The sequence below is a fragment of the Henckelia pumila genome, chromosome 2 (assembly GCF_033568475.1).
Source record: "Henckelia pumila isolate YLH828 chromosome 2, ASM3356847v2, whole genome shotgun sequence".
NCBI classification, from domain to species: Eukaryota; Viridiplantae; Streptophyta; class Magnoliopsida; order Lamiales; family Gesneriaceae; genus Henckelia; species Henckelia pumila.
In genome coordinates this window covers 151046914-151119002 of record NC_133121.1, presented here as the reverse complement: position 1 = coordinate 151119002, position 72089 = coordinate 151046914, and the positions used below count along the sequence as shown (strand labels likewise).

The 72089-nt window shown below is 36.4% G+C and overlaps 3 protein-coding genes across 3 annotated transcripts; 1 reads left to right on the top strand and 2 right to left on the bottom strand.

Moving 5' to 3' along the window:
- The first annotated feature begins 13129 nt into the window (after positions 1-13129).
- On the top strand, positions 13130-16441 carry LOC140883723 (uncharacterized). Its single transcript, XM_073290301.1, has 9 exons — positions 13130-13500; positions 14258-14334; positions 14511-14739; positions 14962-15116; positions 15233-15278; positions 15393-15484; positions 15580-15676; positions 15783-15839; positions 15937-16441. The coding sequence occupies exons 1-9, from the start codon at positions 13360-13362 to the stop codon at positions 16129-16131; spliced, it is 1089 nt and encodes a 362-aa protein (XP_073146402.1). The 5' UTR covers positions 13130-13359; the 3' UTR covers positions 16132-16441.
- Positions 16442-50893: 34452 nt separating this feature from the next.
- LOC140879679 (aquaporin TIP2-1-like) lies at positions 50894-53377 on the bottom strand. Its single transcript, XM_073283501.1, has 3 exons — positions 53155-53377; positions 52144-52397; positions 50894-51480 (listed from the first exon to the last, which is right to left on the bottom strand). The coding sequence occupies exons 1-3, from the start codon at positions 53279-53281 to the stop codon at positions 51118-51120; spliced, it is 744 nt and encodes a 247-aa protein (XP_073139602.1). The 5' UTR covers positions 53282-53377; the 3' UTR covers positions 50894-51117.
- A 4131-nt stretch (positions 53378-57508) lies between these two features.
- LOC140885036 (protein JINGUBANG-like) lies at positions 57509-60411 on the bottom strand. Its single transcript, XM_073291952.1, has 2 exons — positions 59848-60411; positions 57509-58345 (listed from the first exon to the last, which is right to left on the bottom strand). Exons 1-2 carry the CDS (start codon positions 60409-60411, stop codon positions 57617-57619), a joined length of 1293 nt encoding a protein of 430 aa, XP_073148053.1. The 3' UTR covers positions 57509-57616.
- Between the last annotated feature and the right edge of the window lie 11678 nt (positions 60412-72089).

Here is a 72089-nt window from a genome sequence, read left to right as displayed (position 1 = left end):
ATACCGGCTTAAGGTTGCTTGTGGGGTTGTGTTTTGCATTGCCAAACCTCTGACATCCTTCACAAGACCGGGCCATTTTGGATGCGCCGGCTTGCAAAGTGGGCCACCAGTACCCTGATATCAGTACCCTTCGAGCCAAGCTCATAGACCCTCCATGGTTCCTACAGCATCCTTCATGCACTTCCCTCAGAACATACTCTATTTCCTCCTCCATCAAGCATCTGAGCAAAGGGCCCTGATAGGAACGTCTGTACATAATACCACCAAGTATCGATCCCACAGGGACTGTTGTCAATTCTCAAGATTTAATTATTTTACTTAATCTAGACAAAATAATAGAAAATATTTTGAATTAAATAAAATAAGAATATAAAATAAAAACTGCTTAAGAAATACGAATGAAAATAACTAAAGATAAAAATAATTAAAAAAAAAAAGACAACCAAGACACACGTAGGTACCTAACAAATCTTGTAACATGTAGTCAATTCAGGACTCAGATTTAATCTTAATTCACGGGAATTCTCCTAATTTGTTCAAAGGTCTATTTCTAGAACAATCAAACCTATTCAAATATTGATGAACTAATCTTTCGTAATTCTAATCAAATTTGAATGCATTAAATATTTGTGAAAATTCAGTTTACACCTAAACCGCACACTGAAACCGAATTCTATTTCTAGTCGGTTTTACAATATGTTAATTATCAGAGTGATCAAAATCAAAACCTCCTCTGTCGATTTGGAATTGATTAACATGCAAGCAAACAGTTGATCAGACTATTCACAAGACAAATATAAAGCTGACAATCAATAAAATAAAATCAACTCTAAAAAATCCCAAACAAACATCCAAGTTTTCTACATGAATTTGTTCGGCCCAATCACGCCGTCTTGGTTGAAAATAAACTACTCAATAATTAAAAACAATAATTCAAAAATAAAAATAAAAAGAAGAAAAGAAAGAAGAAATCTTCTCTCCCAAGCCTTGTAGCCGCCTCCTCTTGCGTTGTCTGCGCTCTGGAGCTTCCGAAACCCTCAAAAATTTGTTATATCTTCTATATATATGGTCCGGAACGCCTACCAGTTAATTTCCTCTCAAAATAAGGATTTTTCGGAACACATATGACCCCCGAACACGCGCGCGCGCGTGGCATAGGCCTCGCGCCCGCGCAGCAGTTAAAAACAGAGATCTGATCACGAAACTCGCGCGCGCGCGAGCTTGATTCTCGCGCGCGCGCAGTACAAGTTTTCTGCACCGAGCGACGATTTTCAAAAATTCATATCTCAAGATCTAGCCGTCGGATTGAGCTGAAATTTGGACAGAGGCTTCAAAACATCGTGAGCTTTAATCTGACCGGTGAAGATTGGATTTCAATGTCTCTAAAATTAAATATGATTTTTCGATCAAGGCTTCTCCGTAATTCACTCTTCAAAAATCCATTTTCCTACAAAATTAACCCAAGGAGTGAAATACACACACATGCACTAAAACACATAAAAATACATAAAAATAATATGAATGCACACAAAATAGACATAAAAATAACATGAAATAATGCATACAAAATGCACTTATCAACACCCCCATACTTAAACCTTGCTCGCCCTCGAGCAAGACATGAAAAAACAAAATGCAAACAAAAACATAAGTAAGGATGATTCATGAGAGTGCACAGCCTCCGAGAAGTTTAATCACAAAACATAAAACACAGACATGCTCTCAACTTTTCATAATACACCTTCGGTTTAACGTGAACGTGTGTGTATGAAATGTCATTCCAGTTTCATACAACTTGGACCGAATTCGTTTCAAAACTGCTTAGCGACCTATGACAAATTAGTGCAAGTTTAACTCTTCAAGTGCTCATTCCTTCCAACGACCTCTAGACTAAACCCACCTCCCTTGAGATAATGAATTACACACCTCTGGATTTTGCACCCGGTATTGCATTAGCCCCAATAATTACCCGCTGACTTAGCTATAACTGGCTAGGATACGAAAAATCATTCTATTTTTTCTTTCTAATCCCCTCGTCTATAGCCCGGATGGAGCATCAATCCCATTGAATCCGCATACTTAGCCTTAAATTTAATTTTTATTTTTTTTTTTAGGATTTTAATCCTTTCAAGGCTCGGATGGAATTGTATATAAATTTTTTTTCTCTAGGTGCGCCCAAGATCATAAGTGTAAACTAGAGCCTCATCAAAATTCATAGAACACAATCAAGATCCACAAACCACCTATTGCCGTGCAATGGTCAAACAGATAGAAACTTCATCAAATCTTTCGCTACAATTCACTGGTCTAACATTAGTGCTTAAAAATATTCACGGTTCAACCTACAGTTTCTCATGTCCAGTCAAGAGCATAAAAAATTTCAAAAATCAATTTTTTCAAATAAACTTCATCATCATTGGCTATCATGACTCATCCTACCCATGCAGGACAACACAAACAACAACAAAAACACACTATATGCAAACAGACATGAAACGAACTTTATGCAACACAAACACAAAACATAATGAAATAAACTAGTCTACCCCCCATACTTATCCAAAGCATTGCCCTCAATGCTTCAGACAATGAACAGAATTCAAAACGAACAAAAACACAATGAAAACAGAAATAACACTCCCCTAGTTTTCGTTTCATTCTCTTCCTTCTTGACGGCATCAGCTGGGACAGTAGCATCAGTCTAGATATATCGGCAGGCATGACCAACTGGCATGGGAAAGAAAACAAAATCAAATAAAAACAAAATATAAAAAAAACAAAATAAAAACAAAAGCAAAAACACTGGGTTGCCTCCCAGTCAGCGCTAAAATTATAGTCTATAGCCCGACTATGCAGAAGCCACCATCAAAGAGCGGCTGCCGCCCATAGTAAGAATCATACGACTCTACATATGGGTCTTGATTTCCTTCGCCCTCAAGCTTGGCGTGATATATGCATGGGAAGCTCGTCGGTCCAATAACACTCAGTTGGAACTGATCAGTTCGTAAGGAGACTCGGATTGCAGGCTGAAGCTCATGGAGGATGGAATATTTTGGAGGTGGCGTCAATGGCAAGAAATAATCTTCTAACGGTGTACATGGACTGACCATTGACGAGGTAAAATCTGTAGCCTTGTATGTTTCTTCCTCCTCCAAGCCCACTATTGGCTCTTCTTCACAAGAAAATTCCTCAAAAATTATTTCTTCATGCGCTGGCTCAGTTAGTTCACTCTCTTGGCAGATCTCAAAAATTGGTTCTCTAAGAAGCGCAATCTGTTCATCCAAAAGACTCCAAGACTTGATACGGCTTTCTAAAAATTGATTTGTCTCTGTCTGTTGCCGCAAAATATTTTCCAACTGAGCCACATGATCCTCAAAATACCCTACACACTCTTCTTGACGCTCCGGTGGTTGGTTCGAAAAATTTTCAGAGTCGATATCTGGAGGATATTGGTGACTCCAACCCTGCAGTGAAGGATCACAATGCCAATGGTAGTCAAAATCTGCCATATCGTTCAACAAGTGCATCGCACTGTCTTCATCTCTTCTAAACAATTGACTGCCAGTGGCCAGAGCTCCAGAATCTACCCAACTTCTTGTAATCTCATCCAAACCACCATAAAAAATTTTAGTGAGGGTGTAAGTCGAAAACTGATGGCATTGAAATCTGTTCGCCAAATCATTGAATCTCCCCCAAGCAGCATAGAAAGGCTCCAAGTATTGTTGGCCAAATCTTGTGAACACCTGTCGATGGTCCATCTCCAAGTACCTCACAAGAAAAAGAGAATAAAATTAAAATTAAAATAAATAATTAAACAAATGCAAGAAAAAAAAAATCTAGTCTCAAGCAAATAATCTATCCTAATATTAACTAAACAGTCCCCGGCAACGGCGCCAAAAACTTGACCGGCTAAATCGGTGTGATATAAATCTACTGGCAAGCGTACCAGGTCAAGTAATAGTAAAGTGGACAGAGAGTCCAAGTATCGATCCCACAGGGACTGTTGTCAATTTTCAAGGTTTAATTATTTTACTTAATCTAGACAAAATAATAGAAAATATTTTGAATTAAATAAAATAAGAATATAAAATAAAAACTGCTTAAGAAATACGAATAAAAATAACTAAAGATAAAAATAATTAAAAAAAAAAAGACAACCAAGACACACGTAGGTACCTAACAAATCTTGTAACATGTAGTCAATTCAGGACTCAGATTTAATCTTAATTCACGGGAATTCTCCTAATTTGTTCAAAGGTTTATTTCTAGAACAATCAAACCTATTCAAATATTGATGAACTAATCTTTCGTAATTCTAATCAAATTTGAATGCATTAAATATTTGTGAAAATTCAGTTTACACCTAAACCGCACACTGAAACCGAATTCTATTTCTAGTCGGTTTTACAATATGTTAATTATCAGAGTGATCAAAATCAAAACCTCCTCTGTCGATTTGGAATTGATTAACATGCAAGCAAACAGTTGATCAGACTATTCACAAGACAAATATAAAGCTGACAATCAATAAAATAAAATCAACTCTAAAAAATCCCAAACAAACATCCAAGTTTTCTACATGAATTTGTTTGGCCCAATCACGCCGTCTTGGTTGAAAATAAACTACTCAATAATTAAAAACAATAATTCAAAAATAAAAATAAAAAGAAGAAAATAAAGAAGAAATCTTCTCTCCCAAGCCTTGTAGCCGCCTCCTCTTGCGTTGTCTGCGCTCTGGAGCTTCCGAAACCCTCAAAAATATGTTATATCTTCTATATATATGGTCCGGAACGCCTACCAGTTAATTTCCTCTCAAAATAAGGATTTTTCGGAACACATATGACTCCCGAACACGCGTGCGTGCGTGGCATAGGCCTCGCGCGCGCGCAGCAGTTAAAAACAGAGATCTGATCACGAAACTCGCGCGCGCGCGAGCTTGATTCTCGCGCGCGCGCAGTACAAGTTTTCTGCACCGAGCGACGATTTTCAAAAATTCATATCTCAAGATCTAGCCGTCGGATTGAGCTGAAATTTGGACAGCGGCTTCAAAACATCGTGAGCTTTAATCTGACCGGTGGAGATTGGATTTCAATGTCTCTAAAAGTAAATATGGTTTTTCGATCAAGGCTGCTCCGTAATTCACTCTTCAAAAATCCATTTTTCTACAAAATTAACCCAAGGAGTGAAATACACACACATGCACTAAAACACATAAAAACACATAAAAATAATATGAATGCACACAAAATAGACATAAAAATAACATGAAATAATGCATACAAAATGCACTTATCAAATTGCTTGGCCAAGTTTGCCTCCAGGTCTCGGGCAATTTTAGTAGACTTCCCCTCTTGTCTTGGTGCCAGCTCCACTTCTTCATACTCACCCTTATCTTCCTCCACGGAACAAACTTCCCTTCCTCCCTGGCCTCCCTCCTTCTCGATCTGCCTCGCCCTCTTGTAATCTACTTTAACCACCTTGGCATAACACTTTTGAGAAGAAGGCTGATCTCCTCTGACTTCCCCCACCTTATCTCCCACGGGTAATTTAATCTTCTGATGGTAAGCTGAGGCCACGGCTCTGAAAGAGTTCATAGTCGGCAGCCCCAAGATGACATTATAAGAAGTGGGTGCTTCTACTAGTGTGAACCCTGTCATGACCGTCTTCTTCTCATCTCCTAACCCTAAGGTTATGGGTAGCAACATCTCCCCTTGGGGTTGAACGGTGTGCCCAACAAATCCATACAGGGCTGTTTTTACCGGGCTCAACTCGTATCCTTGCAGATACATCTGCTCAAATGCTTCTTGAAAAATGACATTCACCGAGCTTCCCGAGTCTATGAACACCCTTCGTACATCATAGTTAGCAATCCGGGCTTGTATAAGCAAGACATCATTGTGTGGCAGGTTTACTCCTTCCAGGTCTCGAGGTCCAAATGTGATGACTGGCCCATAACCTTGCCTTATTTCCTCCACTCCTAGACTCTCCCTCCGACTCCAAGACTTTCTAGCTCGGTTCGAGTCTCCGTCAGTAGATCCCCCCAATATCATGTTAATAATGCCTTTGGTTGGCCCATCTCCTGACTTTCTATCCTCTTTCCTGGAGCCTGCCTCTTGTTTCCCTCCCTCCCGAGAAACAATGACAGCTAGTGGAGGAACCAACATCTGTGACCCCTGAACCCAGGGCAAACCCCGGGGCCTTTTTTGGACCGGCTTACCATCTCTAGTATAAGGTTGCTGCTGCCTCTGCTGCAGCGTCCGGCATTCACTGGTGTCATGTATGCCTTCTTGATGAAAAGCACAGTACTTCAAAGACTTCTCTCTAGAAACAGGGGTCTGAGTTTCAACTTCACATACATGCACAGCCCTATCTCGGATTCCTCGATGCAATGCATACTGGGACAACCGTCCCAAGGGATCCTGGCTTTCCCTAATTCTTCCCTGGTCACGGCCTCCTTCTCTCCGGGCTACCTCCTTCTTCTGCTTTTGAGCCTCTTCCATATTAATGTATTTCTCGGCCCGAGCCAACAAATCCTCAAAAGTTCGGGGTGCTTTTTTCACTAATGACTTTAAAAATTCCCCCCCCCCCCCCCCCCCCCCCCCCCCCCCCCCCCCCCCCCCCCCCCAGTTCTTACAGACTTATCTCCTGCCTGTTTCGCCTCAAATAGGCTATAGGCGGTTTTTCTATACCTCTTGCTACTGCTAAAGTGCTGCAAGAACACTTGCTTGAATCCTGCAAACGATTGAATTCTCTGCGGCTCCAATTTCTCAAACCACCTTTGGGCAGAATCCACCAAATTGGTTAAGAAAACTTTCCACTTAATCTTGTCCCCATAGCAATGCAGCATGGCCACATTCTCAAACCGAGCCAAGTACTCCTCTGGATCAGTGCTCCCATCATATTTTCGGATTTTTGCCGACTTGTAATGGGATGGCTAGGGCTCCTCTATCACCTCCTGTGAAAAAAGAAAACCCGGAATCTTGACAGACCAGGCCATTTTGGGACCCTCTTCTGCCAACTTCTGTATCTTCCTCCTTAGTTCGTGCAGCTCATCCGCCACAGAAGGCTGTACTGAGTGCATCCAAGAACTTTCCTCTTCTTCACCTTCTTTTGTTCTGGGATTAGGGTCTAGATTGCCCTGGTTCCCCTCTTCCTCCATTGTTATTTCCTTTGATTGTGGTTGCCTTGCAGATGCTAACATCTTCTGCATCATGCCCTGGATATATGCCTCAAACTGCTCAGCATGAATGATAAGGTTTTGGCCCTGAGGAAGCCCCTTAGGTGGTGTTTGTTGATGAGAAGCCATATCTATGTTTATAGCACAAGCTTCCCACAGACGGCGCCAATGATGATGGTTGCTAAAACTGGGTGCCCGGGCTATCAGGGTAGCAAGGTGGGCCTGATGAGCTATCCGGGCTTGATAAGGTTGATGAGTGATATTTTCTTCCTGGAAAAAGAAGACCTGCACACAAGGGAAGATGCAGCAAAAGCACGTTAGTGGGGCGCCAGAAGGTTTTTCGGCGAGACCACTCCGATGCTTAAGTCAGGCTTAGAATGAGAGTGGGCTTAAAGGAAAAAATGAGTATAGTGCTTTTGAGATTTAGATGAACATACCTTTACTGATACATGTGGCAAGGTATTTATAGGCCTTGGAGTGAGAGAGTTACTCCGCAATTTCAGGGTGATGGCCACGATCTAAGTCGTGGGTACGGGGCCTGCCCGCGTCTACCTGTTCCGCACGATCAAGCCAGGAGGGCCAGGATTATGGCAACGTGGGGATCGTGCCCCTGCAAAATAAGCGTGGACTGGGCCATGAAGACTTGGTCTTTCCAGCCTCCTGCCTCCACCTGGGACGGGTGCTACTTCTCTAACCCCGAGCTACCAATCCCACCTTCTCCATTCTCATTTACTTTCTGCAAGGAACAACCCTTACATCCCTGTCTTCTCGGGATCTTGAGGTTCCTGCTACCTCATTGTCCTATGGACCAGCCCTGATACCCCTGTCTTTCCCAGGGGATCACCACTCCTCCTAAAAATAGTCGGGCTAGAGCCCTACTCGCTGTCCCGAGGACCGGCCTTGATACCCCTATCTTTCCCGGGGTATCAGTTCTAAAAAATGTGTGTTGAGTATCGTCATACAACACTATTTTACGCGTATAATATATCATGTAATCCATCGAGCAAATTGTCCGTATCTTCTTAATGGGCCAAACTCTAAGGTGTCCAATTTAAATATATATTCATATCATAGTCCATTAGTTCGATAACTGACGATAAGTTTCTGAAGCCCAAACTTTTTTAAGAGCCGGTACGCATAGCATACGCCTTTAATTTATGATTTGTTGGTCAAGCCATGATTAAAATTATTCGATAAGTATATATATTATGTTTACGCTGATCGAAGAGGTGAGGAAAAATATTGAATTTTTGATATAACGAAGTTATCGTATCGAAAAAATTTTAAATTTATCGAATTTTCGGTATATCGAAGATTTCGGTACGATACGGTACGATAACACTACCGAATTTTTCGATACGTAACAATATGTAATTTAAAATTTTCGGTATAAATCAAAATATCGAAAAAATATAAAAAAACTTAAAATATATATAATATTTATAAACAATAAATTTTAAATTTTAAAAAATTATAAAGTTTTTTTTGGGTATAAAACGATATGTAACGATACCGTACCGAAATTTCGATATATCGTAAAATTTTGGTATGATCGGTATGCTATTTATATGTACCGAAAATGTCGGTATATCGATTTTCGGTATACCGAGAGTTTCGGTACGATATCGGTATAAAATTTTCTTATACTGTAATTTTGGTACAGTATACGATTTTCGGTACGGTACGGTATCGTACGGTATAGCGGCCACCCCTACACGATCGTTGGTGTTTATGATGAATTAACCACGATGAATCAATTTTCCATAATAAAAATTAAGTTTATGTAAGTCAAACTAGATATAAACAAAATAGAAATCATCAAATTCAACTGAACTAATGGAGCAACAAATGTATTAGTTTGATGGAGGGATTTCAGATACAAGATTTAAATTATTTGATGGTTTGGATAAATTTATATTTATCACTTTATTAATTCAATTATGTAACCATTATAGTAATCGTGAGTGATTTATAATAATGCATCCAAAAAGTGTAATTTCCAAATCCATTAATAAATAAAATCTCAAATGAAACTCATCTATCTGAGCATAAACCACATTAAATTGGTGTTTGTGATTGTTTTTAAGAAGAAGCGTTTTTGAATTTTTCATTCACAAAATTTTTGTTCTGAAGGAAAAACTCAAAAAAGAAAAATGATTTCTAAAAGCAATCTCAAACGTTATCTAAATTCCTCGCGGGAGTAAATCTTTACCAAAAGTAACCAATAACAAATTGAACTAATCTTAAAATGTTGAACTTAACAATAAACACAACTAAAAAAGAATTTCCTGGCATAGGTAAATAGTAATGCTTTACGAAAAATAACCAAAACCACTAGTCTAAAATAAAAATAAATTTATCGTAATAATAAAAACGAAATAATAAATTAATTTGGTTCAGTTAATAAGTTCGGATTAAGCGTTACACATTTTCTCGTTAAAAAAAATAATAATAATTGGTTCCGTTAATAAGTTCGGATTACACCTGGGGGCTGGGTAACCATACAACCTAAAAATATAAGTGTAAATTGCTCAAAAATCCCCAATGCAAACATGTTTTGCTCTGCACTCCCTAGCCATTTTTTTGTACCACAATTTTTGTTAATTTGTACCACATCTTGTATGGTTTTGTACCACATCTAGTATTGTTTTGTACCACATTTTATGACTAGGGACCTCAAAGCAAAACATGTTTGCATTTGGGGATTTTTGAGCAAATTGCCCAAAATATAATTTGTATTATTATTATAAACCCCTTATTGATCTGACCGATGAACAATCTAGTTTGCTGAATGAGTTTGTTCACCTAATTGTTATATTGGGTAGGTTGCATTAACCCCTAAACGTATCTAACATTTGGTTTCAATATATTTATATATATAATTTTATTTTGTGATAAAGTCAACAATTCCAAAGTAGTTGGACAGAATTTAATCTTGAAATAATTAGCATGGAATTTTAGAATATAATGGATTTGTTCGAAGCATCACAAAAATCGCAAAACGGTTGGATATATTATCCAAAACATATATATCTCAGGTGTACGCGCATACACACATATATATATATATATATACTAGTCATCAACGCACATATTTTACGTGAACATAATATTTGTGTATATAAAATAAACATTTTTATTATAATTTTGAATTACATATAATTAATTTATTTTGAATTAACAAATAACATAAAATTATAAATATTTGTAACTTTATTAAACATCAAGTAATTTGCACTATTTCTGATAGTTGTTTAAATAAATAAAGAGATAAATGTAATATAGAGAGAAAATTAAGGTAAGTGAAATGTGGAGAAGTTAGAGAGAGATTTGTAGAGTTTTTTTAAAAAGTTTCACCAACCTACCACTTAGGGATTTAACTTTAATAATAGTAATTACATATATATATATATAATTTTGTTATCCTGTCCACTCATCGTGCCCACCTAATATATATATAATTTTGTTATCATGCCCACTCATCGTGCCCACCTAATGTGCCCACCATGAGGTGACACTCAACTATTGGATGTGATGAATTGTGCGTTCAATAGTTGAGTGCCACCTCATGGTGGGCACATTAGGTGGGCACGGTGGGTGGGCAGGATAGCAAAACTCTACATATATATTTATTGGATATTTTTGATGAAAAAAATGCAATTTTGGTTCTAAATATTAATATCTTTTACCATATTGGCATGGATGTTACCGTTGACATGACTAACATGTGCAGTGAAATATTAATACTCCCAATTAGGACGATAATTTGGCAAAATTGAGACCCATCTCACATCAAAATCCACGGATTCAATCTTCGATTGACCCCGCAAACCATCTAAATTGATATATCTTCAATTTTAAGACTTTTACCCAACAATAAATAAATAAGTTATATAATATTATTCAGTATAATTTAAAATTTGAAATAAATTATTAATTAACCATACATGTAACATGTTTATTAAAACTTGTTACCCGCCCGATATGCTTTTAGAGCCATTGACTATGTCCAACCCCGGCTCAAGCAGGGCCGAAGTTTATTTTTATTTTTATTCCCATGAAAAAACTAAAATTACTACATAATTAAAACTCAATTACGACAAAATAAAATATCAAAATTGCGAAAATAAACTTTATAGTGTTTTCATTTTTTGTCTTTTAACTTGTATTTTATTTTTATTTTTGATATTTTGTAATCGGAGTTTATTATCTTTTAGGGTCATGAAAAGATCGAAAATGGCAGTATTGGTTAAAATAAAAAATGAAACAATATACAAGTTACATAATTAAAACTGAAAATTTATCTTAACATGACTAAAAAAGAAAAAAAAATATATAAGTTACATGACTGAAATTACAAATTCACCATTAACAGGACTAGAACTCTAAAAGTGAAAAAAATACAAATAACATGACAAAAATGTAGTTCTGCTTACTTTTATGCAAAAAAGTGTAACTTTTCACTATGAGGATTGAGTCGACCCGTTTCACAGATAATTTTAAAATCGCCTTACAAACTACTACACTTTAAAATATTTAGAACTGAAGTTTTATTTTGATGAGTTCATACAATTAATGTGTGTAGTAGTTCAGTTGACACCAGAAAGAGACGGAAATATAGAATGGTTTTGTTGCGCCATTGCATGCGAATCTGCGATCCTTGTATTCTCCATAAATTCTGGCCCCATAAACTTTGCATTTTCTTCTACGAAATTGATGACATAGAAATAATAAATAAATATGCATCGCCATAAATTATGGATTCAAGAATTTCGTTAGAATGATTAATATGCATTACAAAATAAAAAATTCATTTTATCTAATAAAAAGGTTGATAGCCATTAATTTTGTAGATATGACATTTACAATAAAATTATCTCCTACAAAAATAAAAATTCAAGTCAAATATATTCATATTTTTCAGGTAAAATTACATCTTCGATCATGTATATTTGTCTATTTTCACTTTTAGTCACATATGTTATCAAATTCTGCTCATATATATATAGTCAAATTTCAAAGGACAAAATTAATATTTAAGTTTAGCTTTTATTTGCATAGAATTTCGAAAGCAAAATGATATTTTAAGAAAAATGAAAAACTACATTGAAATTACGTGATAGTGGAGAGGAGAAAGTGGTATTGTTAGAGAAAATTAAATTTAGCATATGTTGCTAATATTACAGTAATGCGGCTAATGCCTTTTTAAGGTTTAATCTACACTAAAAAAAGTTTGCACATAATCCGTGCACAAAATATAATTTTTATGTGAAATATATTGATGTTGAAATAATTTTTAAACTTAATATTCGAGGGTTTATTATATTTTATTGTTTTTTTTATTCAAAAAAATAATAGAATTGTGAGAAGGGGTATTTTGGGGAAAATTTTGATTTTTCACGAGAGATCAACCAAAGTTGCTCTTTATATATGTATAGAAATTTTCAGCTGCCCAACTAATGATGTTCAACTCGTCTCCGACTACTAAAATCCGATACCGTGTTTTAGTTATGCAAAAAAATAAATAAATAAATAAAACTCGGTACCGAGTTTTAATGGTCGGGGATGAGGTGAAGAAATATTTTTGAGCAGCTGAAAAATGTCACGTCAGTCAATGCTCATGTAAGTGTCCACTATACTTGTCCAAGATATCAAAATTCTATATAAAGACACGTAAACTAATGTATTATAACACATACGTATGCGTTTGTTTCAGTAAAAAAATAAATAATAAATTGAATTTCTCTTAATTTTTAAATCAAATTTATAAATATTTGGGTGATTAATTATATTTTTGGAGTTGTAAAAGTTTCACCAAAAATTAATTTTAAATTTATATATTAAATATATTCCCAAAACTGCTTCCTTTTCTTGTAGCACAAATATTATGAAATCGTATTATGATTTAATTTTATGAGTCTGATCACTGATGCTCATCCGATTCGATTTAAATAAATTATTAATTTTATATTCTCAATTATTATAAATATTGTTCCGTCTTACGAATACAAATTGGTAAAAGAGTACTACAATTTGAAGTTTGTATTGGATGAAAAAAAAAATTCAAGAAACAGTCAAGGAGATGAATGAAGTGATCGGTTCAACGGAAAACACACGTGGGCTGATGAATATAAATACATGACCCACTCCTCTGCATTACGCCATTTTCGAACCGAAATTATATGGATGATTCAGAGATCCACGGCGGCACATTAGACGGCGCGTACAAGACACTGCCGCATTTTTACTTGGCTTTCACGGTCATTTGGCTCTTCTCCGCCGTCTTTTGGACCTTCAACACTTACAAAAACCGCCGTTTTCAGGTCATTTGATCAGTCGACAATAACATTGCCTTCTTTTGAGTTTGATTTCAAGTGGGTTCTTTTTTTGGAACTTGATTGTTTTGACTAATGTTAAATATGGCAAGTTATAGTATAGCTATTTTAAGAATTTTGATTCTTCTTCTTCTTCTTGTTTCTGCACCTGAAGTTTCAATTTTTTTTTCCTTTCTGTTTTTGTGTTTGATATCAAGTGGGTTTTGCTCCCGTGAATTCTTTGATCCTTGCCATAAACATTTCCTGCAAAATACGAAGAATTCCAGATTTTTTGATGAAAACAATTCACACTCAGATTTCTGCATTTCTCTTGTTTCTAGGATTTAATTTACTGCTCCTCAATATATTTCCTCTTCTTTCTTCTGATGAAATCTCGATGATTTTCATCAACATTTCCTATAATATGCAAAACAAAGTAGAATATGGTTTTGATGATGGAGCTATATTATGTGATATTTGATTTTCTAGTTGGTCTTTCTTTTTATGCTCAAAATAGCACTTTGCATTTCTTTCAATTGGGTATTTATAATTGTCAAACATTGGGGATCTGCAATTCTCCACGAAAATACGAAGTAATACGAGTATAGCAACTTTCAGAACATTAAGGAATCCAAATTTGAATAAGTTTGACTCTTTTCACTATATATTTTGGTTTCTTTTTTGTCAATTCTGTAATTAAGAGGCCAAATTTCCATTGGTTGTGTTGTTAATTCTCTCTGTTATCTGTTTCTATTTACTAGAGCAGTCGAGTACTTTGCAGTGGGCGCTTGCCACAGTTCCCCTTACTAAAGCTTTGCAACTTCTATTATCATTTCTGTTCTGGTATGTCATTGTCTTTCTTGATAATTATTCACATTAACTTATTTCCACCGTTGAATTGAAATACAAGAAATATTATCTGACAGCTTGTATCAGACGAAAACTGGGCAATTTCATGATTATTTGCATGATTCATTATTATTGAACTCATCCTGGTGTTATATGGTTTCTTGTTTCAGGTATTCATGTTTATACTCAAATGTTTGCTCTTTATGGTTGTCCTTTGGGGTATATGTAACCGGAATTCTTTTTCAAACTGCCACTTTCGTATCTTTTTCCCTCATTTCACATGGCTACCGCATCCTATGCTGTCGCCTTTCACTATCTGAGCGCCGAATAGTGTGTGGCCTCGGTTGCGTCTTATATTTGACTCTTGTTGGTCATAGAGCTTCTGTGCCGTACTTCTCTGTAAGTTCTTGCTACCCGTCGATTTCCTGGAATATTGTGTTTGTCAAATATGTTGTGTTGTCTCGTGTTGGGCGCTTGGTTTGCCATACAATTTAAAAACTTCGAATCATACCATATTACTTATCATTCTCACGCAAGTTAACACTCAGCTTTTAATCTTAATATCATGTTGAATGAGAAAGCAGTTTGGGTATAAAATTCATTCAATCTGTTTTTTGACAGGTGATCTTGCTGCTAGATTATTTCGTTATATTCTACATGATATTTCACCATGTATCCCAAAATCTACAAGCTCTTAGAGAACAGTTGAATTTCATCGAGTATGAAGACGTCCAGGCAATGCACGATGCGGTTTATACGAAATACGTCATGTTAAAGTATGTGTGTTCAGGTGTTTTGTCTTTCGAATTTCTGTTAAACTTCATTCACTGCAGCAGCATCTCAGAATCAGTAACCGATTCTAATTGTTGTTTCATATTTTGCGTTGGTTCAGGAAATTTCAAGGTGCGATGCACTGTGTTGCGGTGTTAGAACTTGCGGTATGTATATCTTTGTAACATATTTACACCATTTTTTAAAAAAAAAAAGACAACTTGTGCACTCATTCATAAATCTTTTTGACAATGATTCTTTTTTCGGGTTCTTATTTTAAGATTTTCATGAACACCGATGATTCTCTGGAAAATTATTGGATTCGGTTACTGGTTCGAGAGTGGGCGCAGTACTTCATCCTCACCTACATTGGGTATATACAAATAAAGAAATCCTAGATTGGGAACGAAACATTCCGCGTCCTTTGCCCTTATGTGGTCAATGAAAATTTTTTCTTTCCTATCACAGATGGATTTTTAGGCCTCAAGAAATGGCACCTCATTTCTCAGTGACGCCGATTTTGAAGTCCACAATCGCGACAATTGCGCCTCCCATTTACAGCATTGTAAGTTCACCTTATCGTACTAATTGAAGACCATCTTTCATGCTCACAACTTCGGTTAGCATAGTTGCCCCCCAATTTCCAGTCGTTAAATGAGCTAAAACTGCAGGAAATGGATTCAGAAACATTTAAAGAATTCACAAGTCATGAATGGCACATTGGAGTGGTAGATGCAATCTCTAATAACTTCTCAAGTTTCTTGAATGAATCGTTATTGTGGATATACAAATGATTTGTTGGTTTGTTTTTTTTTAAATGCGTAGCCAACTTTGTCATCCCACAAGGAAAGAAGCTTAAAAGATTCAGTTATTGTCGTGATTCAGCACCCTCGTGCATACAACGTACCATCCAGCTCCCACAATGGAAGCCCTGTCGCTGTTCCCACATTCATCCCTGCTTCATTTTCCGAACATCGGTGTAATCCGATACAAGAGCAGTGTTCAATTCTGTTGGGGTAGTCAGTGGCATTTTGAAGATCTGATTCTACCACTCTGGAAGTTTTGATTGATGAGAACTGGTAGTGGATTGTTTTGAGATTATATTGTTTGTCGGGAATCATGACGATCCGGGTTTGATTTTTGCAGATGTGTATATGGATAGTAAGTTTGTGGAAAATGTACATTCTTGCTTGTTTGTTTATGTGCCACTGGAGTTTCATATTCTGTTCTTGCTTCTCTTCACCATATAGGTGCAAGCAAAAAGAACTGATCTTTCCAACTGAAGATTTAAATCTTACTATAATATAAATAATATTCTCTGTGTCTTTAATCTATATATGTTACATCAAGTACATTTTAAGTTTTGGTGATGACAAAAAAAGATGACAAAGGAGACGACAAAAGACATAAGCATATCAATTTACGCAAGCAGATCAAATGAAAATTAGACATACAGATCATACCAAAAAGGCATAAGTTCAAAATACACTTATAGTTTAACTGGTCTCTTAAAATATTGATCTGATAAAGAAAACTATTTTGGATTAAAGGACTTGATCTACATATAGAACTTGATTAGAATAGTTATATTCTTCAGAAGGTATCCAGTTCAGTATTCCAGATCAATTTGGTCTTCTGGAACAGATCAATCTTCAGATTAGACCAACTCTCTACCAGTACAATTCGTACATAATCAAGATTGATCCGAGTAGTTTCAGATAAGACAATTGGATAAAGCCGTTGTTTATGTATTTAGCTATCATCCAAAGGAGCCCCGTTCTACTGTACTATATTTAGAAAGAAGAAAAAGACACGTGACATGTGACAAATTTAAGCGAGAGTTTTCTGAAAAAAACTATCTTCTCTATTGACAAAAGGAATTACAATATATAGACATCTAGAATAATCAAATCCTTTGACCCTAGCATAATAAAATCCCCTATTTTAAAAAAGAAATATAACATAATTACAGTAAGAATATATACAACAATATAATAAGGAAATAATATATTGACAGAATATATTGACATCCCCCCTCAAATTGATGCGGGTAAATCTGTCAGCATCAATTTTCCACTGAGAAACTTGTGTCTTTGGCGCGTCAAAGCTTTGGTAAAGACATCAGCTATCTGAAGATCGGTAGTGATATGAGGAAGAGTGATAACACCGTTTGTGAAGGCCTCCTTGATATAATGACAGTCCACCTCTATGTGCTTGGTGCGTTCGTGGTAGACTGGATTTGCAGCTATCTGAATAGCACTGGTATTATCACCATGAAGTGGAGTAGGAGCTGTTTGAGGAAATCCAAGTTCGGAAAGAAGACTACGTAACCACACAATTTCAGAACAAGCTGCAGACATGGCTCTATATTCAGCCTCTGTGGAAGATTTAGAAACACTATCTTGCTTCTTGTACTTCCCAGAAATCAAGGCATCGTCAAGGAAAATGCGCCAGCCTGTGGTAGATTTCCTGGTATCCGGGTATCCATCCCAATCAGCATCACTGTATGCAGTCAAATGAACAACTGATCCAGTAGGAAAACTCAACCCATGAGTAGATGACCCAATTAAGTATCGAATAATGCGACGAACAACAACCATATGAAGATGTCGAGGCGACTACATAAATTTGCTAACAATATGGACATCATAAGAGATGTCAGGCCTTGTAATAGTTAGGTAGATGAGACTACCAACAAGTTGCCTGTATAAAAAAGGATCAGATAAAAGCTCGCCTTCGTCTTTCTGATATTTAGCATTCACCTCCATTGGTGTATCAACAGCAGTAGCATCCTTTAAACCAGCTAACTCAATGAGATCTTGGATATATTTATGCTGATTTAAGAACAAACCTTGAGCCCGAGAGTGAACTTCTAGGCCTAGAAAATATATAAGATGTTCAAGATCTTTCATTTGAAAAGTACTATGCAACATATTTTGGAGCTTAGTAATCAGCCCATTGTCATTACCAGTGATGATAATATCATCAACATAGACCAAGAGAAAGACCATACTGTTTGTTGTGTGATGAAAGAAGAGAGACGTATCACATTGACTCTGTGTGAAAGAGAAGTGGAGAAAAGTGCTGCGAAACTTCTCAAACCAGGCTCGAGGGGCCTAGTTCAACCCGTACAAAGAACGTTGTAGCTTGCAAACTTCATGAGAAGCTCTCCAATACGAATATCCAATAAAGGAACATGATCTCTGTTCATCAGGTTTGATCTGATTGATTCAAACTCTCCCTTTAACTTCATTAAAAACTGGTCACGCTTGCTAGTCTCATGTACTTTTTGGACAGCAATTAGTCTTTCAGGAGGTACATTTGCGTACACAATATCAGTGTACTCAGCCTAAAGATTCTCAAAGGAATAATAAAACTCCTGGATTGACATGCTCCCTTTACTGAGTTGTCCCAACTCGAGTTCCAAATGAAACCTTCTTGATGCGTTGCTTTGGTTATAAACTGTCTTCAAGTAACCCCATATTTCTTTAGAAGTCTTATAAGGTTTGAGATTGAGAAGTATGGAGGGGTCCACAGTCCCAAGAATCCAAGTCATAATCTGAGCATCCTTCACCTCCCATTTTACATATTCTTTCTCCTTCTCGCTGCTAGGTGCAGGATTTGTGCCATCAATATGACCCCATAATTCCTTTCCCTTAACAAATATCTGGAATTGGAATGCCCAAACAGAATAATTCTTGCCATTAAATCGAACAAGAAAATGTTCTGATCGTTCAAAAGACATGATTCAACTAGAAAAACACGAATTTAGATATCAAGTCCAAGAAAACACCAAGATCTCGGAGCGAGAAACAAAGGCAAACAAGATTGAAATGATCTCAAAATTTTGGCTTTGATACCATGACAAATTTAAGCGAGAGTTTTCTGGAAAAACTATCTTCTTTATTGACAAAAGGAATTACAATATATAGACATCTAGAATAATCAAATCCCTCGATCCTAGCATAATCAAATCCCCTATTTTAGAAAGAAATATAACATAATTAAAGTAAGAATATATACAACAATATAATAAGAAAATAATAAATTGACAGAATATATTGACAACATGTTCTGCATAACTGTCGGCTACTTTTGGACGAAAGTGCACTAAATAAATTTTGTGCCGTTGGAAACTTTGCCTATAAATATTTGAAAATCAAGAACGAATGATGATCAACGATCTTATGCACTCTTCCCTTTTATAGTTTTCAGGCATTCAAAAGAAATTAGATCAAAATTTATGAGCTACAAGCACACACATACTGAGATACTAGATCAATATGTGCTGCATAGCCTGAATTTCAAGGATCTTGAAGCTCAAGAATTGATTTTGTTGTTTATTGATGCAACTCTAACAAAAATCGTTCTGAGTGGAGAAATTTTAGACTAAGTTACTAGGAGTTCTAATCGAAAGTCGATTGGATTGAGTTTGTACAAGTTGTTGTATAAAAAAAAGTCTTCTAATAGAAATCCTTCTTGAAATAGAATAAGGGGATACATAGAATCTTAGACTTCAAATTTCCATTAAAAAATATGTGTTATTTACACTGCATATTTTCTATCTATCTACTGATCAACTCAACTTTGCACTGCAAGAATTTTTTGCACTAACTAGATCAATTCTTGCATCAACTTGTTTGTTAAGCAAAATTAGATAATAAAGCTGGTAACTCAGCTTAATTGTCGCAAAACTTCTAAAATATTTTTAAATGTTTATCATCCCCCTTTACACACATTTTCAATCCTAACAAGTGTCATCAGGGAGTGGTTTTTTTTCCTTAACCTCAACTGCATGCTCAATTACTATGACATCTTTCAAAAATATTTCTATGTTACCTAAGAAAGAATATGATGATTGAAAAAATCGAATGCAGACACATTTTATCATATCAAGATGATGATATGTGATACATGACCAATAAAGATTATGAAAGTCAATACTGTTGTAGCCAATACAAAAGGTGTTCCTCAAATGATCTTGTTGGGTCCGGAAATGCAAGCAATCTTGATTTTGATGATAACAAAACTTGTCATTGTGTTTCTAACATGTTTACTAAGTGTGCAGCTGATAGAAGACAAATTGGAAGTGCTAAGTTGTTGGAATACAATCTTAGCTCAACTTAGTTTCTGGCGCATCTGCTTGTTTCAAGCATATCTCATAGCTCAATGATCCAAATGACCAGCCGCCTAAACCGTTGCATAGCCAATACAAAAGTATACAAGTCATGTAGTATGACAGTTGGACGAATTCGGATGATATCTAGGTCAAACTGCTACCTCAAGAGTGAACTAGATGAACAAGATGAAAGCAGATGTATTGACAGACCAGTTCTTGTGTAATGGCCATATCTCTCAGCTCCATGATCCAAATGTAATGATTCAGTATGCATTAAAAAGATATGCAAATTCTATACAAATCATTTTCACAAGTCAAAGCCTGTATCGGAGTCTAAGAAGATGATAAATCACGTTGAAGTTGCTGGTTCTGCACAGGTTGATAACAGAACTCGAGGATGTACATGGTCTGGTAGAATGAGCATAGATCTCTCATATTAAATCTAAAAGGAGTGATACTTGATGCATTGGAAAGCCAAGAAGAAGGGCTACAACTTTTATGTTCATAACATTGCCCAAAAATCAACGCATCAAGATATACAAGACCTCGACTGATCAGCATTGTCTCGACCGATGAAGACCTCGACTGATTTGAACATCTCTGGTATTTCGAGAATAAAGTTTGCATATGAACTCCAAATTGAGTGATTCATAATGCGTTGGAAAGCCAAGACCAATGGCTACAATTTTCATGTGTTATTACTTTGCCCAAATGTCAACACAGAAAGAATTACAAGCATATGAACAAACAACAGTAACTCAAGCATTCGAGAAATGTCACCTGCTCTATATCAACCGGCCAACTTGAAGATATCAACCGATCTAAGCATGTCAACCGACTCGAAGATATCAACCGATCCAAGCTTGTCACCTGATCTCACATGTCTACTGCTCTAGATCCAGATCCAGATCCAGATCTAATCAAACCGGTCAAAGCTATAGTTCAGAAAGAGAAATAAGAACGTTGTGATATCAGAAACAGCACACAACCTTTTCCAACAGTCATATTATTGTGTCTAACATATAAATCACTCTTGGAGTCTATAAATACAAGATCTGGACATTGAAAAAAAGAGAGAGTGGACACCGAAGAGAACATTCAGCCTGTTAGAGCTTTTTCACAGCAAGAGAGGGCATCAAAACAGATCTATCAGCTAGTTGAGAGCAAGCCCGAGGTGTGAATAACAGATGAACAGATTTCTTGAGCTTCTCCAGACAAGTTCTTCACACCCCACCCACTCACTCACACATATACGAGAGATGTACTTTGATGTTTAGTTGAGTGAAAGTCTTTACACAAAGATGTTAAAGATTGTGTTTATAGTCTTGGCATAAAAACGTTAAACATTATACGGATTGTGAGGTTGCGGCCTACAATCGAGTATGAATCTAAGAGTTTCGATTTAGGCAGTGGGTAAGTCCTAAAGTTGGATTGGGGTGATTACAAGACGTTGTAATGCTCAAAGTCTTCTAATGGATCCTTTCGAGGAGGAAGAAGGGGTGACGTAGGAGATTGAGCTTCGAACATCCATAAACAAATTCTTGTATCTTTACTTTATGGCATTTACTTATTGTTACTGTTTTTGGATGATTTGTTGAAGCATTTTATATGTTCTTTAAAGTACCAAAATATTGTATACTAAGTGTTTGATAAAATGCTTCAACCAAAATGCTTTTACTATCTCAACTTGCAATCTTTTCAAACAATTTCTCAAATGCATAATCAGTTTTTAGATGGATTATTTCGAGTATTTTCCGCTTGGTTTTGTAACCAAACTTGATATAATTTATCGGTGCTCAGTTCGTATTCGAACATTTAAAGAACGAGTTGTTGTAACTCAAAATATTTTAAAAGTGTGTATTCACCTTCCCTCTACACACACACTCGATCCCCAACAAGTGTATCAGAGAGGGTTGCTCTTGAAAGAGCATTTGAAACTGATTTTTATCTTCAAAATTTCGTTTTTGAGATTTTCTAACATATATATGCATAGTTAAGAATTTCTGGCCGCTTGCAGCGACTTTGGGAAAAATGGCATAACTTCTTGCTCGAGTGTCCAAACGACAAACCGCTATTTGCATTGCAAACTAGACTCGCAGAAGTATAAAATGTGTAGCCTGGTATTGCACGAGCAGAAGCAGTTTATTCTATGAAATCGAACAAGTATGGTGCCGCAGAAAACAGGGCATGGACAAAAGTTGATGTTTTTGCCATGAAGCTTAAGGATGTTGCACTCACCAATAAAAAGGACTTATTATCTCGAATCAGATTCATACATAGTCAAGAAAACTCGGTAAACTCGTTCTAAAATTAGCTTTTCGAGAGCTTTTGAGTTTGATTGCCAACATGATATTCTACTTGTGCTAGCATGTCTTGAATTAAAAATGTCTAGTCATTTCCCTTACAATGTGATTGTTCTTAATGTCTAAAGGGACGCTTAAATGTATTGTGAATATTTATGTTTGTATGTCAATCTTGATTTTGTGTTGCTTGGTAATTTGAGATAATTTTGTCCAAAGTTGATGGAGCTTTCTAGTCATTCAACTTGACTTACTTGTGTTGAATATCTCGCTCTATTTGTTGTTTAATCAAGTTGAGACTATTTGCTTTTGCACTGCATTCACGTTTTGAAATCATGAAATGACATTTAGCAAAGGGGGGCAAGAATGAAAAATTGAGTTGAACATAGTAATTTTATCCCTCTATTTTCACGAACTTTCTTTACTCAAAATTTGAGGGGGGAGCTCATTCACCATCCTTGATATTTTTGAAAATTTATGAAATGTCATATGCTACAACATTTTTGTTTGCTCTTTAAAATTCTTTTATGCTCATTTTATAAAGATAAGGGGAGTAATGATTTTTGACTTGCAATTATATCTTCCATATACTTGCACTTTATAATTTCATATATCAAATTCGTTTATTCAAAAAATGATTTGAGTTCCAATTTATTTTCTCTACTTGCATAAGTAATCACTTGTGTTTGTGGAAAAAGGAAGAAGTGATATCATTGTGAGATCATTATTTTTCTATGTGAATACCCTCTACACGCTTAAATATTTTTAGAATCATTCATTAAAGGGACACATCATAAGCTTATTTGTTTTGGGATCACAGTGATATTTTACAACTTCTTGTTCTACTTATACTTGTTGACAATATATGGTGGCAAAGATAGAGAAATATGGAAGATGATTTGGTCAAGTCAATTTTTAATTATCTCCTGATCTTTGTGAATTACTAAAATTCATAGCAAGTGATATTTTCAAACACTTCCCTTGGTTATTTTTGTTTCGGAATTGTTGTCCGAAAATGCGTTATCTTTTACCAAAATAATCAAGTGAGGATGAAAATTTATTTTGTGCATACATATAAACATGAAGTTGTTTTCATGAGTTAGTCACCCCTCTACCTTTATAAAATTCATTTATTCAACTTTGAGGGAGATCTATAATATTTTTATTTATCTCGAACCTGTTTTATTTTCACAAAAAAATGGGAGAAATATGTTAGATAAAAATATGTGTTTTGCATTACTTGAGTTTCAATTTTCATATTTTTAACCATGTTTTATGATCATCAAAAAGGGGGAGATTGTTGGGTTCGAAAATGCAAAATATCTTGATTTTGATGATAACAAAATTTGTCATTATGTTTCTAACATATTTACTAAGTGTGCAGCTGATAGAAGATAAATTGGAAGTGCTAAGTTGTTGGAATACAATCTTAGCTCAACTTAGTTTCTGGCACAGCTGCTTGTTTCAAGCATATCTCATAGCTCAATGATTCAAATGACCAGCCTCCTAAACCATTGCATAGCCAACACAAAAGTATACAAGTCATGTATCGTGACAGTTGGACGAATTTGGATGATATCTAGGTCAAACTGCTACCTCAAGAGTGAACTAGATGAATAAGATGACAACAGATGTATTGACAGAACAGTTCTGGTGTAATGACCATATCTCTCAGCTCCGTGATCCAAATGTAATGATTCACTATGCATTGGAAAGATATGAAGATGATCTACAAATCACGTTGAAATTGCTGGTTCTGCACAGGTTGATAACATAACTCGAGGATGTACATGGTCTGGCAGAATGAGCATAGCTCTCTCATCTGAAATCCAAAATGAGTGATTCTTGATGCATTGGAAAGCCAAGAAGAAGGGCTACAATTTTGATGTTCATAACTTTGCCCAAAAATCAACGCATCAAGATCTAAAAGACTTCGATTGATCGGCATTGTCTCGACCGATGAAGACCTCGACTGATTTGAGCATCTCTAGTATTTCAGAAATATTGTTTGCATATGAACTCCAAATTGAGTGACTCATATTGCGTTGTAAAGCTAAGATCAAGGGATACAACTTTCATGTTTATCACTTTTCCCAAAATTCAACACAGAAAGAATTACAAGCATATGAACAAACAACAGTAACTCAAGCAGTCGAGAAATGTCACCTGTTTTATATCAACCGACCAACTTAAAGATATCAACCGATCTAAGCATGTCAACCGACTCGAAGATATCAATCGATCCAAGCTTGTCACCTGATCTCGCCTGTCTATTGCTCCAGATCCAGATCCAGATCTAGTCAAACCGGTCAAAGCTACAGTCCAGAAAGAGAAATATGAACATTGTAATATCAGAAACAGTACACAACCTTTTCCAACAGTCATATTATTGTGTCTAACGTCTATATCACTCTTGGAGCCTATTAATACAAGATCTGGACATTGAAAAAAAGAGAAAGTGGACACCCAAAAGAGCATTCAGCTTGTTAGAGCTTTTCCACATCAAGAGAGGGCATCAAAACAGATCTATCAGCTAGTTGAGAGCAAGCCCAAGGTGTGAAGAACACATGAACAGATTTCTTGAGCTTCTCCAGACAAGTTCTTCACACCCCACCCACTCACTCACACATATACGAGAGATGTACTTTGATGTTTAGTTGAGTGAAAGTCTTTACACAAAGACGTTAAAAATTGTGTTTGTAGTCTTGACATAAAGACGTTAAACATTATGTGGATTGTGAGGTTGCGGCCTACAATCAAGTATGAATCTAGGAGTTTTGATTTAGGCAGTGGGTAAGTCCTAAAGTTGGATTGGGGTGATTCCAAGATGTAGTAATGCTCAAAGTTTTCTAGTAGATCCTTCCGAGAAGGAAGAAAGGGTGACGTAGGAGATTGAGCTCCGAACATCCATAAACAAATTCTTGTCACTTTACTTTATCGCATTTACTTATTGTTACTGTTTTTGGATGATTTGTTGAAGCATTTTATATGTTCTTTAAAGTACCAAAATATTGTATACTAAGTTTTTGATAAAATGCTTCAACCAAAATGTTTTTACTATCTCAACTTGAAATCTTTTCAAACGATCTCTCAAATGCATAATCATTTTTTAGATGAATTATTTCGAGTATTTTTCGCTTGGTTTTGTAATCAAACTCGATATAATTTATCAGTGCTCGGTTCGTATTCGATCATTTCAAGAACGAGCTATTGTAGATCAAAATATTTTATAAGTGTGTATTCCCTCCCCCACCCCCACCCCCTCTACACACACACTTGATCCCCAACAAATGGTATCAGAGAGGGTTGCTCTTGAAATAGCATTTGAAACTGATTTTTATCTTCAAAATTTTGTTTTTGAGATTTTCTAACATATATATGCATAGTTAAGAATTTCTGGCAGCTTGCAGCAACTTTGGGGAAAATAGCATAACTTCTTGCTCAAGTGTCCAAACGACAAACCGCTTTTTGCATTGCAAACTAGACTTGCAGAGGATTGCGACGGTATAAAATGTGCAGCCTAGTATTTCACAAGAAGAAGCAGTTTATTCTATGAAATTTAACCAGTGTGCTGCCGCAGATAACAGGGCATGGACAAAAGTTGATGTTTTTGCCATGAAGCTCAAGGATGTTGCACTCATCAATAAAAAAGGACTTATTATCTCAAATCAGATTCATACATCATCAAGAAAACTCGGTAAAATCGTTCTGAAATTAGCTTTTTGAGAGCTTTTGATTTTATTGCCAACATGATATTCTACTTGTGCTAGCATGTCTCGAATTATGAATGTCTAGTCATTTCCCTTACAATTTGTATTGTTCTTAATTTCTAAAGGGAAGCTTAAATGTATTATGAATATTGATGTTTGTATGTCAATCTTGATTTTGTGTTGCTTGGTAATTTGAGATAATTTTGTCCAAAGTTGATGGAGCTTTCTAGTCATTCAACTTGATTTATTTGTGTTGAATATCTCGCTCTATTTGTTGTTTAATCAAGTTGAGACTATTTGCTTGTGCATTGCTTTCACGTTTTGAAATCATGAAATGACATTTAGCAAGGGGGAGCAAGAATGAAAAATTGAGTTGAGCATAGTAATTTTTATCCCTCTATTTTCACGAACTTTCTTTACTCAAAATTTGAGGGGGAGCTCATTCATCATCCTTCATATTTTTGAAAATTTATGAAATGTCATATGCTATAACACTTTTTGTTTGCTCTTTAAAATTCTTTTATGCTCATTTTATAACGATAAGGGGAGTAATGATTTTTGACTTGCAATTATATCTTCCATATACTTGCGCTTTATAATTTCATATATCAAATTCGTTTATTCGAAAAATAATTTGAGTTCCAATTTATTTTCTCCACTTGCATAAGTAATCACTTGTGTTTGTGGAAAAATGAAGAAGTGATATCATTGTGAGATCAATATTTTTCTATGTGAATACCCTCTATACGCTTAAATCTTTTTAGAATCATTCATTGAAGGGACACATCATAAGCATACTTGTTTTGGAATCACAGTGATATTTTACAAATTTTTGTTCTACTTATACTTGTTGACTATATATGGTGGCAAAGGTAGAGAAATATGGAAGATGATTTGGTCAAGTCAATTTTTAATTATCTCTTGAACTTTGTGAATTACTAAAATTCATAGCAAGTGATATTTTCAAACACTTCCCTCGCTTATTTTTGTTTCGGCATTGTTTTCCGGAAATACGATCTCTTTTACCAAAATAATCAAGCGAGGATGAGAATTTATTTTGTGCATACATATCTACATGAAGTTGTTTTCATGTGTTAGTCACCCCTCTACCTTTATAAAATTCATTTATTCAAACTTTGAGGGGGAGCTATAATATTTTTGTTTATCTCGAACCTTTTTGATTTTCACAAAAAATGGGAGAAAAATGTTAGATAAAAATATGTGTTTTGCATTACTTGAGTTTCAATTTTCATATTTTTATTCAAGTTTTGTGATCATCAAAAAGTGAGAGATTGTTGGGTCCAAAAATGCAAACAATCTTGATTTTGATGATAACAAAACTTGTCATTATGTTCCTTACATATTTACTAAGTGTTCAGCTGATAGAAGACGAATTGGAAGTGCTAAGTTGTTGGGATAAAATCTTAGCTCAACTTAGTTTCTGGCATAGCTACTTGTTTCAAGCATATCTCATAGCTCAATGATCCAAATGACAAGCCACTTAAACCGCTGCATAGCCAACACAAAAGTATATAAGTCATGTATTGTGACAGTTGGATGAATTTGGATGATATCCAGGTCAAACTGCTACCTCAAGAGTGAACTAGATGAACAAGATGACAGCAGATGTATTGACAGACCAGTTCTGGTGTAATGACCATATCTCTCAACTTCGTGATCCAAATGTAATGATTCAGTATGCATTGGAAAGATATGAAGATGATTTACAAATCACGTTGAAGTTGCTGGTTCTGCACAGGTTGATAACAGAACTCGAGGATGTACATGGTCTGGTAGAATGAGCATGGCTCTCTCATCTGAAATTCAAAAGGAGTGATTCTTGATGCGTTGGAAAGCCAAGAAGAAGGGATACCACTTTGATGTTCATAACTGTGCCCAGAAATCAACGCATCAAGATTTACTAGACCTCGTCTTATCAGCATTGTCTCAACCGATGAAGACCTCGACTGATTTGAGCATCTCTGGTATTTTGGGAATAACGTTTGTATATGAAATTCAAATTGAGTGATTCATAATGCGTTGGAAAGCCAAGATCAAGGGCTACAACTTTTATGTTTATTACTTTGCCCAAAAGTCAACCCTGAAAGAATTACAGGCATATGAACAAACAACAGTAACTCAAGCAGTCGAGAAATGTCACCTGGTCTATATCAACCGACCAACTTGAAGATATCAACCGATCTAAGCATGTCAACCGACTCGAAGATATCAACCAATCCAAGATTGTCACCTGATCTCTCTTGTCTACTGCTCCAGATCCAGATCCAGATCTAGTTAAACCGGTCAAAGATATAGTCCAGAAAGAGAAATATGAATGTTGTGATATCAGAAACAGTACACAACCTTTTCCAACAGTAATATTATTGTGTCTAACGTTTACGACCCTTGGACGCCTCTCCAAAGCTCCGTCGCCTGGCTGCTACTGCGGACACTGTCCGCTATAAAAATTCTATTTCCTACTCCAACTCTTAAAGAATGAGCCCGAAGCCCTTAAAATAGAGACATTACCAGGAGAGGAGAGGAAATTGGATATTCAAAATGAGAGCCTCGGACCCCTTTTTATAGGCTTGGGTTCGGACAGTTCAAACTGGGTTCGGAGGCTCCGATCTAGGCATGATTTCCACTTGTAGAGTGCATTTTGACACCTCAATATGGTGGTGAGATCGGACGGTCCAGACTGGGTTCGAGTGGTCCGAACTGCCACTTGTCCGAGCCAATTTTGACACCTGGACTCTGCTGAGTTCGAACGGTTCGAACTAGGTTCGGATGGCCCGAACTGGTCTGCACGCTCCAAACTGCTTTGGTCCTTCCGAACTCATTTTGGACCCCCCAGGACCTACCCTACCATTTTTGGATGTTCCGGATCTGATTCTCCACTTATTTTTTACAAAATAAGGACTCCTTGAACATGTTTTGACACTTTTAAAATTATATGTAATTTTTAAACATGTTTAAAATTACTTAATATTATAAAATGGAACCGGGCTACTACACTTATAATGCTAGAATTTAGAGACACACACTTCATGAATCACTCTTGAGGCGGTTGTCCCTTTTGGAGATGCTTTGTAACTTGTCTAACATATAGAAAGGTCGTAAAAAGTCTAAAATACAAGCTAGAATCAAGATAAAATGTAGTAACCCGTACCCCATGTTACGAGCTTAAATGTTAAAAATGATTAAGAGATATTAATCTAAATTAGCCAAGAGATTAATCGAATCAAAAATTTGGAATCATGACATCCAAACCACTGAAGATATCGTACCTTCCGAAGTGGGTTCGGAAGCACCGTACCACAGCAGCTGAGATCGAAAGCAAGGGGTTTGTGAAGGCTCACATTTGAATTGTCAATAACTTGTTTTCCCTCTCCTTATTGGTGGTTTGTGAAAATTTCTAGCCATCTAGTCGAGGCTCGGGTGTTAGCGAGGTGTTTCCATATTCGCAGGAGAGTTGCACCTAAGAGTTAGTGCTTTCGACAACAAAGGACTGACTACGGACGCATGTATAACCCAAGATCCATAATAGTATCAGGGCGTATCTATTAGCTTAGTAAAAGATTTTAGAAAAGTATTAGTGATATGATAAATATTTTCTTGTAGGCTTGGACCCTAGACTTGTGCCACTAGGACTGTAGTAACCCAGATTTCATTTTAAGATAATAATATGATAATCATGATTAAGGGTCCAGTCTAAACTGCTGAACTGTTGAGCTGCTGAACTGCAGCTAGGGAATATGAGCAGCTAGGGAAACATGAGCAGCTAGGGAATCTGCTGCTAGGGATTATACAGCTAGGGAATTCTCTTGCTAGGGATTCTACAGCTAGGGAATTCTGTTGTTAGCTTGTTAGGGAATTTCGTTACTAAGGAAGTTTGAAAAGCTGCTAGGGAATCCCGAACTGCTATTAAGGAATCCCGACCTGCTGCTAGGGAATCCCGACCTGCTGCTAGGGAATCCCGAACTGCTAATAGGGAAGCCCAAACCCTCCAGGACAGGCAGGCAGGTGTGTGGACGCTTGCATGAATGACAGTTGGCGCCTAAGCATGAGCTGTCAATAATGGTAGTGACTCAGCTCAAGCATCTGATACATGGCATGCTTATAGGAGCTCGGACGTCTCGGCGTCAGCTCAAGAATCCCGATCACCCCAAATATTTGTCTATAAATAGGAGTTGGGGATTCAGTTATTTTTCACATCACTTCCATCTCACTTCATATCTTTACCCGGAAAAGAGTAGCTCGGGAGCTCGGGAAAGAGTAGCTCGGGAATTCGGGAAGGAATATCTCGGGAAGGAAGAGCTCGGGGTCGGACCAAGAGGCCAGGTCGGGTCGGGTCGGACTTGAGACCAGGTCAGGTCGGGAGTTGACCTAGGACAGCTAGGGGTTGTCTTTTTCCAGCTTAGTTTAGACTTCGGTGTTAGGTACATACACATTGACTAAGATTGCCAGCGAGTATACATGTTTATATGTTGCATTTATTTGGCATTATTATGTGGCATGATGTATGTTTTATCGTTTTATATATTCATATATCATGTGCACATACACGTTGAGCCTATACCTTGTTATACTTGATTATAGAGCCGCTCAGCTCTATACTCGATAGTCTGTCACTGAGAGTACCGCGACGGCGGGGACATGTATGTCTGACTACTCTGATGTACTAGACGAGTGTGGTTGCACCCAAAGGTTGATCCGTGCGGTGGCAGCACTCATGTGGCACCGGTACTGAGCATGATTTTTCAGATGACCCTTTACTAGTCATCATGTTGCATGCATCATATACATATGTTTACTCATGTTTATGTACTGGGCGTTAGCGCTCACATCCTAGTTTTTATCTTGGACACCCATTCCATGGGGCAGGTCGCAGGATGGACGGAGCCGGTAGCTCGAGGCAGGATTAGGGAGCCAGAGCTTTTCAGGGGATTTTATACAGCATGATTTGTTTAGCTGTATAAATGTTTTAGACAGTTTATTTTAAGCATTTCAATATGGTTGTATCACTACAGATTTAAGTCTGGATATGTTTTCCTAAGCTGTTATGTAAATTATGGATTATGTTTCCGCACGTTTTTACTCTGTTAAGAATTTTGATGTATTAAGTTTAATGCATTCTATTAGTTGCCAGTTAGTAAGTGATTCCATGCAGGGTCACTACATTTTTGGTATCAGAGCATGCATAGATTTTGGGATTAGTACTTGGTATTTACTCTCATCTTAAGTAATTATTGCGCATTTGGGATTTTAATGTGCAATTCTTTTCAGGATATGGCTGACGAGAGTCACGGTAGAGTTGGCCAGGGAGGTGGTCATCATCATCGTCACCATCGCCATCAGGATGATCGACATCGTCCTCATGAGGGTAGACTTCGTTACTCTATTAATAAGTTCATGCAAGTAGGACCGAAACCCTTGTTGGGAGGTGAGAATCCTGAACAGGCAAGAGGTTGGATGTCTAAACTCGAGAGTGCGTTTCGAGCTTTAGATTGCACTGAGAAGCAGAAACTGGAAGTTCTAGAATTCGTTCTAGAGGATCGAGCACACTTATGGTGGGATTCCAAAGCTACTCAGGCACGTACTGAGAGAGGACAGGTGACTTGGGGGGATTTCTGTCAGCAGTTTCAGAAACTGTATTTTCCTCCAGCTGTTCGTCAGGCACGATCTATGGAGTTGCTGACTTTGAGGCAAGGATCAATGACTATTGATCAATATCAGCAACGATTTCTTGATCTGCTACCTTTTAGTCCTCATATCAATGACAGTGATTCGTCCAAGTATGATATCTTTCTGCAAGGCCTGAATCAAGATATCTACTCACAAGTTGTCGTATGTGATAATCCGACATCTTATGAGACTTTGGTGAACCGTTTCCGTCAAGTGGAGAACAGCAATAGGCGGGCACTGTTGATGAGGATGATAGCTGGTACTTTTATGGTGAGGGTGCGCGACCTCCGATGCCACTTGTATTGGCTCTGAAGGCATGTCATGTCTTGGAGTCAGGTGGGGAGAGCTACCTCATTTATGCAGTTAATATGTCCACGAGTAGTCCGGGTATCGATCAGCTACCGGTTGTCAGCGAGTTTTTAGATATATTCCCTGATGAGATTCCTAGTTTTCCTCCGGTTCGAGAGGTTGAATTTGGTATTGATCTAGTGCCAGGAACTACGCCTATATCCCGAGCACCTTATCGTCTAGCACCGTCAGAGATGAGGGAATTGAAACAGTAGTTGCAGGATCTGATTGATAAGGGATATATTCATCCGAGTGTTTCTCCGTGGGGAGCACCTGTTTTGTTTGTCAAGAAGAAGGATGGATCGATGCGATTATGTATTGATTACAGGCAGCTGAATTGTGTCACCATCAAGAATAAGTATCCTTTGCCATGAATTGATGATTTGTTCGAACAATTACAGGGTACTTCTGTTTACTCCAAGATAGATCTGAGATCGGGATACCACCAGATGCGGGTACGAGACTCAGATATTTTTATGACTGCTTTCAGAACCAGATACGGGCATTATGAATTTCTGGTGATGCCATTCGGTTTGACGAATGCACCGACAGTCTTTATGAATATGACGAATCAGGTATTTTGAGAATATCTGGATAGATTTGTCATTGTCTTTATTGATGATATTCTTGTCTATTCTCATGACAAGGATGAGCATGCACAACATCTGAGGATTGTGTTGCAGACGTTACGAGATAAGCAGTTGTATGCGAAATTGAGCAAGTGTGAATTCTGGCTTGATCGGGTAGTGTTTCTTGGTCATGTGATTTCTAGTGAAGGAATATCTGTTGATCCTAGTAAGATAAAGGCAGTGCTGAACTGGTCTTGTCCGACGACGGTTGCTGAGATTCGTAGTTTCTTGGGTCTAGCGGGTTATTACCGCCGGTTCATCGAGAATTTTGCACAGTTGGCCAGGCCTTTAACTCAGCTTACTCGAAAAGATGTTTCCTTCATATGGTCCTCGGATTGTGAGGAGTCATTTCACGAGCTGCATAGACGTCTTACTACTGCACCTGTGCTAGCTCTACCTTTTGGATCAGGAGGTTATGTTGTCTATACTGATGCCTCTGGTCAGGGGTTAGGATGTGTTCTGACACAGCATGGACATGTTATTGCCTATGCTTCTCGACAGTTGAAGACACATGAAAATAATTATCCAGTACATGATCTCGAGTTAGCCGCCATTGTATTTGCTCTCAAGATTTGGAGACATTATCTTTATGGCGAGAAATTTGAGATATTCACGGATCACAAGAGTTTGAAGTATTTATTCACTCAGGAAGAGTTGAATATGCGACAGAGACGCTGGATGGATCTTCTAAAGGATTATGATTGCGAAATCAAATATCATCCAGGTTCTGCTAATCTTACTGCTGATGCCTTGAGTCGGCAGGTGAGATTTTCTGCACTTCAGACTAGTGAAGTATCTTATATGATTCAAGAGTGTTGTTCATTGAGTTTTACGCTCAAGCACAAGAAAGGGAGGAATAAGATTCGATTGTATACTATTCTATCTAAGCCAGCATTGTATTCTCGGATCAGAGATGCTCAGATATCTGATGATAAGACTCATCGTTTGGCACGTCTAGCCAATGGAGTTAATACATCTGGATTCCATTATCAGGCAGATGGTTTATTATGCTTATCGAATCGAGTGGTTGTACCTGATGTTGCGGAGCTCAAAAATGATATTCTTTCTCAAGCTCATAGAAGTCGATTATCTGTTCATCCTGGAAGTATGAAAATGTATAAGGACTTGCGAACTAGATTCTGGTGGAAAGGGATGAAGCGAAGTGTATATCAAATTGTTTCAAGATGTTTGGTTTGTCAACAGGTCAAGGCTGAACACCGACGACCAGGTGGATTACTGCAGAATCTTGAGATTCCCGAATGGAAGTGGGAGCACGTGACTATGGATTTTGTTACCCACTTGCCTATGACGTCACGTCAGTGTGATGCTATCTGGGTCGTTGTTGACTGTCTGACAAAATCAACACATTTCATTCCTTACAACCGAGAGTATTCTTATGATCGCATGACATGCTTATATGTCCAGGAGATAGTGCGATTGCATGGAATTCCAGTGAGCATAGTCAGTGTTAGAGGCCCGAGATTTACCTCACGTTTCTGGGGTAGTTTTCAGCAGGCGTTGGATACAACTCTGAGTTTAAGTACTGCATATCATCTGGAGACTGACGGGCAGTCAGAACGGACGATTCGTACATTGGAGGATATGCTACGTTCTTCTGTCATGGACTTTGGTTTATCTTGGCAGGATCAGTTACCTTTGATCGAATTTGCTTACAATAACAATTATCATCGTAGTATTGATATGGCACCTTTCGAGGCATTGTATGGTCGACGGTGTCGTACTCCGTTATTCTGGAATGAAGTAGGAGAACGACAAGTCGAGGGTCCTGAGTTGGTGCAGCAGATTGTAGACAAGGTAGATTTGATCAAGCGGAGAATCAAAACTGCTCAAGATAGACAAGCCAGTTATGCTAATATTCATCGCAGGCCATTGCAGTTTGAGCCTGGTGAATATGTGTTCTTGCGAGTATCACCTTTCAGGAAGGTGATGAGATTCGGTGTGAAAGGCAAGTTGTCACCTCGTTTCATTGGACCTTTCCAGATATTGGAGAAGATCGAAGATGTTGCTTATCGTTTGGCGTTACCGCCATCTCTTTTCAGTATACATAATGTTTTTCATGTGTCGTTACTTCGACAGTACATAGCTGATGAATCACATGTGATTCAGTCTTCTGAAGTTCAGCTAGATCCAGATCTGTCGTATGTTGAACGACCACTCCGTATTCTAGACAGAAAGGAAAAAGTTCTTCGAAACAAGACTATACCACTTGTGATGGTATAGTGGCAACGCCGAGGCGTTGAGGAAGCAACTTGGGAAACCGAGAGCCATATGCGAGCAGAATATCCTGAGTTGTTTGCTTTTTACTTTTAATTACCATGTAAAGATGTAATTACCGTTATTGTAATAAAACATGGTTTTCTGTTTCATATTGTTATCTTAATTTGTCTTTAGATTTTATTTCGCGGACGAAATATCTAAAGGTGGGGAGAATGTAGTAACCCAAATTCCATTTTAAGATAATAATATGATAATCATGATTAAGAGTCCAGTCTAAACTGCTGAACTGCAGCTAGGGAATATGAGCAGCTAGGGAAACATGAGAAGCTAGGGAATCTGCTGCTAGTGATTATACAGCTAAGGAATTCTCTTGCTAGGGATTCTACAGCTAGGGAATTCTGTTGTTAGCCTGTTAGGGAATTTCGTTACTAAGAAAGTTCGAAAAGTTTCTAGGGAATCCCGAACTGCTATTAAGGAATCCCGACCTGCTGCTAGGGAATCCCGACCTGCTGCTAGGGAATCCCGAACTGCTAATAGGGAAGCCCGAACCCTCCAGGACAGGCAGGCAGGTGTGTGGACGCTTGCATGAATGACAGTTGGCGCCTAAGCATGAGCTGTCAATAATGGTAGTGACTCAGCTCAAGCATCTGATACGTGGCGTGCTTATAGGAGCTCGGACGTCTCGACGTCAGCTCAAGAATCTCGATCACCCCAAATATTTGTCTATAAATAGGAGCTGGGGATTCAGTTATTTTTCACATCACTTCCATCTCACTTTATATCTTTACCCAGAAAAGAGTAGCTCGGGAGCTCGGGAAAGAGTAGCTCGGGAATTCGGGAAGGAATAGCTCGGGAAGGAAGAGCTCGGGGTCGGACCAAGAGGCCAGGTCGGATCGGGTCGGACTTGAGACCAGGTCGGGTCGGGAGTTGACCTAGGACAGCTAGGGGTTGTCTTTTTCCAGCTTAGTTCAGACTTCGGTGTTAGGTACATACACATTGACTGAGATTGCCAGCGAGTATACATGTTTATATGTTGCATTTATTTGGCATTATTATGTGGCATGATGTATGTTTTATTGTTTTATATACTCATATATCATGTGCACATACACGTTGAGCCTATACCTTGTTATACCTGATTATAGAGTCGCTCAGCTCTATACTCGATAGTCTGTCACTGAGAGTACCGCGACGGCGGAGACATGTATGTCTGACTACTCTGATGTACTAGACGAGTGTGGTTGCACCCAAAGGTTGATCTGTGCGGTGGCAGCACTCATATGGCACCGGTACTGAGCATGAATTTTTAGATGACCCTTTACCAATCATCATGTTGCATGCATCATATACATATGTTTACTCATGTTTATGTACTGGGCGTTAGCGCTCACGTCCTATTTGTTATCTTGGACACCCATTCCATGGGGCAGGTCGCAGGATGGACGGAGCCGGTAGCTCGAGGCAGGATTAGGGAGCCAGAGCTTTTCAGGGGATTTTATACAGCATGATTTGTTTAGATGTATAAATGTTTTAGACAGTTTATTTTAAGCATTTCAATATGGTTGTATCACTACAGATTTAAGTCTGGATATGTTTTCCTAAGCTGTTATGTAAATTATGGATTATGTTTTCGCACGTTTTTACTTTGTTAAGAATTTTGCTGTATTAAGTTTAATGCATGCTATTAGTTGCCAGTTAGTAGGTGATTCCATGCAGGGTCACTACAAGGACTACCTTAGTGAGGTACGTAAATACTGACTGAGATAACCAGCGAGTATGCATGCTTATATGTTTCATTTTATGTGTCATGATACATGTTTTAGTGCTTTGATATATTATAATGCACGTGTATATTCATGTTGAGCCGAGTCTCGTTTTCAGCCATATGTTTCTTGTTTATATTTTCTAACACAGATAGACGCCGTGATGATGGGAATTGATGCTACGATGATCTGGATGAGTGTGTGGATGTACTCAGCGAATTTGACCCCAGATGGTACTACATACTCATTGATGCCTAGACTGAGCAGAACTTGTGATAACCAGTACCCAGTCATTTGCATGCATCTTACTAAGTTGGTATATTCGTGCTTATCACATTGAGCGTAGTCGCTCATGTCCAGTATTTTGTTTTGGACACCCTATTTGACGGGACAGGTCTCAGGTTGGACGACTCCGATTGGTCGAGGCAGGTTAAGAGCTGGATCAGTGATTCCCATGAGTTTTCATTAGTTCAGAGGATTTGATTCAGTACCTTCGATTTGGTTGTATAACAGTTTTATTACCTTCGATTTTTAGTCACCGGTTGTATTCCACCGGTTTGACTTGTAAACTTAGTTTTTGGTACCGCCGTTAATCGTTATATTTGCTTTGATTAAGTTATATTTTTTGCATGCTTAAGTAGTAGGTGATCCGGGTAAGGTTACTACATAAAATGTCTAAATTATGCCTCTAAGATTGATCGACGAAGCCACACGTCGGGCCACATGGGCCCAAATTTTTTTACATATTAATTTTATAAAAAAATTGGATTAACTTTATAATAGCCTTGGTGATTCGATGCAAAAAATTAAAAGATTCCAAAATTAAAATTTTAGCTCGGATAATGTATTAATCATGGCTCTGCTATCTTCTGAGAATAAATATCACATGACTTATTTATAGGCAGAGTTTGAAAGTTCCGAACTAGGATAAAAAACTCCGAACCTGCTATGCTACTATGTGTTAAGATTGTGTTGACACCTCATTGAACAAATATGATAATAAGATCCGATCATGAGTTCAAAAGTACTGAATTGCTACGTGTTGATCCTCATTGGATGGATAGATGTTTTGCTGGCTACTTAGGTTCGGAAGGTCGGAATTCACTTCGAAATATCCAAACTTGCATCTGTCGTTCCGAACTAGCGCTGGTTAATGAATATTTTTGTTCAACTAATATCATCTTAATTATGTTTAAATAGTATTTTATTCAATATTGAAATTAGTTCATTATAAAAATTCTATCAACTATATATAAAATATATAAATAATATTGAAAGGGGATGAAATATTTGTATTCAATATCAATATTTAATCCGTAATTTAAAAAAAGTTTATAGAATTATTGTTGACCTCGACTTGTAATATAATAATATTATTCAAATTATGATAGTGGAAGCATGTACGCCCAATATTTTACTTTTACAGAAGATAATCAAAATACTAATATAACAATAATTCACGATCTTGCTAGGCCAACGTTTCCATTTTTGCAATGTCCTTTCTATTCGGAAGTATTGTAGTCTTGTATCTAGAATTTATAATAAATAGAAAGAAAATGAAGGTTAAATATTTAGGAACTTATTGAGGAGAATTAATTGGGGTTGTATATATTTATTACATACAATTCAAATAATAATATATCAATGCAATATTTCAATATGAGATGACGTATAATAGTAACAACGACTAATTTGACAAGTGAATTACAGTGATTGTTCAGGATTTTGAAATGAATATTATGGGCTAAATAGGTGGCTCCCACCAATATTTAATGTGCACTTTTTCCCACGTACTAAAATAGGAACCGTCAATCGATCATTTAAGATCCAAGTTGAACTCACATTTTTGGACATACATAGTAACGTTGTTCAGATGAACCATATACCCAGGTTTTAACCCGTTATCCATTGGACTCACTTTTCGGGCCGAAGACGTGTTGTTCAGTGGATTATAAATCTAGTAAAATGACCATTTTCTAGGATTCAATCATTCAGCCGTTCAATCATTCATTCATTCAATTGGTCAGTATCTGATCGGTAAGCATTCAACAACCAATAACGCTCCTAAAATCAATATATAGAACAATATGATCAATACTGTGAGATGGACAATATGATGAAATATATATGAATGATCATATATTAAAGTCTGCCATAAATTACAAACCAAATTCCAAATGGGTAGTACTTGTAGAAAGAGGAGGGGGATGAAATAGCAAAAGCAGCCAACGAGTGAGAAACTCTATTCGCCAACCTACGAATATGACTAATATATAGGGGTCTGTCTTGAGCCAATAATGAACGAATGTTTGATGTAATATTCCCTCCGTAGCTTAGATTCTACTCTTGACCAGTGACTGCTTGCACGACAAAAGAGAGTTCGAAGCGATATGATGTATATCTAAATTATGGTAGAAACCTCACGAAAGGAACCTCTCCTTTTCAACTTACAGAGCAGTAATTAATTAGTAGAGACGGATCTAAAGCTGGACTATCCAGGGCTGTAGCCCAACCCTTTTTTTTGGTTAAATATGTCCGTTGTTAATTTAGCCAACCAAGTCCTCCCTTTAGGGCAGGTACAAGGGGCGAGGAAGCCCACTTATGAAGTGGGCTTCCTCGCCCCACTTCATCTCTCGCCCTTCCAAGGGGCGAGAATCTTGCACGCGGATGTTCGCGCGAAGACCCTCCGCGCTGTGAAGCCCACTGCTTTATTTTTTTTATTTTATTTTTAAAAAAATTTGATCTAAACGGCTTTCTTTTTTTTTTAAATTTTTTTAATTTCTTTTTTAAATGACCATCATCCAATGGTCAGATCTCCAACGGCCCAGATTAATTCGACTTTTAAATTATTAAAAATAATTAAAAAACTTAAAAATTTAAAAATTAATAATAAAAAAACATTTAAATTTTTAAAAAATTTAAAAAATAAAAAAAACCTCCAACGGCTAGTAACGACTATATTTTTCAATCTTTTATAAATACTCTCCATTAATCCTTCAAAAATCCACAATTTCTTCTACTTTTATTCTACAAAAAATAAATTTCTTCATCTTTGATTTCATTCAATCCAAATCCGAAAATGAATCCATGGAACAATGATGATCTTAATTCTCTTCCACCAAACTTTTTGCAATTCAATTGTCAATGGATTGGTATTTCCCAATCTCAATACTCCGACGAGCAAATGTTGAGTCATATGTTCAATCAAACTCAATTCTCCCAAAATCCAAACGAAGTCCCTCCTCCTACTTTTGAAACCACATCTTTAAAATTAAAAAGGAAAGGGAAACAAGTTGTTGCTGCAAGTGGGGATGACTGCATCACGAGGAAAAAGTGGTTGAAAGACGAAGATGGACGTCTTGCAAAAGCATGGTGCAATACTTCTACCAATCCGGCACTTGGAAATGACCAAAGCAATGCTAGTTTTTGGAAAATGGTTGAAAAATAATATAACCAAGAGTTGCCAATAAGATGGAAAGTTCGTTCAAGGGACAACATGCGCCAACATTTCCAAGATCTTGCAAAACGAGTTTTCGCTTTCGAAAACAAAATGAGCGAACTAGAAGCCCTCAACCAAAATGGATCATCATTTGAGATGAAGGTATTCTTAAAATTTTATCACAATGTTTTATTCTTCTTGAAATTCAAAAAATTGCTAAATTATTTTTTAAAAAAATTAGTATGCTCAAGCTCAAACAATTTTTGAGAAAGATTGTGGAACCGCATGGTCCAATGAGAAGTTAAAAACTTGGTTAGTCCTTAAGGATCAACCGAAATGGAGGATATGATCGTCAGCAAAATACGAAGTCGATGCGGAAAATGCGACCAAGAAGCTGAAGAATATTGATGGCAAATCATCTCCATCTCCTTTCTCCACGCCCACTGATACGCCTACAACCGATGAAGAAAATGGCATGCAAGAAGTGGGCACCAATGGGAAGAAAGACATTCAAAACGAGCATGGAAGGATCTGGCTTAAAAAATTCCATGATAGATTTGTATGCAAAATGTGTGAGGATCAGACAAGATTTTATGAAATTGAGGATACGAAGATTTCTATGGCAAGAGAGAATTATGCAAAAGTTTAGGAACGGATGTCCAAGAAGTACGAAATAGAGTTGAGGAAGCAGGAAATGAAGGAGAGGAAGCAAGCAATGAAAGAGATAGTGTGAGACCTCGATTCTAATCATCTAATCTCAGAATAAACAATAATTACGCATACAAGATCTAAGATTAAAATAAAAGTTTTTTTTTTTTTTTTTTTTTACACAGGGTGACGCGCTGGCGCGCCACCCGAGGCGCGGGCGCGCATACAGACCTGCCCGGGCCTCCGAGAAAGGGAGCAGAACACGCGGGCGCTCCTCACCAGGCGCGGGCGTGCATGGCCTGCTGTTTTAGCTCAAAAAAAGGCTCCAAAAGTGCAATCTAACACCCGGAAAGGCTCCGACATGAACCAACTAACACTTTTCCAACAACGAAGTATTCAATTACAAGAAAGAGTAGAACATGCATCAATTCTAAGTTCCAAAATCCAAAATACAAATCGAGTTCGAATACAATCTAAGTTCGATTTCAAATTCGACTTCTACAATAACAAGGCCTCACTCTATCAACTCATCCACCTAGCCATGCGATCTCTGACTCGGTCCTGCCCCACCTGTTGCCAAGCACACATACAAAGACAAGACAACAGCCGGATAATCCGGTGAGAATAATATTCCTAGTAAAAGAGACAAACATGCAATATCATGAAAACATCTCAAACGAAATGCATCATCTTCTACATATTCAAATAACAACCATGCAATTCCACAAGCACGTCTAAAACTCAATTCATATGCATAAATGCAATGCATGTCTTTAAATCTGAGATTATCAAGTCGGATAATCAAAACATTTAAGCTTTTGCTTTTGGGATCCCGAGGACGAGATCACGTAAACAACTCACCGACTCTCCCGATCGAGGTGGTGCTACGTATCTCCATCCTCTAGACTTTGGTGCAACTATAAGGAGTATGCTAGCACTAGGTGAAACAGTTACACCCAGGCCACTCACAATATAATTCCCAAAACGTCTATCATCAAAAGGGCCGTCCTGCCCGCTATTCAAATCAGGGTTCATATGCTCAATATGAATGCAATGCAACATAACTCAAATAATCAATTAATATGCAAGTATGTGATTTTTCCGGAACACTCGAATCAAGTCGGATTCGAGTCATTCGTTCCATTCCATTCCAAGTCATCTTATACCTCTTTTCAAAAACGTCGATGCTCCAAACCTGGAAACAACATCGATACAAGAATTCCAAATCAAAATTCCATTCCAAATCAAGTTCAACGATAAAGATAATTCAATTCAACTTTCGAGGATGGATCAACTCGATACCAAACCTCGATCAACTCTTCAACGATTCGAAAGTTGCCAATTTGGAACTCCACGATCTTCAACTAATCTGCGGAGATAAAATCAATCCAATATCAATCCATTCAAAACGAGCAACTCCCAAAAACTCAAACGAATCTCCAATTTCCAAAATCTCAAACCGGCGGCATAACGGCTATAAATTCAACTAACCGAAAATGCAAACAGCATAATATCACTCTAAGCAACTCATATCAGTCAACATTCAACCAAAACAATCCAATTCCAACAAATCACAAAACTCACTTTTTCGAAAATCCCCTCAAAAATTCATAACAAATCCGAACGTCGCTCTAATTCAAAACTGACAGATAATAAACGATCAGAACTCCGCCAGGAACAACATACTAGAATCTAAATCGATTCTAACAACCTCCGAAAAACAAAACATATCCGATCGGAGAAATACTTACGGTAGAACGAAGCTCTCTCAGCCGTGATCGCTAATCTGCCTTCAGAAATAATTTCTAACGGACGGATCGAGCTCGGGAGGAAATCCAAAAGCTTGAAACTCACGTTGAGTTCTTCAATGGGGGAGAGAAACGTTTGGGAGGGATGAAGGGAGAATGGGAGACTTAGTCAAAGTCTAGATATTATAACAATTCCATTTTTTGCGTTTTAGTCCTTGAAAATTCCGAAATTTGCAAAAAGGACCCTGATCAAAATCAGGTCGGCTCTTGAACTCTGGAATCTCCGATTATCTCAAATAAAGTCGATTAAGATAAAATCGGGGCGTTAAAATTCTCCCCCACTAAGAAAAGATTTCGTCCTCGAAATCGACACGGTTCCAACACGAACTCTGTTCTCCAAACTACTCCTACAAGTCTGTCAATCAAAAGTCGACTCCTTCTCTACAGAAAATCCTCCTAAGATCAGTCACAATCAAATCATCTCCGGTTTCAACTCAAGGCATAACATCCAAAGTTCGACTCGTCTAATCTGGCTGTCCGTCGTTCTGAGGATATCGAACTGAAAAAGTTGAAATCAGGCAACAAAATCTCATCGAAGTCCTTGCCGAAAGAATGAGCGCATCAAGGATCTCTGTCTAACTAACCGACTTCGGCCAAACATGACATCTGACGACCTCTGACAAGATCTCAATCCTCTAATCTTGAATGAAAGTCATTCTGTACGGAAAACGGTAGCAGATTCCAACAATCGGTCAATCAAATCAGACAGTAGATAAAATAAGAACAGCTCAAAACATCGGTTGCTGCCTACAATTCCTCAGATAAAATTCGCAGTAAGAAATCTCATACAATCTAATCCTCTTCTCTGCTTTCAAATCAGTTCCGTCTGCTAAAATAATTACTCCAACTCTTAAGATTAGAACAGATCACGTGAATTTCCGCATAAGACAAATAGAAGAACAGGTCTTCAAATCAATAAGATCGCTACGAGCTCAAAGTCCAGATTCAGAAATTGAGTCTCGAGCGTCTTCAACTGTCTCGACGTCTAGACTATAGCGCAATTCCACTTAATAAGAGTACATCTCCAAAATCTCGATAAGAAAAGATCGCTGATCGGCATAAATTCCATCATCAAATCATACAATCGAAGAAGACCATTCGATCCAAAAAAATTCAAACATCGAAGGAAAACATACAACTGCTCGGCACAAACATCTGCTATACGATTCTCAAAAGCTCCGAAAGATCAGTACAATTCTCATTCCAAAAAGATAAGAAATCAACGATAAAAATTCCTAGTCTCAACTAATTCTTCTAAAAGATCCGGTTAATAGAAGTTAACAACACTACTGGAGTATTCATCAATTCGAACGATTCAACAATTAAAAGAGGCACGCTAAACAAATACAGATTCTTCAATAAGAAGGCAAGAGATTCGACAGTATCTAACAGTCCAATAAGAAAGGAAACTCAATATCGAACGTTACCTGATCTGTCATTATCAGGTGCAGCATGAGTTTGCGGATCCTCAGACAGAGCAAAAACTCGTGCCTGCTGTCTGGGAGGCTGGCTTGCATACTGATTACCTTCCTGCACATTCTGTTGCTGAGGTTGGAAAGAATGGACAGTAGGTGCTTGCTGCTGAGGCTGAGCTGTCTGTCTCGGGAAAATTCCACTCTGAGCTTGCTGAGGAACACGCTGAGGACACGTTCTCGCAAAATGCCCCGCCTGGTTACAAATATGACAGCTTCCAAAAATACCTCTACACTGATCACTGGAGTGACGACCTCCGCAGTTGGCACAAGACATGCCTGACTGTCCCGAACTCTGTCCCAATCCATACTGCCTCGAACCACTCGAGCTCGAAGAACTGGTTCCGTGCTTCTTAAATTGCTTCCCCTTTGGGAGATAGTAATCCTTCATGTTACCTGCACTGCTACCACTCTCAGAACTCGGTGGTTGATTCTGAAACTGAAAGGATTGATTCTGGTAATGGAACGGTTGGTTTTGGTATTGAGAAGATTGTGCCTGAAACTGTCCTTGCTGCTGCTGAGGCACAAACTGATTTCCTCTTTGTCCCCACAAACCTGCTTCTGCTCCCTTTGCGTGATTCATGGCATCCGCAAAGTTATTAGGCCTGTTGGTATTTACCAACGTGAAGACGTCAGGGTTCAAACCATTGATGAACTGATCTGCCTTAGCTTCTTCATCTCCGGCAATTAGCGGTGCAAAACGCAACAGACTATCAAACTTAGCCACGTACTCTTCAATGTTCAGATTCCCTTGCCTCAGGTTGGCAAACTCTGCTCCCTTATCTTTGCGATACGAGATGGGGAAAAATCGCTTATAAAATTCCGATTTGAAAAGAGTCCAAGTAACTTCCGTACCTCTATTCTCCATTGCTTTCTTCGTCATGATCCACCAACTCTTAGCAACCCCACGAAGCTGATGAATGACTAACCTGATTCGACGGTCATCTGTGTAATCGATGGAATCGAACAACTGATCGATATCATCCAACCAACTCTCACAGTCAACTGGATTTTCTGAACCCATCAACAACGGCGGATTGAACGACTGAAATCTTTTCAGCAAGGTTTCCATAGGCGTCGCTGAAGCATCCATCTCTACCGTTTCAGTACTAGCTTGCTCAGTTGTAGGAATAACTGGCGGTGGATTCCTATTAATAACTCTTCGAGGACCCATCTGATAATCAAAGGTTAGGACACAAGATATCTCAATCGCTGCAATTCGGTGCCGTTGCAACCTCTCAGAATTCCGGATACAGGTGAAATACAGTTCATATCTCAAATAATTCATGCTTCATATTTCAAATCACACAATCATGTAAATCAAGTAATTCTCAACAACAAAGCATGCTCGCATGGTATTTAAATAAATCAATTTAAATAACTCAACCACATGCGAGAATCAATTCATGCGGACTCGATCTACCCCGCTCACTTCTAAATTCAGTCCAAGAATCTTATGCTCTGATACCACTTAATGTGAGACCTCGATTCTAATCATCTAATCTCAGAATAAATAATAATTACGCATACAAGATCTAAGATTAAAATAAAAGTTTTTTTTTTTTTTTACACAGGGTGACGCGCGGGCGCGCCACCCGAGGCGCGGGCGCGCATACAGACATGCCCGGGCCTCCGAGAAAGGGAGCAGAACACGCGGGCGCTCCTCACCAGGCGCGGGCGCGCATGGCCTGCTGTTTTAGCTCAAAAAAAAGGCTCCAAAAGTGCAATCTAACACCCGGAAAGGCTCCAACATGAACCAACTAACACTTTTCCAACAACGAAGTATTCAATTACAAGAAAGAGTAGAACATGCATCAATTCTAAGTTCCAAAATCCAAAATACAAATCGAGTTCGAATACAATCTAAGTTCGATTTCAAATTCGACTTCTACAATAACAAGGCCTCACTCTATCAACTCATCCACCTAGCCATGCGATCTCTGACTCGGTCCTGCCCCACCTGTTGCCAAGCACACATACAAAGACAAGACAACAGCCGGATAATCCGGTGAGAATAATATTTCCAGTAAAAGAGACAAACATGCAATATCATGAAAACATCTCAAACGAAATGCATCATCTTCTACATATTCAAATAACAACCATGCAATTCCACAAGCACGTCTAAAACTCAATTCATATGCATAAATGCAATGCATGTCTTTAAATCTGAGATTATCAAGTCGGATAATCAAAACATTTAAGCTTTTTCTTTTGGGATCCCGAGGACGAGATCACGTAAACAACTCACCGACTCTCCCGATCGAGGTGGTGCTACGTATCTCCATCCTTTAGACTTTGGTGCAACTATAAGGAGTATGCTAGCACTAGGTGAAACAGCTACACCCAGGCCACTCACAATATAATTCCCAAAACGTCTATCATCAAAAGGGCCGTCCTGCCCGCTATTCAAATCAGGGTTCATATGCTCAATATGAATGCAATGCAACATAACTCAAATAATCAATTAACATGCAAGTATGTGATTTTTCCGGAACACTCGAATCAAGTCGGATTCGAGTCATTCGTTCCATTCCATTCCAAGTCATCTTATACCTCTTTTCAAAAACGTCGATGCTCCAAACCTGGAAACAACATCGATACAAGAATTCCAAATCAAAATTCCATTCCAAATCAAGTTCAACGATAAAGATAATTCAATTCAACTTTCGAGGATGGATCAACTCGATACCAAACCTCGATCAACTCTTCAACGATTCGAAAGTTGCCAATTTGGAACTCCACGATCTTCAACTAATCTGCGGAGATAAAATCAATCCAATATCAATCCATTCAAAACGAGCAACTCCCAAAAACTCAAACGAATCTCCAATTTCCAAAATCTCAAACCGGCGGCATAACGGCTATAAATTCAACTAACCGAAAATGCAAACAGCATAATATCACTCTAAGCAACTCATATCAGTCAACATTCAACCAAAACAATCCAATTCCAACAAATCACAAAACTCACTTTTTCGAAAATCCCCTCAAAAATTCATAACAAATCCGAACGTCGCTCTAATTCAAAACTGACAGATAATAAACGATCAGAAATCCGCCAGGAACAACATACTAGAATCTAAATCGATTCTAACAACCTCCAAAAAACAAAACATATCCGATCGGAAAAATACTTACGGTAGAACGAAGCTCTCTCAGCCGTGATCGCTAATCTGCCTTCAGAAATAATTTCTAACGGACGGATCGAGCTCGGGAGGAAATCCAAAAGCTTGAAACTCACGTTGAGTTCTTCAATGGGGGAGAGAAACGTTTGGGAGGGATGAAGGGAGAATGGGAGACTTAGTCAAAGTCTAGATATTATAACAATTCCATTTTTTGCGTTTTAGTCCCTAAAAATTCCGAAATTTGCAAAAAGGACCCTGATCAAAATCAGGTCGGCTCTTGAACTCTGAAATCTCCGATTATCTTAAATAAAGTTGATTAAGATAAAATCGAGGCGTTACAGATAGAGATGGAGCTGGAGAGGGAGTAAGAAAATCGAATCATGGAGAAAGATATTAACGATCCAAACATGAATGATATGCAACGTAAATATTTTACGAAGATGCAACGAGCAATTCTTCGTAAAAGATTTGGGCAGTAATTTATTTTGTTGTTGATAATTTGCTTTAATTATTTACACTTTTTTAAATTTCTTAATTTCGTGTATTTCTTAATTTTTTGTAATATTTAAATTATAATTATGTGTAATTTTAATTTTTTTTAATTATGCAAATTTTTTTTGTGTTTAAATAAATATATATTTAATGAAATACAAAATTAATATTTCAACATCCTCTCTATAACATCATCTCACCCTCGCAAAACCAAGTAATCAAGTTATCATCGTTGACATCATCATGCAATGAAGTTACCAACTTCATCACACCAACTTTATCTCACCATTGAATATGCTCTTAGGCCCCAACACCCTGATCCCTGTAACAACGAGGAAAAGTGGCCTTCAACATGTTGACAGTACAATTTTTTTATTTAACTTACATATGTATTATTGTAATGTATCATCTGTTTATACATTTTTATTTTACATAAAATAAACATTTTCTTCTTTTATCAATTCAGTCTATCATTATTCATTAGGCTTTTATTTTTTTTTCTTGTTTTCAGGTGTTATAAATTTTTAGATTTAAATATATAGTGATGGGTAAAATCTTAAAAATCAAAAGTCAAAAGTATTTTTTTAACGTCTCTTTCATTATAATTTAGTATAAATAATAAAAATAATTTCTTATAATTATAATTATATTATATATTATAAATGTGTATATGAAGATGAGGTGGTTATAAGTGACAAAGAAAATCTCTTTGATTCATCTTGTTTTTATTTTATATGTTTTTATCGCCACTATTAATTAGTGAGTATTTTTGTGATAATGAAATATGTGAAGACGACACTTCTCAATAAAATTGAGAATGACTTTCTTTGTGATTTTTTTACACTCTATTTATTCAACGTGATTTAGCTAATGATATATATGTTGATTCTACTATAAATTAAATTATTTTATATTTTAAAATTTTGCAGGGCATTATAACTTTGAACAACATGATATATTGGCTTTTGTTATATATATATATATATATATATATATATATATATATATAATTATACATTTTTCATAATAATATATAATTTATTTAACATTAAGTTCAATCTCACTTCAAATCTAATTCCTGGATTCGTCCTTGTTAATGAGTATTCTTAAAGTTCAAGTAATTCCAATTGTCAATAGCAATATTAATCAATAATAAGCAGTGTATAATCTATCTCAAGATTAAATTTTAACGAGATATGCTAATTGACTCCATAAATTTCCGTGATTATGGAATGTCCATTCAATGATTTAATTTTTTTTTTGTTTTTTTTGTTTTTTTGAAGCTTTAAAACTTTGTTAAAAGTTCAAAAGAAATCAAAGATTGATCTAATGACCTTATATTAACTTTTCGAACATTTATCTCATAAATATTTAAATAGCTCGGTTTCACACCTATAATTTAAGAGAAAATAAGCGTTGGTTATCCAAAATTTTAGAAATTTGTCAAGTAACTTTTAACACCCTTTAAGAGATATGAACATAAGAGAAGTGGGTATATAAATTTATAACCACATATATATTACTTTTTAAAAATACGAAAATATATATGACTCTAAAAATTATTAAAATTTACCAAATATATCAAAACATCTTATTAAATAATGTATGCATAGACAAAAGTAAATTTAAGAGTCATCACATTCAAATAGTTTTCCAGGTAGCAAATATATACTTATAAAATTTTTATAAATAAATAAATTACATGACCAAAATAAAAATATATTACTATATATAACTCCAAATAATATTTATTTCTAGGATTAGAGTTTTGAAAAATATATTTAAATATGTATAAAAATCATTTTTGTAATAAAACTCATGTTGCGAGATATTATTTAATCATAAGAAATTCATAGAAATACAACTCATCCAAAAATTTGAAACTTGTTAGGACGTAATTCGTAAGAAAAAAATGTTTTCTTCGTCCGGTATGTTTGTCACTTTGCGACTTCAATCCTTTATATTTTCAGATTTCAGTTTTAGTCCGCTATATTTATTTTTTTGGCAATTTTAGTCCTTTTTCCGACGTGGCGCTGACGTGGCACCAATTCAGTGCTGATGTGGAGCTGACGTGTACAGTGTCACGTAAGCATTTTCGAATAAAAAGGACCGAAATTGCCAAAAATCAAAACATGCAGGACTAAAACTGAAATGTGAAAACATAAAGGACCAAAATCGCAAAGTAACAAACATACCGGGCTAAATTTGCAATTTTTCCTAATTCGTAATGATCTCCAACTTTCATGTTTTATTCTTTTCCAAACTCCTAGCGCATGAGTGCGCGCCAGATTAATTTGAAAATAACTTATGATTGAGTAACTTAATTTGACTGTCTAAATTTAGACTACCAATGACATATACTGATTTTTTGACATATTTAGAATAAATTTTAATTATGTTCAGACCAGAAACAAAAGAATTTTAGAATCATGAGAAAAATTGGTCTAAAAAAAGTATCAAAAAATAGTTTACTGAAACTATACTCTAAACTCACGAATTTTTCTCTCAAATGTGTGAAATAAAACCTCCCAAAGGTCTTTATTTACACTAGTAAAATGATATATGCACACGCAACACTAACAATCAACGTGATTTTATGAGAAAAATTATATTTTAGATGTAGCGCGCCTACATGTGGAAAAAAATATGAGAAAAAAGGGTAAAATGGAAAAAAAAGATGGTGTTCTCAAGAAACGATTTTTCTAGTCTGCTCACCTATTATAAATAGTAGAGATACCCCATTGGATGAAAATTAGGAGGAGGTGAAACAAAATAAAAACAACTTATATTGTATTATTAATATATAATTAAATAATACATATTGTTGTTATAATGGTTTCGTAATTAAACTAAAATCAATTTAAATTTTAAGTAGATACACCTCAAATTTTTGGGGTGTTACAATTATAAATTTTACCATTAAATGACACTTTCATTCAATTCTGATTTATAGATTATAGGGCACAAATCAGCATTATAAAAAGGAACTTAAAAACAACAATATATCAACTTTTCAACAAATTCACAATATTTTCATAAAGCAAAAACACCAAGAAAATGCATTTACAGCTTCAACCAAATTTTGAAAAACGATATGTATAAAGGAAAACAACAATTTCCCTCATCTTACCGTTTATTTCAAACAAGACCCCAACATAAATTAAAGAAACAAATTTCACACTTTGTACCCCAAATAATTCAAGTCGCAAACTCAAAGCCACACTCAATTAAACCTCACTAACAAGTACATCATGGTCACGATCCATAAACACGTAGGTGTAAACGATTCCAGCCAGTCCGCCACCGAGCAGCGGTCCGATCCAATAAATCCAGTTATCCGAGAAGTTGCCACTTACCACTGCTGGCCCGAAGGAACGTGCCGGGTTCATGGAGCCACCGGAGAATGGACCCGCGGCCAAAATATTGGCACCCACGATGAACCCGATTGCAATGGGTGCGATCGTGCCCAACGAGCCCTTCTTCGGGTCAGCCGCGGTAGCATAGACTGTATACACTAATGCAAACGTGATTATTATTTCCATTACGAGTGCTTGGAAGGCTCCAACACTTGCTGCATGAATTGGAATAGCCTGCATGAAAGTATATTAACAGATTCATTCCGTTTGATAAAAACAAAAACAAATAACTCTATAATCTAGAATTAGAAACAATCGTCTTTTTATGTTGATCATTTAACACATTCTGATTCTTTTGAATGTAAGTTGTTTACTTGTAGAGTTAAATTTTCTTGGTATGTATTTAATTAACTAAGTGCATATGTTTGTTAAATGATATTAGCTAGGGGAAATTAAATTACAAATTTTCTTTTTTGTGATTTTTTTCATCTATGCTCACAAATTTCGCTTATAAAAAAATGATTAATTGCCAAAAATTAAATATAAAATCAAATGAAATTTCGTAATTAAGATGACCAAAAATTCAAAATCACAAAAAATACAATATTAATATATATATATATGATCAAAATCATAATTTTCTTATTATATATTAATTAAAATTAACTTACCAATGTTTATTAACCCAAAAACCCAGTAGTTTTATAGTTATATTAATATTAACATAGTATTATGTTTATAAACGTATATTATATGGATGAAAGCAATGTGATGTGCTTTAAAATATATTTTTTAACATATAATAGCTCCACACACGCAAATTTATTTGTGATCTATCTAAATTAATTAAAAAAGACAAAAAGAAAATGAAACAAACAATACGAGAATTGAACTGACCAAGCCTCCGGTGACGAATTGGAGCAAGAAACACGCAATAATGGAACCCAAAAGCTGAGCGATCCAGTAGAAAAGTCCGGTGAGGAGCGTAATATGACCGCCCACCGCCAAACCGAAGGTGACGGCGGGGTTCACATGGCCTCCGGAGATGTTGGCTCCGATAGCAACTGCCACGAATAGCGCGAATCCATGGCTGATGGCCACCGCCACCAGCCCCGCCGGATCCAGTGCCGTGTCCGTCGACGTCAACTTGGCTGTCGTACGTGCCAAATTTACATGTTACATAGCTTGAACAGATTGAAATTAAAAATATCACAAATTTCATGATCATGGTATATATATAGCTAGCATGCATGTTCAGGATCGAACCCGATTGTAGTTCGAAAGTGTTAATAAACAGTAACACATCTAACGTTTAAATACTGGCAAAAGTCTAAGTAAATATATTTGAAAAGCCATCTAGCTCGATGCATGCTACGAAGCGCCATTAATTGTTTCAAGGAAAAATTGTTTTTTTTAGGGTCTTATATATCTGTTTCTTGCAATCATGGTCCTATATGTCGTCAAATTTCATTCTTAGTCTGCCATTTTTATTTGTTTAAATATTTTTGTTTTTTTCCCTATATGACGGTGATATGTGCAGTGTCATATCAATACGTAGTATTCCTAGATGAAAAATTACTAAAATTGGAATATACAAAACTAGTTAAAGTAAACTAATTTATTAAGATAAAAAATCAAAATCGTAAAAAGATAAATATAAATGACCAAAAATGTAATTTTTTTTACCTTATGTTATATTCAAACTTTATACCAAACTGATAAGTAGCCCCATGTTTACTATTTTTTTGAAAAATTGGAGAGTCAAATTCGAGCCAAAAAACAAATTCGAGTATAAAACTACTTCATATATCAATTAGCATGGATGAAATTTGGTTATAATTTTATCGTGAATTTGGGAATATATAGTATTCATATATGAGACATAAAATATTGATTTTATGTATTAACCATAAGCAATGGCGGAGCCAACTCCGGCGAAGACGAAGAGCAAAGTGGATATGAACTCAGCAATGTAGGCCTTCAATGAGCCAAAACTGAACGAATCATCGAATCTGCCAACGGCGATTCCGGGCATTTTTTATAAAACGAACAATTCAAGGGGTCAGATTGAAATTTTAAGGGAAAGAGAAAGAAAACTATGGCTTTTTATGCTACAAGCTAGGAAGTTTCTATGTCACGTATATATAGTGAGAAACTTTATATGAGATTATTAATTAATTTATAATAATTATTTTTGGGTTTATTCTATGGCCGCGGCATATTCGATTTGGCTGATCATAGGAGAATATAAACTCCGTCCTACGTGTACAATTTTATCCTAAGTTGTCAAATTTAATTATTTTAGTCAACTTTTTATGATCATCTTATCTTGTCCAGCACAGTGGAGGGGCCGATCCACGATATCGAGAAGGAAAATATGATAGTATTTTTTTTATATGGTATTTTTGTCTATTTGATATTATAAATATGATATTCTATATTGTTAAATTTCAGTAGTATAATTTTTTTTTCCAATTTTAATTCTTTTTTGGATTTGATGATGATATGTAGTATCAATGTTAATCTGATGTTCGTAGTGCCGCATCATAATTTCTGATGAAAAATTACTTAAAAAAAAAATCGAAAAATATATGACCAAAACTGAAATTTGATAACATATAACTAAAATTACAAACAAAAAAACATACATGACAAATATGAAATTTTTTATATAAATTTTTGTGATACTTTTCGGTGTCTAGCTAGAAACGCATAATCTGGCATGATCATGAAATTTTGTAGTCGAAAAGATTAGATTTGTGCGGCTTTTGAGTGGTGAACATGCGCAGTACCCCAAAAATCAAATATAGATTTTATTTTTTTTTGGTATAAAACACTTATTGATATAATATTAGTTCATAAGCTCAAATTTCGCCAAAGTACTTAGGAAATTACATATTCAAAACTCGTGGTATACTAGATGTTCATGTGGATATCTTGAAAGCATTTATAAAAAACAAAAGCTTAGAAAATAGGCACATCACCTATTGTTCATATAGATGTCCATCATATTAAAACTATACATATAAGCACTCATCATAGGCACCTGCGTGAGCACCGATTAACGTGACATCTTGTTATCCAATAAGTGAATGTCATATCAGTAAATTCTCATGTAGGCACAGTTGATGTTCAGGATATCAAACCTCCATATATACAATACTATCATCGTCACAAATATATATTTCATTTTTTTAGAATGGTACCCAAAAAAAATTCACTTTCTAAATTTCGTATTATTTATTCTTGTTTTACTGAATATCCCTATTCGGAAAGATGTGCAACTATTTCTTTCTTGAATAAATTATATAATTACAAAATAGTTGTAAGATTTATTTTACCAATCTGAAAAAATAAATAAGTTGTCTATATATTTGAAATGAAATAATGAATAGATAGATGGATATACATACATGTAATATGTGTGTACACACTTGTTTGGATTTGGATAGATATAAAAAACACACACACACACGTTGTCCGTCTGTGGCGTCTCAATCTCAAACCCGAAACGTCCCTCAACAATATTAATTTATTTTCTTATAAAAGGTATCGATTAACTAATGAAATCAACAAAAAGTTATCTATATTCTATAGACAAATATGTACACACATATCCAATCAAATACAGTTGTTTCAAGCCTATCTATCTGTCACTAACGTGCCCAATTGGAACGTTGTCTGAATTTGGTGAATGTTAACGCATGTTCACTGATCCCACCAATTGGAAGAGAGAATGAAGGTTTGGTGGGGTTACTCACCCAGAATTGACGATACAATGTGATAAATATTGAAAATATAAGGATTTAATTTGGCTTTGGCATAATCAACTTTCACATGACACAATGGGTTTGCACAAGTATATATATTCAAAACATGTCTGAACGAGAATGTCCAAGCTGATGGAGTATGTGAGCGTCTGGCCAGAGATTAGGAGTTTGCTTGCCTCTGCCAACAATTTCTTGAACTAGTCTGTCGCACAGAGCTTGTCTAGTACGATTTACCTAATTAGCGTATTTTGCAAACTATTTTGTTAGTCTGAGAATTTATGCAATGCGCCGAAAAATACAGGTCCAAATTTTAGCCGAATCCAAAGGTTATATTTTCGCAAACGGCCTTCACAAGCAGGCTACGTAGAGTCTATGTGAAAAACCAATATCCTCTATCCGTTCTCCAAAAACTGATTAATTACAATAATTTGCATGTTTCTTTTTAGAAAAAAATAATTAAGCACATGAGATCTACCAATGAATAATTTTCATGTTATTTTTTAATGAGTTATATTGAAGAGTTAAATTGTTTATATTATTTTTAAAATGTGGGGTTATTTTTTTATACTTTAATACACATTATTCATATTATGAATCAAAGGTGAAATTAGTTCAATAAATAAATAAATAATAGATTTATTATTAATGTAATATATATCAAATATGAAGACATAAATCTGTAAGTTGAAAATTAATTAAGATAAAACTTATATAGATGTCAAATTTAAATACTGAACAATTCATACCATAAGAAAATAACCACTTCACTATCTAGTTGTGATATGATAATTAAATATTATTAATTTTATTTCTCGTAAAACTTACTATTATAAATTAAAATTATATTTATTATATAATTTACTATCCATCACAATATAATTGCTAGACTTTGAAATTTATAAAACTTCATTTGAAATCGTATTTAGCCCATATCAAACATTGGACGAGGCCAAGAAGAAAAAATAAAGCCCTTCTATATATTTTATCAAACTAAACCGTAACAAAAAAAAAAAAAAACACACACACACACATATACATATATATGCTAAGGGTTGTAGCTAGGCTGGGCTAAAAGCCGAGTGTAGCCCGAACAATAGGTCCGCCCCTGGCTTGTTCTCTATATGGGATGGGCTGGATATATTGGGTTTTCGTCATTTCCATGAGCAAACTGATCATCACCACCTTGCATCTTTCACCTCCCCATGATCATCATATTGATGATGATCAAGTGATATAATGTCTATCTATTATATTATATTATATTATTAAAATATTTAAAAAAATTATAAGGCAAATAATAATTGACTTGGTTGGTTGCCCGTTTAATTTGATTTCATTTCAAACTCCATGGCGGTATTTGCTACCAATCGCTAGCATGAAAAAGCATCGATAAGGCGATCATTTGAGACCAATTGGTCTCAGGTTCGATTCCCGCTGATGGCGGCTATGTCTTCTAATTTATTTAGATAAATTTAAATAGTTTCATCGCTCGAGATAAGCAAGTTTTGAGTCTATGTCCAAGTTCCGTCAATTGTGTGGGCAGTTTTATTACATTATTGTATCTTGTAGTTGTAATATCGATGAAATATTGTACTTTTACTTTTAAAAAAAAAAAATAAGGAGATCATTTCACACCGCATAGTCCGCTTCTTAAAATTTTAATAAGGTAGATGAATGTAACCATCACTTCAATGTCACCATGCATCTTAATTACTTTTGTGGGTCCACACTCACTAATGCAAGTCTAGTTTCTCTAATTAAATAAGAATATATTTATTTACTTATTTTACAACTAACAAAAATGAGATGATGAGGTTTAAATAAATATAGGCATTGCTGCAATACCCATTTCAAATGACCAAAATCTACTTGTGACGACAAACATATATCTCAAATTAACTTGAAATTAATTAAAGGCTTTATTTGCTTCGTTCATGTAAAAAACATAATTGAGGTTGGTTGTTCAATTTGAGGGAAAAGGAATCATGTCACCAGGGCCCTATGTATGCTGACCGCGGTACGCCAACTCTCAGTGTTACACTCACTAACGGTTGAGACGAAACAGAGACATAATCTAAAATTTGAAAGATCAAATTAATTGAAAATAAGGTCAAACTATAAGAACATAATTAATATGAATTATCCTCAATTTTTTGCTATAATTACAACTTTATATATTTTAATTTTATTTAGTATCTATTGATATAAACTCTACCATTATAAAATTATTATAAATATACCATAATTACAAAAAAGATATATAATGTACTACTTGCTGACATCCGTTTTAGTTAATTATATTAAAAACAAAAATAACGTTATTGACCGTTTCTTCCCCAATTTTTAGTTCGGTACTCATGAAACAATATTATTCGAGTAGAAAATTATTAAGGTATTCTATCATCTTTCCAATAATATATAACAATAACAAAACCGTCATACCTCAGCATACTAGTAGTTTGACACAAACACAGAACTAACCATATATATTAACCTTTACGATTATTACAAGTCAAGTTGCTGTTTCCTTAACTAGCTAGTAAACTCCAAATCAAAATCTCGCCAATTTAGGCAAGTTGAACTACCCGTTGTGGGTCGTATCAAGTCAGCTCGAAATACTCGCGAGCGTTTTGAAAAGCATCCCGAGTACTTGGGCTAGTAGCATGATGCACCCGCCACACTTTCAACACACCGTCCAGACTTCCACTACAAACCGTGCAACCATCCTCGGCATTTTCATCCATCACATGCCCCGAAAACACCGCGACGCACCTCACCGGTCCCCTATGACCTTGCAACACCGCGACCGAACCGTGCTGCCCGTCCAACTCCCTCGTCCAAACCCGACAGGTCGAATCCGCCGATCCACTCACGACATAACTTGCCGCGCTAGCCAAGCACATAACGGCATGAGTGTGTCCCGACAAAGCCCCTCCGTACTGCAACTGCCCCGTGAACCAACCCTTCAACCAATAATGCACGTACCCGTCGCTACATCCTCCGTACAACACCCTGCCATCCGAGCTCAAAGCCAGAGTCTTAACAGGGGAATGCTTTGCGGGAAGGGTTACGGTGAGCGAATGGGGACGATCACCGCTGCAAAAGTTGCGCCTCCACACTCTAACCGTGGCATCGTCGGAGGCGGTGTAGAGCACCCCGTCGTCCGCCACGACGATGGCGTTGATCGGTTCGAGGTGCGCTTGGATGGTCTCGATACACTTGAAATCTGATATTCTCCATACTTTTACGGTCTTGTCAACTGATGCCGAATATAATACATCATCTGTTACATTGATAGCTAGCGACGTTATTGGTCCCATGTGCTTTATCTGTAAAAACATAATTTAAACTAACAAAATTCTATATAATTTAAAAGATAATACATAGTGTTAAATCTATACATAATTTGTTCACAGAATTTGCAATTTGAATATCAGAATATGTGATTGAGATTCAACCTTGCATTGAAAAGTTGATAATTATTTTAGTATTATCTGTGCTGTAAAATATGCATGGAACGGAAACATTAATTTCAAAGGCGAGGAAGTAGGTCTGCACCATTAAGAGTGTACACGTACATGGATTAAAATTTTAATGAGTTTGGTAAGTCATAAATAATCATTAAGCATGCATACGTCATAATAATTATTGGAAATTATTTTGGGGCAGGAAAAAGTTTTTTTTTTTTTTTTGACTTAAAGAAAAGAGGATATTTAATCAAATAATAAATATAGATCTCTATGAGCTCAACTAACATTTGGCCATCATGTAATCATGTTTCGCGCAAAGATGTCATTTTCAACACAAAAACTCGGACAAGCCAATTTTGTGTAATAAATTTTTTATTTAATTGAATCTCTTATTCGACTCATAAAAATTGTTATTTTTTGTATCAAAAATAATATTTTATATTTTAAATATGGACCAAATAGAGGTGTCTCATATATATATATATATGTGTGTCTGTATGTATATGTGCGTGAGACCTACTATTAATTCAAATGGTGACATGTGACGGGGGTTGGAGAACATATAATTAAATATGTTAATAAAAGTTAAATTTTATACTTTAAATAAGTTAAATAATTTTTCTATAAAGATCTATAGCAAACGAGTCCATGGTACTGTCCATCAAGAACCGAAGATATACCGAAATTATTTGAATATTATGAGGAAACAAAAAATATTGATGTTTTTGGAATTATTATAAGAAAAGCTATATTTATAAAAATTTATAAATCATCTCATAAATAAACACCATATTCGTGAAACCGTGTTTCTAAAATTTAAATGTTTTATTTGGCGATAGATTTTGGCAAGCAACTTGACATGATAAAACACATAGAGATCATTCAATAATAATTAATAAACTCATATATAATTATATAAAGATGGTACCTCGGAGTAGTTTGAACTCAATGTTCATCCACTATTTTCGAATAACTCGTAAAATATAAAAGTTTGTAATAAAGGGAGTTTCTATTGAGGGGCTTATTGCTAAGCTCACATATTTAGTAATTTTTATAATATATATTAATTATTTATTTGTGGATATTTTGTGAAATTTTTATATGTATTTATAATATTAATATATTATTATATATGGAAATTAAGATGGTGAAACAAAAATAAAATAAATCTATGATACTCAGAGATTCCACAAATTTATTTCTTCTTTTTATATGTATCTTACAACAATATGTATATTTATTTAAATTCTTTTTTTTAAAATTTTTATTTATATAGAAAATATTTAATGTAGATGCTATTTCTAGCTAGGCTCGAAGTTTGAAGTAGCAAAGCAATTATTTAATATAGCAGAAATTATTACCAACTTATTTCCTCCGACGATATAGCTCCGGACATAACTTCCAGCCGTCGGAACAGTTGCCATGCGCACGTGCCTGATGAGCCCTTCCCACGTGCGGCGCCAAACCCTAATCCTACAGTCCGCAAAAGCAGCGTAAACCCTGTCATTGGACACCTGCAGCGCCACCACCATGCTCGCCTTCGTCTTCAGCTGCCCGCACTCCGTGAACTCCGGAAGCTTCCACACCCTCACCGAGTTCCCCTGCGAACCCGTGTAAACGACGCCGTTGGCGGCGGCGATGCACAGTATCTGGCCGTCCTTCTTCAGAACGGAGGATATGCAGCGGTAGGAGGCCGCCGTGTCCAGCTTCGAGGAGCAGTCGGGGCTGAAGGAGATGCGTGGGGTTGGGGGCTGAGAGTATTGGTGGAGGCTCAAGGATAGAGAGGCGGCTGCGGCGGAGCTCAGCCGCGGGGGGAGGCACGGCGGGTCGGATATGGGTGGCTCTTTGGTGGAGACGCTGCGTGGGAAATGGGCATTATTATTGTCTCTCATGGCGAAAGATGGAGAAGTGGGAAACTCTTCCATTTTCATCTGCTTCTCAAGAAAGTCGGACATACAAAACATTATTCCATTCACATATATATATACACACATGCATGCACAAATTAATTTATTAATTATACTAATGTAATGTGTGGGGATGGAAAGAGTATTAATTAATTCTTGAATAATGAAATGGACAAATTGAGCAAATGGTAGTGGTAAAAAATGAATGCGGTTGCACTTAATAATAATAATAATTGGTAAAATCTGAATAAATGAGAGGACGGTAGTGTAGCTGTAGGAAGTGGGTGGGACTGCGCATATGCTATATCGGGGGTTATTCATGAGATCCCACTGCGTTTTGTTTTTCAATCATGCATCTTTTTATATATGATCCATTCAATTCAATACACCCACACACACATATATATATATATGGACTTCCTTCATTTGATTATATATATGTATTAATCATGAGTTAATGAGCCGAAAACTATATATAATCTCTATAAATTAAGCACTTGATCAAAGCAAGATTGTATTCTCCAGGATTTAATTTGGTGTTGCATACATTTTTGTTTCTTTTTAGGTTTTACAGCTGTCAAAGATTTTTATTTTGTTTATCTTCAGTAGAATAAAAGTCCTATTATTTAGGAAATTGGGTATTTTATGGAAAATGCTAAATTAAGTCCTTGAGTTTAAGAGTTGTTAGTAGTAGTTTCAGTCAAGTTTCTGTTTTGATTTCTTTTGTGTATTTAAAGTTGTTGAATTATCAATGAAAATAAGTTTGAGATCTGATACATATATTCTTCTTGTAAACAAAAAATATTTTTCCTCCAATATTATAATATTTTGTTAAAAATAGTTTTATTTTCATTAAATTTGCAAGAAGAGTATTCAGCAGATATAAATGGCATCAAAAAATTATGTGCAGCCAGCAATTTCTCGTTTCGATGGTCATTATGATCATTGAAATATGTTGATGGAAAATTTTCTACGATCCAAAGAGTATTGGATGCTTGTAGAAGTAGGTGTGACTGAACCAGCTAGTGGAGTTGTGTTGACAAATGCACAACATAAAAAGCTGGAAGAACAAAAGTTAAAGGTTCTCAAGGCGAAGAATTATCTAATATTTCAAGCAATTGATCGATCGATTTTGGAGACCGTTCTCCAAAAGGATACATCGAAACTGTGAGACCTCGTTTCTAATCAACTAATATCAGACAACAATCGATAAGTAAACAAGAAACCAATAATAATTTTTTTTTTTTTAAAGAAGGCTCGCGCGCCCGCGCTGACATCAGCGTGCCCGCGCCAAAGCTCCGCTAAAACCAGCGCGCCCGCGCCGATTCTGCGCAAAGACCAGCGTGCCCGCGCTCTAATTAAGAGCGCCCGCGCCCATACCTCGCAAAGAGGCCGCGCGCCCGTGCCGTCCTCTCGCCCAGAAGAGTTAAGACACTGAAATAAACTCAATCAAAACCTAAACACTTGCATTAAAAGTATTTGACATGCCAATAACAATACAAGTAAGGTTTAGGGAAGAGAAACATTCAATACGGTAGTACCTACATCAATTCTTGCTTACAAAACAAATACGAGAAGTTCGAATGACTAAACATGTTCGCAAAACATAACTAGGTTGACATGCTGATTCGACTTCTAAACGAATTTCACTTCTATCTCTTGCTCTGGACGCTAACCAGGTCTATGCTGACTTGATCCTGTCCTTCCTGTTGCCAAGTACACATACAAAACAAGCAACAGCCGGATAAACCGGTGAGAAAGATAATCACAGTAAAAGCAACATATCAAGTAATACAACAATAAACATGCTTTCAAGACAACAACACAATCAATAACAACGTAATGAAATGCATGTCTTTAAACCGGGATATCAAATCTGATAAACAAAGGATTGCTGCTGTACTTTTGGGATCCCGAGGATGAGATCACGTGACGACTCACCGACTCTCCCAATCGAGGTGGTGCCACATATCTCACTCCTCTAGACTTTGAGCAACCAATATGAGTATGCTAGCACTAGGCGATACGACTACGATCTAGGCCACTCAATCATAGTTCCCAAACGTCCAAACAAAAAGGGCGGTTCTGCCCGCTGAATCAATGTAGGCTCAAGATGAATGCATAACAGAAACATAAAACATAAGCCACATAGTCAAAAGTAAAATCAATCAACAAGACACAAGTTCCTCATGCTAGAACAAGTGTAAATGCAATATGTGATTTGAAAGGGAAACTCGAGAACCAACTGTCCCGAGTATGCTATCCCGCTACGATGACTGCTTTTATCTTTCAATGTCTTAGATCCAACTCCGTACAAGCTACAACAAAAGATTGTATCAACAACTATACAACCTAAACAACAAACAACGGTTCAAGGAAATCTCTTTACCGTTCTTCGTCCAACTCTCGACGAACAATGCTGCTAACACAGGACTCGACAACTCCAATGAATCTGTACGAATACAAGAGTTGATCAACAACCATGATCACTCTCAAGCCAAGGCTTCAATCAATACAAAAACGATTCGAAAACCCAAAACTCAAACCGACGGCATAACGGCTATAAACTGAACAAACCGGAAACGCAGACAGCAGTTCAATACCGATATAACCTCATATCAATGCCCAAAACAACAATAACAAAGCAAACCCATCAATCTCAAAATCCACATTTTCGAAAATGGCTTCCAAAAATCATAACAAATCTGAACGTCGCTCTAATTCAAAACCAACAGATAATAAACGATCAGAACTCTGTCTAGAACAACATACTCGAATCTAGAACGATTCTAACAACATCCAAAAACTAGAATGTATCCGATCGTAGAAGAACTTACAATATAACAGAGCTCTCACTGCAGTGATCGATAATCTGTCTTCAGAAATAAATTCCAACGGCCGGATCGAGCTCGGACTGGATTCTGAAAGCTTGAAGAGGGTTTGAGGCGTCTCTAATGGTGGATATCGGTTTGGAGAGGAAGATGAAGACTTTTCCCAATCAATTCCAAGTGTAGATAATATATCAAAAACAATATTTGCGTTTTAGTCCCTGAAATTTCCAAAATTTGCAAAAAGGACCCTGATCAAAATCAAATCGGCTCGAGAACTCTGTAATCTCCGATTAACTCTAATAAACTCATTAAAGATAAAAACGGGGCGTTACAGAAACAAATATGAAACTCAATAAAGAAAAAATATTAAGGTACAACAAGGGTGAAAAGACATCAACTTCAAGCTCTTCGCATAGAGTTTGAGATTCTTCAGATGAAGCAAGCAGAGCCAGTTGATGAATAATTTTCTTTTTCTTTTTTTGAAAGGAGTTGACGAATACTTTTCAAGAGTATTAACAACTGTAAACAAAATGTGCATTCATGGTGAAAAAATTGAAGATGTGACTGTAGTGGAGAAATTCATCGATAACTATTTCAAAAGTTCTCTTATGTGGTATGTTCTATTGAGAAGTCAAAAGATCTTGGTGAACTTTCAATCGATGAACTATAGAGTTCGTTACTGGTGCATGAATAGAGAATGAAAGCACCAGGTTCAACTGAAAAAAAAGTATTGAAGGCTTCAACTCATGGTGAAATATATAGTGGGAAAGTATCAAGTAGAGGTCGCAGTCGAGGCTGTGGAAGAAGCCGAGGAAGAGGTCGATGTTCTTATACACCAGATTATCATGTAAAAGACAAAGGACATAATTACTACCAACAATCATTCAAAGTGACCCAAAGTTTGATAAGTCCATCACTGAATGTTACCGTTGTCATAAGCATGGCCATTACAAAAATGAATGTACTAAAAGTGTACATCAAGATAAAGGAGAGCACTCAAATTTTTTGGAGAAGAAGGAACAAGAAATACTCCTAATGGTTGATCAAGTCTTTCTTTTCCCATTTAGATGAAAGTTTTCATACAACTGTGGTTTTTGGTGATCATTCTAAAGTAGATGCTATGGAAAAAGGTGATATTCAAATCATGACTAAACAGGGCAGTGTTGAGACTATAACAAGTGTATTTTTTGTTCCTACTTGAAAAGAAATTTGTTGAGTGTGGGCCAACTGCAGGAGTTAAGGTTATGAAAACTATATTCAAAGGAGGTGCTTGTGTAATTTTTGATCCAAAAAGAGGAGTAATTTTTCATGTTAAGATGACTTCCGACAGGTTATTTCCACTAAAGATAGAGAGCATACATTCATGTTTCAAGGCTGATGTAAATGACTCGACGTGGCTTTGGCATTTGCAATATGCTCATTTCAATTTCAATGGTCTATAGATTCATTCACAAAAGAAAATGGTAACTGGTTTTCCTCAAATTATTCCTCCCTCAAAAATATTTGAAGAGTGTGTTGTGGGAAAACAACATCGTGAGCAATTTGTTAGCCAAAATGATAAAATCGAAAGCCGAAGTAAACCAAGTAAAATAGTCTACGAGTAACGTGATTGAAACACAAAGATGAAAGAACAATAAAAAATAGTTTAACTTGAAGCAGTAAAGAAACAGCAAGGCTAACCGAGGCCTGTAACTAGTACAGTTTTCTTAAAACATATTCGTTCCCTCCGGGAAGTTCTACGAGGATGAACTGGATGCTTATGTCTCAGGATACAATGGGTAAAACTTGAAAACACCTAGCACGAAGGCACTATATCCAAGAGAGTGGTGGATTAAGACTAGTTCCACCCATCATGTTTGCTATGACAAGGAAATGTTTGCAACTCTGGATGAATCAGAGAATGGTGAAAAAATGTTATGGGGAATTCTGCTACCTTAGATATCAAGGGACAAGGAAAAGTGATATTGAAGATGACATTCGGGAAAGAGCAGACTCTCAACAATGTGTTGTATGTGTCGGATGTTTGAAAGAATCTGGCGTCCAGTTCTCTTTTAAACAAGCATGGTTTCTGCATTGTATTCGAGTTAGATAAGGTTGTTATGTCTAAGAATAGAATATTTGTTGGAAAAAGTTATGTAAGCAGTTTTCTGTTCAAGCTTAATGTAATGACTATTAAGCCAGTAATTAATAAAATGAAATCTTCTGCTTACTTGCTTGAGTCTCCCAATTTGTGACATAGTAGACTAGGACATGTTAATTATGATACAATTCGTAGATTAATTAACTTAAAAAGCATTCATACATTCTAAATCAATAAACAACACAAATTCAAAACTTGTTTTGATGCAAAACTAACAAGATAATCTTTTCAAACAATTGAAAGAAATAGTGAACCCCTTAATTTAATTTACTCTGAAATATGTGATTTAAAAGGAGTAAAAACACGCGGTGGAAACAAATACTTCATTACTTTTGTTTACGATAGCACAAAATATTGCTATATGTATCTTCTTAAAAGTTAACATGGAGCTATTGAAAAGTCTGTCCACTACAAAAGTGAAGTTGAAAACCAACTTAGCAAGAAAATTAAGGTGTTAAGAAATGATTTTGGAGGTGAGTATGAATCACCATTTTGTTGAGTTTTGTGCTCAACATGGAATCAGACACAAAATAACTGCATGTAGTGACCCACAACGTGATCACCTACTAATCAAGAGCTTACACATGCATTTAACTTAAGAAAACAATAATCAGATTTAAACAGCAAAAAACATAACCAAGTACAATTTTAAGGAAAAGAATCTGTAAATACTTAAGTTATACAACCAAATCGAAGGTAATGTATAAATCAATAACATAAATACTGAAAGCTTAGTCAGAACACAAACATCTCCAACTGCTGTCAACCCGTAGCCTAATCTCTCCCGGATCCACCGGCCTCATCCAGTCGCAAACCTGCCCCATGAAATCGGGTGTCCAAAAACCAGTACGAGGACGTGAACATAAAACACTCAACACGGGAGTATGAGTATACAAATATTATATGTGCATATATGCAAGTGTACGGGTACCAAGACACAAGGTCAAGAAATCCTGCTCATCAGTAGGGATGTAAATAAGGCGAACAGTTCGCAAACTGTTTGGGTCTCGGCTCGTTAAAAGCTCGTTCGGGCTCGTTTAATGAGGCTCGTTAAGACACACGAACCAAGCTCGAGCTTTACAATATTCGGCTCGTTAGCTCGTGAACAAGATCGTTAACAGGCTCGTTAACAAGCTCGTAAGTCATCTCTTAGATGAAAAAATAATAGTATTGATATTTAATTTATAAATTTACACTTTAATTATGAAAAATATTGAAAAATCTATAAAAATTAATTTATTAGAATAAAATTACAAATTTTAATAATAATATTATATTTTTTTAAATATATAATTTAGTTTTTAATTAATTTAATGAATATTTAAATTTATAATTTAAATATATTACGCTCGTTTAGACTCGATAAAAGCTCGAATAAGCTCGTGAGCCATGAATATATTCGTTAAATAAGCTCGGGCTCGGCTCGTTTATAAATGAACCGAGCTTGAACATTCAAAAGTTCGGCTCGGCTCGTTTACATCCCTATGCTCATGGAACAGACTGGGGCCCTGGGTAGGTAGCACAATGTGTCGTCGATTCAAGAGGTGACCTACATACCCAACTGATGGTGACCTAATCACGAGTCCACATGTCCAACCATCCACTATATGTAGGGTGAGAACCCTACTACTGACTATCTCAAGAATACAAGCTCAATATGATCATGCATGAAGCATAATAACGTGACATAGTATATGCAGATAAAATCATGCCATATAAACAATGCAACATATAATACATGTATACTCAGTCAGGGTATCTCGAACAGTACTTTCGTACCTCAAATAACCAACAGATAAGCAATTCTCGCTCTACTGTCCAAGCCTATAATCAGCACTACAATGCAAAATACTCATGCATTATAATCTTGCTCTAAAAGCCTTAACTAAGCTATAACATACTCCCTAAATATTTATAGGGAACTTAGGAATACCTCCGCCCGTCATCATCCCTTTGAAGACGATGACCCCAGAACTTGGCCACTATTCCGCTGAGCCTCCGAAGCACCTTGCTAACTCCCGTACCAAGACTAAGATGGCTGGAGACGCTCCAAAACACTAATAATTAGAGAGGAAATATTTAATTCGATGTGAGAAATGTGAATCTCGGATCGCCTATTTATAGGCAACGATCGGACGCTCTGATCCTAGATCGAACGCTCCGATCCTAGATGGGACGCTCCGATCTACATGCCTTGCCACATGTCGCGATCTCGTTAACACCTGTTCTGCCACCTTATTGGACGGTCCGATCCCTGACACGTGTCGATCCAAATTTGACACCTCATAAATGCATGACCTAAATAGATCAGACGTTCCGAACCCAGTTCGGACACTCCGATCTCCTCCAAGTCCATTTTCCAATTTTCTTTAATTATATCCAATTTAATCCCTTAATTCCTTCCTTCATCATATTCAGTCAATTAATCTTGTAAAATGGGACGGGGCTACTACACTGCACCTTATTCTCCTCAGCAAAATGGCGTTTCGGAGAGAAAAATCGCACTTTGAAAGAAATGATGAATGCATTGTTATTGAGTTCTGGTTTACCACATAACATGTGGGGGGAAGCTGTTCCAACAACTAATTATATTTTAAATAAGATACCCCAAAAGAAACAAGATAAAAGTTCATATGGGTTATGGAAAAGAAGAACATCTTCCTACCAATATTTGTGAGCTTGGGGGTGTCTTGACAAAGTAGTCGTACCTACTCTGAAAAAGGTAAAGATTGAACCTAAAACTGTTGATTGCATTTTCATTGGATATGAACACAAGAGTATCGCTTATCGTTTCCTTGTATATGAATCTCAAATACCTGATATTCATAAGAATACGATAATGAAATCAAGAAATGCCTCGTTCTTTGAAAATGTGCTCCCTTGAAAATCTAAGGAAAAACCAAGTTCATCCAAAAGATCACACGAGATAATTGAACAAGAGGTTAACCACGAGGTTGAACCTAGAAGTGGAAAGAGAGTTAGGACTGAGAAATCATTTCATCCAGATTTCATCACTTTCATGATGGAAAGTGAACTTCAAAGCTTCAAGAAAGTTGTTAATTAATCTAAAGGAACTCGATGCAAAGAGGCTATAAATTCAAAAATAGAATCCATTTTTCAAAATCATACACGAAAACTAGTGGACCTTCCTACGGGAAGCAAACCACTAGGTTATAAATGAATTTTAAACGAAAATTGAAATTAGATTGAAAAATAGATAAGTATAAAGCCAGATTGGTAATCAATGGTTACCGTTAACGTGAAGGGCTTGATACTTTGACACCTATTCTCCAGTAACGAGAATAACTTTAATCTGAGTGATACTTGCGATTGAGCAAGAAATTTAAAAGAAGAAATTTACATGAAACAACCTGATAGATTTTTTGCACCTGAGCAAGAAAATAAGTTTTGTAAATTGGTGAAGTATTTGTATAACTAAACGCAAGCACAAAAAAAATAGCATGAAAAATTTGATAAAGCTATGTTATAAAGTAGATTTAAAGTCAATGAGTGTGACAAATGTGTATACGTTAGAATACTGAAAGTGGCTATCTCATTTTATGTCTTTACGTAGATGACATGCTTATCATTAGAAGCAATGATAAGATGATTAAACCCAACAAGAAATTGTTGAACTCAAAATTCAACATAAAAGATTTAGGCTTAACCAATGTTACACTTAGGATTAAAATCTATAGAACACCAGAAGAGATGGTTCTAAGTCAGTCACATTATGTGGACAAAATACTTGAGAAATTTAATAAGGATGACTCTGCATTAGTTAGAACCCCGATTGATACAAGTCAACATCTATCGAAGAATCGAGGTGAGAGTATCTCCCAATTAGAATATTATCGAGTCACTGGAAGTCTGATGTACTTAATGAGTTGTACACGACCAGACATAGCCCATGCAGTAAGAAAATTGAGCAGATTCACAAGTAATCCAGGAGCTGAACACTGGAAAGAAATTATGAGATTGTTAAGGTACTTTAGGTACACTCGTGACATGGGCTGAACTATACCGGGTATCCCATTTTTGTTGAAGGATACAGTGATGCAAAATAAATATCTGATATAAAAGACTCAAAATCTACAAGTAGATTTGTATTCACTTTAGGAGGTGCAGCAATTGCATGGAAATCTTGTTAACAAACTGTAATAGTCAGATCCATGATGGAATCTGAGTTCATAGCCCTTGATAAGTATGCTGAAGAGGAAGAATGGTTGCCACTATTCCTAAAAGATGTTCCAAGATGGGTGAAACCTATACCGAGGCCATATGCATATATTGTGATAACTAATTTGCGATCGGAAGGACACAAAGCAATATGCATAACGGTAAGTATAGACACATTCGTCTTAGACACAATATCATTAGACAACTACTCTCCACTGGAGTTATCTCTATTGGCTATGTAAAGTCAAAGGATAATATAGCGGATCCGTTAACCAAAGGGTTAAACAGAGAGTTAGTTGCAAAATCGTCAAAAGGAATGAGACTGAAGTCTATAGAATAAATTAGTGCGAAGGAAAACTCAACCTATGCTGACTCGAGATCAAAAGAACTAGGTTCAATGGGACAACCTAATTGCACTGGTTTGGTAGATCTGTGGGGGTTATCCCCAGTCTATTCATATTGCAAATATTGAATGTTGAGGATAAGCATATGACTTTTAATGATTCTGATGGAATTCAACATTGAATCAGCTATGTGAGAGAAGTGGGGCCGATTTGAAAAAATTGCAAGGTTCAATTCTAGATCCTTTTACAGAACCTGACATGTGTTCATGGTAAAAAACGAACACAATCATGAGAACTGAATTTTATCAGGTATAATCCTGTGTGAATTATATCTTAATTTACACAAACAACAATACAATTCAATGGCATCGCATTCATTGTCAACCAGTGAATTATTATGCTTTCACAAGGGAAGGTTCAAAGGGAAATACCTCTTATCCTATGCAAGATTCAACTGTTGAACTTTATCACGAATATCTCCGTTACCTTTCAATTTTCATTCATGTGGGGGATTGTTGGACTTTATAAATTTAGGCTTCTATTTGAGTAGAAAATTGGACAAGTAATGGGCTTGTTAAAGTGGATGGTTAAGTGTGGAATAAATGAGTATCCCCACATAGGAAAGTAAAATGGCATGGATGAGCTTATATTATGTTACACTTTATGAAGGTTTAATAATTATTGGTCAAGAGGTCCTCTCTCGCGCGTGCCTGTGCAAAAGGTGAAAATCAAGGTCTTGATTTGCACTAGAAAAGGCTTGATTTGTGTGCAAGAGTTTGAGTGCGACTTGGATGGTTCGAATGTTGGACCGATCAAGGAAAAAATCGCCTACCTAGTTTTAGCCACCTTTTGCTATTTTATTTTTTAATTTTGCCTACCTACCTGGGAAGAAGCTTCTGGATGAGACCCTATGGCTGAATCTTGGTGCTTCTGCTGCCAAAATTTTGGCTTTTCAGATGGCAGTCTGTGACTATCCATATGAAACCCGAGTGCCTATAAATAGAGGCAGTCTCCAGTCCTTCAAAAACACCAATTCAAAGTCTTCTCTCCTTTCCGCTCTCTGTTTCTAGCCCCTGTTTCTTCTCATGCTCGCTTCGTAATACAGTTCAGGTACCTCCTCAGTTCACCAATGTAGTGCCTTCGTGTTAGATGTTTTTGAAGGAATGTAGACTGCCTCTATTTATAAGCATTCGGGTTCCATATGGACAGTCAAAAGCTGTCATCTGAAAGGAAAATATTCTGGGCAGCAGAAGCACCAATAGTCTGGGCAGCAGAAAAACCAACAGTCAGCCAGGTGAAGGGTCTCTTACAGAAGATTCTGCCCAGGTTATGTGAGAGGTCATTTTTTATCTGAAATTTTAAAATAAAATATCAAAAGGTAGATAACACTAGGTTGGATATTCTTTCCTTGATCGGTCCAACATTTGACTTCGACGCACCCAGGTCACGCTCGTACGCTTTCACACAAGTCAAGCCTTTTTCAGAGAAAATCAGACCCTTGATTTGCACACCATCTGCGTAGGCGCACGCAAGAGAGATCCTCTTGAACAATCATTCTTACACCTTCATAAAATGAAACACAATATAAGCTCACCCATGTCATGTTTATTTTTTTATGTGGGATACTTATTTATTCCACACTTAACCATCTACATTAACAAAGCCCATTACTTGTCCAATTTCTATTCAAATAGAAGCCCAAATGTCTAAATTCCAACACCATTTCCAAAAGGCAAGGCATGAAGAGCACAAAAGCCATTGGAGTTGATCCATTCAGACATATGATGTCCAATAAATCCAATATCAAATGAAAAAAAAAATATTTCATTTCATTCATTGATGATTATTACAGAAAAACTTGGATCTACTTTTTACACGAAAATTCGGAAGCCTTTGAAGTTTTTAAAGATTGAAAGCCTTGGTGGAGAATGAGGTTGGGAGAACAATTAAAAATCTACGAACCGATCATGGGGGAGAATATCTGTCACAAGAATTTGTAGGTTTTTGTGATAGACATGGAATTTGAAGACAATTAACATCATCCTACACACCTCAACAAAATGGCATTGCGGAGAAGAAAAATCAAACTATTCTCAACATGGTTCGAAGCATGACTGCTAAAAGAAAAATCCCAAAGAGTTTTTGTCCAGAAATTGTAAATTGGAGTGCTCATTTCTTGAATCGATGTCCCACCTTTGCTGT

Excerpts from the sequence above, each read along its gene's own strand:
- LOC140885036 (XM_073291952.1), bottom strand. The coding sequence starts at position 60,411 with ATGGAAGAGTTTCCCACTTCTCCATCTTTCGCCATGAGAGACAATAAT. Across the intron at positions 58,346-59,847 it reads TCGTCGGAGGAAATAAGTTG|ATAAAGCACATGGGACCAAT; the intron begins GTAATAATTTCT and ends ATGTTTTTACAG.
- LOC140883723 (XM_073290301.1), top strand. The coding sequence starts at position 13,360 with ATGGATGATTCAGAGATCCACGGCGGCACATTAGACGGCGCGTACAAG. Across the intron at positions 15,117-15,232 it reads ACGAAATACGTCATGTTAAA|GAAATTTCAAGGTGCGATGC; the intron begins GTATGTGTGTTC and ends GCGTTGGTTCAG. Across the intron at positions 15,485-15,579 it reads TTCATCCTCACCTACATTGG|ATGGATTTTTAGGCCTCAAG; the intron begins GTATATACAAAT and ends TTCCTATCACAG.
- LOC140879679 (XM_073283501.1), bottom strand. The coding sequence starts at position 53,281 with ATGCCCGGAATCGCCGTTGGCAGATTCGATGATTCGTTCAGTTTTGGC. Across the intron at positions 52,398-53,154 it reads TGGCTCCGCCATTGCTTATG|CCAAGTTGACGTCGACGGAC; the intron begins GTTAATACATAA and ends CACGTACGACAG. Across the intron at positions 51,481-52,143 it reads AATTCGTCACCGGAGGCTTG|GCTATTCCAATTCATGCAGC; the intron begins GTCAGTTCAATT and ends ACTTTCATGCAG.